This window comes from Vigna angularis, chromosome 1 (assembly GCF_016808095.1).
Source record: "Vigna angularis cultivar LongXiaoDou No.4 chromosome 1, ASM1680809v1, whole genome shotgun sequence".
Lineage (NCBI taxonomy): Eukaryota > Viridiplantae > Streptophyta > Magnoliopsida > Fabales > Fabaceae > Vigna > Vigna angularis.
This window is the reverse complement of record NC_068970.1, coordinates 21,656,707-21,718,780: the sequence shown is the minus strand read 5'-3', so window position 1 is coordinate 21,718,780 and position 62,074 is coordinate 21,656,707. Positions and strand designations below refer to the sequence as shown.

Genomic DNA, 62,074 nt, shown 5'->3' with positions numbered 1-62,074 from the left:
AAGTACCACCTGTACAGGATTTTTTTAGGTTTCTATAGTTCATGCATGAATTGGTTGATTCTAGGATTAGGTCATATCACATTTGCATTGGCTGTCTAGGATCTGAACTCTGAATCTAAAAAGGGTGCAGTAAAAAAATCTGTAAGCATATGTTAGTTCTTGCGTCTTATTTCATATTCTAATTGCATAATTAATTTTATTAGAATAAAGTAGTTTAGTTGCATGCATTAGCTCGTAAATCTTTTGGTGAACTTTCATATTCTGAAAATAGTCATTCCACATCATTCTAGAATTCTAGCAGTACCATCTTTCCTAGCATTCTGCATTTATCAGTGTATAGGTTCGTTTAGATAGTTTCAGTCATTCTATATATTTTTTCCCTTATTGCATTTTGTTTTTAGCAAGGTAAACCATACAATCTAAAGCTTAATAAGAACCATTTCCATGAATTCAATACCATGGTTTTCCTATACTACATTAGGGGGATTAGGTGGATTTTTTTGGTTTTTGTTGGCCTTATTGCGCCAAAAAGGCTTTTAACACTCTGAAACTCACAACAGTAAAACTAAAGCATACAAATTTTCTGGGTCTTACCCACATTATTCGGGCATTTATTGTGTAAAAGAGTGACTCATACCATACCTTTTAAATTGTTGGTGGTTGGATTAGTTAATCATATAGCTATATATGTTTTTAGTACTTAATTTTCTATTTTTTCTATTCTTTATTGTTAGCCTTACCTAATTTTCTTATTTATCAGGTACAAGAGACTCTAAAAAGCTATAATGCTTTTAAAAAAAGGATTCGTGAAAAGTTACTGAAGGAATCACCCAACTAGGTACAGTAATATAAGTCAAGTTGATAGTAGAAGCATTATAGACGTAGTTAGAATATGATTTACTACTTTAATATGCTCATCTTGTCTTGTTCTCGTGACTAAGTATATCTGTAATAAAGTTGAAGATAAAAGAGAGATAACTCGATCACAAGAGAACAGTAAATATAAATTATTAAAAAAAAATGTAGCATCAACTGTCATGATTTTTATGGGTGGTATAATATCATTTATACCAACCCTTTTTTTCTTTGATTTTGAAATTAGGGAAATAGTTATTGGTCTAATTACCACTTTGGCATTGTTACTATTTGGAAGCATAGAAACAAACCTTAGAAAATTGTCACGTATCAAGCATTTTTTTCATACTTCTTATGTAGTTGTGATGATTTCAATGACATTTAACTGGTTCTTAAGACCTTAGGCTTGAACTAATTATCCCTTATTAGATGTACATTCAAATGTAAGATGTTTATTATGTGATAGCTTGTAAGATCAATGAAATAAAATTGTTATATTTGGGGCATTGTTTGTTCTTCTCTACAGCTCAGCCTTTTGAAATTCTTTTTGTCATGTAGTAGTTTTTAGAGCAAAATAAAATCACTGCAAAGGAAGATATGGAAAATCAAGCTTTTATTTCATACTTTCTACAACTTTGCATCTATCCTTTTCCGTTGCATATTTACACAATTGAAATCGATTTATATATATATATCTAACAATGTAATTCACAGTTTACCTATTTGAATGTCCAATAGCCCAAAGCTTAATCTCAGAAGGAATGAATTTTATACAGTTTGCAAGTTTAAGATTATACTTGACCCTTTTAACTTACGGAAACCATGAACACATTCTGTGATAGTATCATTTAGCTAAACCAAAAAGTGTCAATTTTGAAGGGTAAAATATATTGTTGATACAACTTCTAAGATAAGGAAACACAGACATCAAAGCATCAAGCCTCTACTATTTCAGCTCCTCCAACAAATCTGACTAATATAACATTTAAGATTCATATTACAAACCAAATCTTATTGATGATGAGAAACCTCTTTGTCTCGAGCATTCTGCTCGAATAACCAGTAGGTAGAACGGTTCTTCAAACTTCATGATTCTTGAATTTAAACTAAAAAAAAAAACTCTCCCAATGAAAGTCATAGGTCAATCCCGTAATTTAGAATAAATTGTTTTTAATTTGAGACGTAAATCAACAAAGTTTGAAGCCATTAGATTGAAGTTTTCATGTAAATTTAGTTTGCACTTACTGAAACCTTATCTGTAGGTATGTTTATTGCAAGAACATCCCCTCTTCTACACGGATTTGGAAGTTGAGACATTAAAAGACTCGTAGAAACACCTTTAAACCAGATTTGAATCATATTAATCATGGAAACAGAAAAATGAGCACAAAGAAATTCCTTTGTTGTAAATGAATTGCGTTGAAGATAATGTTATCTGCATAGGGCATTCAGAAGGCATACTCTTGGGGATATGTATGCATTAAGTATTATTTGAAGTAAATCTGTACAGTAAATTTTTTGACTTCTTGTTAATAAGATGATTCTAGCCTTTGGAGAATAAATTCTATATTTCAAAAATATATTATTGTATCATTAAAAAAATTATGTTTTGAACTACTTGAAAAGTCACCACTACACAGTTTACTATTTTTAGTCACTTGTAAAAGATCTGTCTCGACTACTGATTTATCTCTTTGCTAGATATTACTGTAGATGTTTTACAGATTCAGATGCTGAAAGAACCCACTTGATTGAATACAAGGGATGGTTCTTCTGACATCTGAAAGCCAATTTGCTCTTGCTCACGGTGTTTATTAGTTGATACCTTTGGGATCAATTTCATTCTTCATAGAACATGTAGTACTAGATGAGAGGCCTGCCAATTTTCAGGCTTTGACCCTCTACCCACCGGAGCTTTACATGGTGGTTGCATGCTTGAAGTAAAATTAAGGCAAATTAAAATTGAACGGAAGCTTCTTCCTTCTGTATTCTGAACAAAATTTGCAGAGCATTATTATTCCTTGCATGTCTCCAGGATCCTTCATCAGGCAACATCCATATCATCAGATGTGGTATCATTGGGAAAACAAAAGAAGTTAACAGCATACAAAATCCCATTAGCAAGATTTCCCACGGAAATCACCACTCGCTGACGCTGCAAAGAATAAAGGAAAAAGGGAAAAGTAAAAAGAAGGATCTAAGAAAATACAGCAAATCAAGAGAACACCATAATTCAATTAACTTAGTATGTTTAAAAAAATTCGAGGCACCTGATACAGGAACTGGTGATTTTAAAGGTAATATAAACTACTACTGCTTTCAATTTCTTTAAATGTAATTGACATGCATGTAAGGTGGTGATGTGTAAAAAAAATACTGAGTAACATGGCACCAAAGGATTAGTAGCTCCACAAAGTATAACAAAAACTTTTGAAAGAATGCTTTAATAATATGTTGTCTTGTCACCATTATGCAAATCTTATCACTTCCAAGATTCAACTATAGCCAAGCATGAGAAACAAAAGAGAGTCTACATGACCAGATACACTTACATATAGAGGAAGGAGCAAGCATCTGAGACACCAATTTTTTAGATGTTTCTTCACCCTGCTGGCGCTTGGATCCATGGGACTTCTTCAGTAGTGTGGCTGGCAGAATTTGAGTTAGGGGCTGCTGAAGGTGAATAATCAGGGGAAATGGATAGTTTAGAATCAAGATTTTGTGAAGAGATGGGATGATGTACGGAGCCACTATATGGACAAGGATCAGGGGGTTGCTCAGGCACAATAGATGGTGCAGGTGAAGATACTTCACAGTCAAAACAGGGAGGTGGCTCAGCAGTTGCTGGTGATATTGGAGAGTATAGACTAGCAGGATGTGGTGAAGTTGATGGCTCAGAGTGATCACTTAAATGTGGGGATGGAGCTGGAGAAGGAGAAGGTGAGGAAGCATGAAGTTTTTTCTTCAAGAAAGTGGATAGGATGTGTTTTTAACTAAATCTGTGTTTAGGAATGAAGGTGGATAATGGCGAGTTGAAGCAACACACCCACACCACTTCTCAGATATTTATCAACAATGGAAAAATAAAGCCCCAAAAAAACAAGAGAAAAAAATTAACTTGAAAATCAAAGTACCATCCAAACAGAATTAGATTCAAGAAATAAGTAACAACACCTTAACAAATTATACAGTATACATTCAGTACACTGTATATTTTGTATACTCAGAATATACAGACGGACATTTCTTCCCAAAACAAGTCCAATATGCAAAGTTGTAACCATTCCACTATCATATAAGAGATACTGAGAGACTTGTCAAACAGCTACCAAGTGGGACGTGAATTTCACCAATCAGTGCTAAAGTGCAAACACAAACAGGTTGGCTACAAAATTATCAACAGTATACATCCACTTTCAAGAACATAGAATGTTTGATTGATCAATTTGAGAAGAATTTCATATAAATTGAAACATCTAATTCTTCATAACTAAAAGCCTCAATGCTCAAGATGGAAGACATATTCCGTCAATCGCTGCAATTTACTATGATCAAGTTTCTGCTCAGTCACAACAGGTTGCTTCTTTACAATAAGCATCTGAGAAGCAGGGTCGACAGTCCAGCCTTGCTGTAGTACATCTAAATTATACAACCAGACAATATTAATAAGAAAAGGAGAGAGCAGACAGTTCAAGTACAAAATATAAGCAATGTCCAATTTCATAAGCTTCTAGGATAGTGAAAATTACTTACAATTTGTAGCATCATCCTCATTCATTCCCAGAAATAAAGCAGTGTCTTTAATACTTATTGTTGAATAAGCAGAGAGAAGCAGCTGGAACATCTCCTTTGTGTAAAGTTCTGGAAAAGTTTATTGCTGTTAACATTTTATGGTACTAAACACCAAATATAGGTGCACAAAAATTTGTTGTGGACTCAAGCTATTTGTAAAGCAAATATAAAACTAAGAAGCATATTTAATCAAACAAAACATAAGTTACTGTGGAAGGAGCACAGCACATGACTACTTCACTACTTTTATGCATTATCCATAGATCATCTATCTTCAGTACATGTTAGCCCAAGAAATTACAACATTCATCTACATCTTTTCATGTTATATATGTAGGGGTAAGGAAAGTCCAACGGAAACATATTTCTAATTTTTTGAGGTTTAAAATATAATACATTTTGTTCTCGCCAAACTAATATTAAGGCACCATTGCTTTTATCCATTACGGCAATCGCAGCAAAAATAACACTGCATATTGTTACAGCAAAAACAAATTAATTGATCCACACATCGACGCTTCACCAATTTCCCGACCCAAAAAGTATAACACATAGTCCATGATTAACATTCAGCAAAAGTAACAACGGGTTATAATATAAGTGAGGAAAACATTTTTTATGAATTAGGATAACAGCTTTCGTCTCAGAAACACAACAGAATTAAGATATACGCATTTGGATTGTTTAGAAGACATTCGAAGTGACAAAGTGAATAGACTCATACAACAGGCTTTTAAAGTCTTGCCTGAAAATGCAGCAACTAGGCCTTGGACATCCTGACTCCAATCAAAGCCACGGATTGCCTCGTGCACTCCTCCATAGTCACGTAACCAAAGCTTCTGACAGATTTTCCAAACCGCGGTGACTTCAGGCTGGCTTTCTTTGATTGACGAAGGTATTGATTTCCAAAGAAAGCGTGCACTGTTGCTGCAAAACCATAACATTACTTCCAAATTGAGTTACACAAACAAACGTATTAAAAGAATCAATCAAGACAGGAATTATTTATTTCAGAAGCAACATCTGAGAAAGTAATAGTCATTTAATTGAGATATACGATAATGTAAAGCGCGAAAACAAGAAGAGAATTGAAAGATAGATACATGTCGTGAACATAAAAGTGCGCGAGGAGGTGAATGGCGTAGGGCCAATCGTCCTGGTAAGCAATGCCATCAGCTGCAACCTGAGTGAGGATTCGTGAATTTGAAATAAGCCACAAACCCTAATGAGAGGGAAAAAGGAACAAGAATCAAATAGACAGCTACCTGAAGCATTAGGTTATCGCATACATCCGCTACTTTGTCGTACGACTTCGAATCCAACGTAGCTCTCAACGAAGAGAAATCCATCACTCTCCTCTCCGACCAATTCCCTATAGCACCAAAACCCAAAAAGCTCAAACTAAACGCCAACATCGAAATTCGAATAAAATGGCCAGTTAATAATTCTCTTACGCTACCAAACACGGCATTAGCGGAGCCATACCTCAATTCGATGCGATGAGATGAAGTGAAGATTGAAAAGCTCAAACCAGCTTCTGTTCCTCCGGCAAAACCTATATATACTCTACGGTAACGACGTCGTTCTTACTCACATTTCTATCCGTGACAGCGCGAAAAAGTATTGGGTGCCTGTAATTGAGGCCCATAAAGCCCAATATTAAAAAATATTGGGTAACTGGGATTACGTTGTCTTTGCTGGTCTCGTAGTTGAAACATTACCGAATAATTGTAAGAAAAAGTATTAATTATCTATATAATTATTACTTTCGTTCTATATTCTTTTTATAATTATTTATGTTTCCAGTTATATTTTATTTAAAAATTATTTTATGAGTAATTTATTACAAGAAATGTGATATATAAAAACAAATATTTGACTTAAATTCAGTATGTTATATTTATTACATTATATAAAACATTAATAGGTATAGAAAAATGTAAGTATGAATGCAAGAAGTTTAATTTAGATTGCATGGATGAATTTATAGATAAGTAATTGGATTTACATATTAAGAATGTCGGACAAAATAATATTTTATCAATGATATAATCATTTTAATTTAATGATTTGATTATAAAAAATTTGAAGAGAATTATTTAGTGGTTATAGTGAATGTTTTTAAATCAATCGATGAAATAAGCTAACCAATCAATGAACTCGATTAACACATGAAATGTACAACATTAATTTTTCAGTAGTGGTGGAATATTCTAGATCGAAAGAGTAAGTAAAGTTAGCATTAATTTGTCAGTGATGCACACGCCTATTTATTTATATGAGTAATGTTATAATTACATTTATTCAAGTGGTAATCAAATTAGCGAAAATAGAAGCAGCTTTATCGAATGACTCATTCTTATAAATACCAAAAAATCCTTCAAAATTATTTTATTTCCTAAAAAATTAGAAGTGTAATTTAAGTTCATAACTTATAGATTGATACAGACTTTCACTAGAAATATGTTATATTGTTATATTTTTGGCTCATTTAATTGGGACCTTTTAAAGCCTTAGCACAAAAACACATGTTGTTAAATGCGTGACGATAATATATTTCAATTAAGAGAAAATTAATTAGTTTAAAATTATCTTTATTTTTTTTGAAATATTTGTTTTTAATGAATTTTTTAACTTTTTAAACAATTATAATATTATTAAGCAAAAACAATAAAAAAAAATTACACAAAAATTTATACTCGTTCAAGATTATAGAGATACAATATTGTACTTTAAATCTCTAACCACAACAAAAATTAATTAATAAGAGAAAGACTATACACACTTGTAATCTTTTCTACACTGCAAAAGTAATTAAAATTCACATAAATTATAGAAAAATAAAATCCGATATATCTCTAGGGATATATTACAAAGAATACATAATTCTGACTTCTCCTAGATCTTTTCCCTCATTCTTAAATACTTGCAACTTTGAATTTCTTCAATTGATGTCTTGAGTCTCCAAGAATGCTCGAAATCTTCACAAAAGATTCCCTTGTTTCAAAAATAAAAGTTTCTAAAATATTTTTCGTACCTGCAAAAGGAATTAACCATATATATATATATATATATATATATATATATATATATACCACACTATCAGTTTTAATTGATTAAGTTATTTTCTTAATCAATTAAAACAAATAACTAACATTTGTGGTTTGCATAAGACAATTTTAATCAATTAGATAAGTTTCTTAAGAGATAACAAACTTAATAATCAGATAATAATATCATACATTCAACACAAATTTGTTTTACTCATTTTAAGCATTATGATGGCTCCCGTGACAACAAACGTAAAGGAGGAAGGGGTAGAGCTAGCTCCCTAATATTAACCTACCTAAGTTTTTTTACTTTTTTTTTGACCTTTTAAGTAAAATACTAACTTAATTAACTAAAAATTAAATGTATATATATTAGAATAATAGGTAAAGTTTAATAACGATGGTTTAAGTTAACAGAAGAAAACACAAACATTAATATAAAGATTAACATTTTTTCCATTATGTTAGTTAATTTATCATTACATTATGTTATAACATATCAATATATAAATAAATAAATAAATATATTCTAATATACTTGTTTTAACTTATATTTTAAGTTACTATGTTTTAAATATATTATTACAAAATTTAAGGAAAAATTATATATTTAAAAACTCTTATTTGTGGTTATTACTACATATAAATCATAATTTAAACACAAATATTAATAAAATATCTAACATTAAAATTGCATCATTTATATACACATATAAAATTATATATTTTATTAGATAGTTTAATATGATGTAATTTTATTATATTTAAATCAATATTTTTATATAATGTATTATATTTTATTAAATAAAATATATAATATGTAGTTTAATTTATTTATTAAATTTATCAATTTTTTAAAGAAAAAAACTTATAGCATTGAATAAAGTAACACATAGTACATTATGGTAAATTCCTAACCGCATAAGCATGGAATCTAGCCATCTAATAATATTCAAACTCAATTTTTTTTATAACATATATATATATATATATATATATATATATATATATATATATATATATATATATATATATATATATATACTTGTATATATATATATATATACATATATATATATAATATAAAAAGAAATAAATAATTAGTAGAATTTAAGTATAAATTTAAGTCATATATTAAAAAAATTTTAAAAAATATATATAATAAAAGAAACCATAAATTTATTATTCATAAATTCATTATTTTAAACTTTCAAATTGAGATATTTTATTTAGTTTTGATTCAGATCTAGATGAATTTTTCGCACAAGATTAAATGACTATCTTAGATATAAGTTTAGTTAGTCGAGAAAAATCAAATATGTTTAGTCATTCAAGGATTTCAAGTCCTATGATTTTGCATAATTTTCCTATATAAGCAAGCAAACAAGTTTATCGAATCATCTTACAAAGTCTATGTTAGTCTGAGTAAAATATTTGTATATAGTTATTTGACAAATTAAAAACACTTAGATTTACGATATATTAAGAGTTAATTGGGTATTTTTCTTGTATTCAAAATAAATATTTTTTCCAAAAGGAAGGCTCATGGATTGTGCTTGGCTCACATGACTTTTGTGGATATTTTGGTCCCTTAGACTTTTTTAATATGGGCTTTTTAGCCTTGTAAATATATCAATATACATCTATATAAAAGTTAAATTTTGTTTTAATTTGGAGAGGAATGAAATGCTCCAATTTAAGACAACATTAGGACTAAAATGAGACAAAATATAAATAAAAAAATAAATTGATATTTTTCACATGACACGTGTCAGTATCATTGCCACGTCACATTGTCTCTACCACGTGATAGGATCCTTATTTGACACGTGGCAAATTTTTTAAAATAAATAAATTAATTAAAATAAATCAAAATAAAAGTATAAAAAATAAAAAAATCACAAACTGACACGTAACATTGAGTTAATGTCGTTAGTTTTGTATCAACGAAAAATAATCAAATTACATCACATTTTAAAAAATGATAGCCTAATTGAGACAATTTAAAATTTGATAACCGAATTTTATGTTCAAATATAAAGATCATTAGAGGGTTTTAACTAAAAAAATATTATATTTTAAACACAATTATTTCACTTTACTTAAATTTTTTTTTTCATTTAAAAAAAATATTGTTTTCCTCTTTATATTAATTTTTACCATTAAATATTATTAACAATTATAATTTTATATTACTTTTATTACTAAGGACATTTTGATAATCTTCAATTTACACGAATTGAATCAACTTTTTATCTGTTACATCAATCAAATTCTATGCTAATTTTTTATAAACTTTACTCTCATCACCCTTAAATCCCTTAAAAAAAACAATCAACTTAGTTTCAAATTCCTTCAAACTGATTGATTCCTAATATATTCTCAATAGCTTCTCATATTGCTACGGTGAATAATATCCTATCCATATTTCATCAAATAAAATGAAATGAAATTATAAAAAGAAACAAAAAATAATAAAATTTAAAAATACAAAAAATATAAAAATAATTTGTTTAAATATATTAGGCTAATAAATATGTAAACGAATAAAAATATTAAAAATTAATTAAAATACTTTTTATAATAAAAAGAAGTGAAATAAACTGAAAAAGAAAAAATAATAAAAATGGTTTTTATAAAATAAATTTGTATTTAATAATAATAAAAAATAATCATACCGTTAACCCACTGTGAAGGATAATTATTTGAACTGACGTTGAATTGATCAATTTGGCGGGTTGTGGGAAATTGAGAGATATTGATTGGTCTTACAAGGTCTCATAATGAAAAGATGTTGGTGCGACCTTAGTGCCTGCTGGTTTTTGTCTTGCGTAGGATGTTGGATAAGAGTAACATGGCTTCACATGTTTTTTCTTTTGATAGAAGCCCAAACCATCTACATAATGGCTATTGTTGCGTCTGCTTTTTACTATTGAGGATCAATCTTGCGTATATCGTTTTTGTTAGTGACAACTCCCCTCTATCTTCTTGCTGCATCTGTTTGCAAGCTCGCTTTTGCTTCTTGTTTGAACATAAAAAACGACATATAGTCGTTATTGTGGTTCCATTTGAAGAGACTCTGCCACCCAAAAGAGCACTGAAGTATGATCTTGCAGATATATTTGGTCGGTCGACTAAAAAGAATGTAAAACTTGAATTATATTGGTCGAGTTTTTATATTGTTTCTCCCCATGGAACTTTCTTTTTCTTTCTTTCATGCTTCCCCTTTCATTTTTCACTTCTGGTATACATAGCATATAGGAACAAAGACGTGCAATTCAGTAGCCATGCACGTAAGGATTTTACAAATTTCCATGCTTACCTTTTCATCTCAATTTCAATAATCCATCCATCCCGAACAACAATGCCAAAACAGAACATTTACAAAATAATTCCAGAAATCTGGAATGCATTATAAATAATTTTGAAATGAATTTAAGATGTTCGGGAAGACTCATTTTATAGTAATAAATCTCTGTTTTGAAAATGGTCTTTTATTAATTATCATTTAATTAATATATATAAATTGAAATAATTTTACACATTATATATTTATTATTTATATATTAAACAAGAAAACTGGAAAGCTGTCTTCTTTGGCCTCCACAACAAGCCTGGAGTCGGAAGCACTTTATTTAACAACAGAGCTAAATTCAACATCACCGTATCAGAAGAAATAAGCTTTAGCATCAAGACAAACAATAGCCTAAGCTTTATGTTAAAACATTAGAAGTATGAATATTAACAACAAACTAATACTTAGAGCTGTCAAAACGGGTCACCCGACTCGACCCGACCCTGTCCATCACGGGTTGGTCACTTAGTGAGTCAGCTCAACCCGGCTTATTTATTAGCGAGGCAGAAAAATTCAAACCCAATCCGACCCACCACGGGTTGGTGGATAAACGGGTTGGCTCATTGGCTCACTTAATTACATTTTTTTAAATTAAAAAAATTACAAACTTTCTATAATACAAATATAAACAAATTTCACCCTCAAGTTTCACTCTCAACATGCGTGTTTTGAAAATAAGAAACTTAAATAATTTTTTCAAGCAAAAACAAAATAATAAATACTTTTTTATAAAAAATTAAAATTAAATTTTAATAAAATAAAATTAGGTAGGTGGGTTGGTGGGCCTACCACCGGTTCAACCCCATGAATAGGGTTGAAATCTGACTTGCATAAAAAAAATACAATTTTTTCAAACCCAACCCGGCTCAAACCCGTGGTAGGCCGGGTTGCCCGCGAGTTGTGACTCATTTTAACAACTCTACTAATACTTAATCCTATCATCTTGTCCTGAGTTTCCATATCAATGAACTATGTTTTGATAGAGATTTATTAAAGAGATACAATAATAATGGGATTAGTTAAATTCACATAAAAGAATATATTTCTGATTCAAAACTTTAAATCAAACAATTTTATAAACTTTTTATATATTGTTTAATTTTTTCATTTGTATTCAATATCAAAACTAAACTCACACTTAAATTAAAAAAAAATAATAATAACTGTATGAGCAATTAGTGAGAGAATCACTCAACTATAATATCATCGAGAACACGACTAAAATCCTACCAACTCGTAACAAATTTGAATATTAGATAATAATGACATAAAGATGACTTATGGTGTGTTTGAATGAGGAAGTTTATAAGAGTAATTCATAGAGAATTTGAAATTGTTTCAAAGAAAATGACATGTTTAGATAAGAAAATTAAAACTAATTTTTTTAAAAGTAGTTAAAATAATTAAAATAATAGAATTTGAAATTTACTAAAAAAAAGAAAGAAAACGAAATTTCCCAATTGTGGAAATGCTCATTAGTTAAGATAAAAAAAGTTCATAATTCAAAAAGATCGAGTCAAGTTAGGTAGAAAGTCGATACGAGTCAGTTCAAATAGAAAAAAAAAAGAGTCGGTTCAAGTCCAAGGATGAGTTGAGCCAGTCCGGACCAAAGGTCGAGCCTAGTCTATTCAGGATGAAGGTCGAGCTAAGTTGGTTGGACCGAAGGTTGAGCTTAGTTGTCTCGGGATAAAGGTCGAGTCAATTTGGCCTAGACCAAAGGTCGAGCCAAGTCGGCCTAAACCCCTCTTCGAGCCGAGTCAATCATGATTGAAGGTCGAGCCGAGTTGGATAAGGGCAACGATTGAGTTGAGTCGGTACTAGCCAAAAACTGAGCTTAGTTGGCCCGTACAACAAGTTAAGTCGAGTTAGCCCAAACAACAGATCAAGTTGAGACAGTTTGGTTGAAGGTCGAGTCGAATCAATTTGTGCCAAAGGTCGAGACTAGTCGGCTCTGACCAAAGGTCGACCCAAGTCAGTTTTAGCCGAAGGTCAAGCTGATTCAGCCCGAACTGAAGGTCCAGCCTAGCAGGCCCAAGCCCCAGGTGGAGTCGAGTCAAGCTGGATCCCAGGTTGAGTCGAGTCGTCCTGAACCATAGGTTGACCGAGTCATCCCAGGCCAAAGATTGAGCTGAGTAGACCTAGGCCAAAGGATAGATGAGTCGACGCAAAGGGAAGGTCGAGCCAAGTTGATCATATTAAAGGTCAAGACGAGATGGCTTTGAACCAATTTGGTCTAGGCTGAAGATTGAGCCTAATTAGCTCATGTCGTAGGTCGAGCTGAGGGCCTTGGCCGTAGATCAAGTCGAATTGGCCTGGACCAAAGTTCAAGCTGAGTTGACTAGAGCCAAAGGTCTAGATGAGATGTTGCTACATGAAACGAACTTGGCTGGAGGTCAAGCCAAAGCGGCTCAGACTGAAGGGCGAGTTGAGTTAGCCTAGCCATATGGTTTAAACCAATCTACCTTAGTTGAAGGTTGAGTAGAGTCAATTTAGACTTAATCGGTCCAAATCGACTAAGGTCGAATCTATTCAAATTGTGTCAGATCGAATCGATTCAAATCGACTAAGGTCAAATCCATCATTCAACCACAATATTAGGTCACATTAACATACACTAGAGCAAAAAAAATTTATACCAACTATTTATACCGATTATAATCTATTAAGTATAAAAAGTGACAGAGCAACATAATTATAAATAAGATAACACTTTTATATCGGTTGTAGTTATAATAGGTATAGAAAATGGCATGAAGATATTTTTTTTAATAAAAATGAAAACTCTTTATTTCAATTCTAGTCATAACAAGTATAGAAAGTGGACATAATGACACTTTTGTAATAAATAAGAAAACTTTTTATACTAGTTCTAATTATAACTAGTATAGAAAGTGAACATGGTGACATATTTATAATAAATAAGATAAATTTCTATACCGTTTATAATTATAACCGGTATAGAAAGTGGATGCAGTGATATTTTTGTAATAAATAAGAAAACCCTTTACAAGATCATACCTTTGGGTCTCTCTAATAAGTATCTACTCTCTCAACCTCCCTCTTCCATTTCATTTTATATTCAACTCCTTCAATTTTCTCTTTTTTCTTTTTTAGAGTTGTCTTGATACTACTCGCCAGATAGAAGTCCTAAAACAACATTCCACAACCGCATGTCATCCTTTATTATTACCAGGGAGCCTTCAATGGGGCTTTCTCATTGTCGAAGCCACTAGAGTTTCCCACACCGCCCAAGGGTATTATTCTTATTCTCATTCTTTCTCATCTTCATCTTCATCTTCATACCCATTTGCACACCCACATCCCCTTTCCATTCCATAAGACATCTCATTCTTAAAGGTATTCTGACTCGCTTGGCATATAGACAAAGGAGAAAATGGAAGCATTAAAACCCAACATTAATGTTTTTCATGCCAAAGGCCCTATCTTCTTTTGTCAAATTTATCACATAGGAAAATTTTCAAATTCAGCTCTTTTTCCCATATTTAGATTTTTTTTATTAATTTGTTATCCTCTTCCCTCATCACACTTCATTTTATTCTATACATATAATATACTCGATTTAATTTTAATTTGAACTTCAAAACTTTTGGGTTGTTGGTTGATACTTGAGTGAGAACTCTACATTCTGATTTTTGTACAAATGAATGGAAATGAAAAATGAAGAAGGGTTGAACATTTCACTTTATATACTAGTTATATCTTTAATTAGTATAAAAAGTGATATTTTCTACGTCAATCTTGAAACTGGTATAAAATGTTAATATTTTCTACACTCTTACTTTTATACCAGTTTTAGAAATGATATAAAAAAGTTTTTTTAATCAATATAAAAAAAATTTGCATAACTTGTGAAAGTGATTTTTTGTAATTAAGTCAATATAAAAAAAACTTAATGAATCTTAGTGACACAGAAACATAATTGTGGAATCTATTTTAACTCTGGTTGATTCAAAGAATCCCCACACATCATGATCAACCAATGCCACCTTGATCAACTAAGCATACATGCATATTTAGTAATATTACATTTTATGCCAAAATACACACATTAAAATTGATATCTTATATTTGGCCACCATTATTTTTTTAAGAAATATGAAATAACAAAAATTATCACATATGACTAATTTGGTGTCAAAAAATATAATATAAGAGTGGTTAAACTCTTTATGCTTTCAATCTAATTTAGTAACATGATTGTTAATATTTTATTAGATTATAAGGACTAACTATGAAATTAAAATTATAAAAAAAAAGTAGCATTAAACAAATTTAACAAAGATATTTTTTTGTACGTTTTTGGTAATTAAAAATAAGATTTAGTATAGCAATCATTACTAAGTAAGTATCGAATGAAAAAAAAAACTTAAAAATACAGATTGAAATTTTAATCCATAAGATAAGTTAAAAATAATATTTAAAGTATACAATAATAATGAAAATTTATCATGTACTTATGCCATGTGATATTATTTTCATTGTAAATAACTGTTTTTTTCTGTAATTTACTTTGAAGTTACGCAAAAATATTCTGTCAAAAACAAATTCTAGAAATCAACTTTTAATTTGTTTGTAATGGACAGGAAGGACAAGAGTAGTATATAATATATAAGAACATAAAATTTTAAATTCTGTGTAGGAATGCCAAATACTTTTTGAATAAAAATGACATAGAACTAACATATATTGCGAAAGAAAATACGCAGAAGCTTTCATTAAGAATGTGTAAGATAAGAAAAAGTGCAGCCACTACATGAATGAACAATGTTCTTCTTTAATTTGGAGAGAGAGAGAGAGAGAGAGAGAGAGAGAGAGAAATAGGAGCCTGGCACAGGATGTGGTGTTGGGAAGGTGGATGAGTGTCAACTTCAATGATCCTTAGGAATATGTATTCTCATTGTCCTCATTGTCTCAACACAGTACTTACCAATGCAACAAAGGGACAATACAATTGAATCTTCCATTATTAGGTATAATGGTCATGTCTTATGTGCTGTAAAAGTTAGACAGTGTTATAATAAATTTCAACCCACATTTTTTATTTAATTCTTTAAGTATTTATTAACATTTCTAAAATAATATAAATTTTGTTCATATTTAATTAGTTTTGCTTTATAAAGTTAATTTAGTGATAAATTTTGAACAAAAGGTAAAAGAGGTTGTAAGTTTAATCTCCCACAAACACCTAGGAATTATAAGGTTGATTTAGTAGGTTTGGAAGGGAGGGTGAGAAAAGTATTGTTATACTCGTTATTGGATCACTATTGGATTATCCATTAATATCTATTTTCACACACAAAATGTGGTGTGAGAAGATATGTTAAAAAATAAGGTCAATTTAGAGTATATAAGTGGGTATAAACCTTTTTTTAAAAAATTAATTTTGTAAGATTAAATCAGACTTAAAGTTCACTTCTTAATATGATATTTGTTGAACATTTATGTTGAATATATACATCTTATCGATCAGTTTTATAATCTTATAATATAATATATAAACTTGATATTAGAAGATTTCGAAAGAAAATCATTCATATTCATCGTAACATAATTTTTCAGGTGTATTGTAAGGTTACCTGTCCAACGAATGGACCGGACGGGCAATCAGCTAATAACTTAGTAATCGCGATCGGTGGAGACAGCCATTGGAGTAGTTAAAGAATAATCAATAACAATAACCGTCATTGATGGACAGAGTTAATAAAAATAATAACAACTATTAACGAGTGCTTAATAGGTTCGATTTATAAATATAGGTATGCTATGAAGATAAAACATTTTTTCCATGATCTAGCTTTACTAAACTTTTTGATAAACATATCTGATTTGAAGGTAGGAATATTTTCTACAGGTCAACCTCAATAAGACCGATCAACTCTGGAACAATATTGGATGATCAAGATTTTGAACACCACATTAGAACAAGTGAGACTGATCCTCGACTCTCTAGACTGAAACACAAAAGACTACATTAAAAAGGAAAAAGGTTGAATTGGATTTAACTTATTTTGCGACATTATACCTTTTTTCGGGTTCCTTACCGAGAGCAAGATCCTTTTATTATAATTTTTATAAGTGATTGACGGAAAAACATCAGGCTTGCAAATACACAATATGAAAATTTGGTTGAAAATGTGATTTTGGATGAGTTTTGGAAAAAAAAGATTGTAATTTATGGACGAATCTCCTTTTTATTAAAGTGTTTTGAATGGTTGATTCACATGAGAAACTAGTCATGAGATTTCTCTCTGAGGCAGTGGACCAAGTTAAGGAAAAGATAAAAATGTATTAAGTGATGTCAAGAAAAGGTAATAGTGTTACCTAAACTATTTATGGTTTGCAATTTTTGTTGTCCTAATTTCAAAAGCAAACTCTTACTCAACTTATTTCCTTTTTTTAGTTATGTGTCCGTTTGAGATATGATTGACGAGAAATACCACAACCAATTTCATTGGCCACTTCATATCGTTGCTTATTATCTCAACCCTTAATTTCAATATAAACCAAATTTTAAAGCGAATATGAAACTTAGAACAGGATGGTGAATTTCGAGGACTAAAATCAAACAAAAATGTGGAAGCTAATTGTTTCGCATTGTCTTATATATAATAATATTTAAAATTATTCAACTAATTCTAAATAAAACAGTATTAAATATAATGCACTAAATTGTTTCGCATCACTAACGTTATTAGTAAAAGACAATAAGATGGAAAAAATTATAAACATCTTGAGTGATCAACAAAAGATAATAAGATGGAAGATAAGTTCTATATAAGTGTTCAGGTGTTCTGTTTTTTTATATGAGAATAGGTTAAGAAATATTTTACTTGTTTTTTCTCTGTCATAGTCTGTTGATTATGATATTTGTATGGAGCTTTAGTTGTTGACTTTCTTATGGTTGTGAATTTCTATTCATTTATGGTATCTGTATGTAGTTTTAGTTATTACTTTCTCGTAGTTAGGAATTTGAATATAAACGGAAGTTTAATTATGGTATTTGATTATGGATTAACTCTCAATTTTAGAGTTAATAATTTAGTGACTAAATTATAAAAAAAATCAGAGTTTGAATATCATTCGATAATTTGAATTAAAATCATCACTAATGTTTCGGGTGTAAAATTGAGGATCTTTACAAAACACACATTTACACTTTACTTCAAATTAGCTTAGATAAAAATACGTATGTTAGTCCCAAATTCTTCCTTGTTCATGTTCTAAACTGGGCTACCTGTTAAAGGCACTTCAATACTTAAGTCAGTAACTAGCACGATAGCAAAATCTTAAATTCACAATAAATGAACTCACCTACCATTTTACCTTTGACCTCTATTTATAGGTTTTGAGATGAGCCTGATATTATTGAAGTCTTAATCATGGCCCAAAATCTCTTATGCAATGTTTATAAGTAATCATGATTTAACAGAGTATTTAAGGATAATTGATATGTTAGGATACGTTCGCTCGGCTTCCTCTCCTTTTGGGTCGTTCGGTTGACGGGTCGTTTATTTGACTTGTGACTTGTGAGCTTTTTTGCTGGTCAAGTCCCTCAAATCATTTCATCCGATTGGTTATCATATTATTGTTTGATCATACAATATTACTAACAAATCAAATGGGATAATTTTTATATATTTAATGCATAAACTAATTTTGATATATGAAAAGGTACCTCTTTTGTTAGAATTAGAATTTAAGATTTAGTTGGTTTTAAAATAGAAAATGGAATGAAAGATATGTAAAAGGTGAAAGATATAAATAAAAATGTTTGGATCTATAGGCATGTGTAAGTGTGAAGGATAATATATAAGGCGCCTGTATCTATATTGTTCCCATTCTACGGTCTATGGCATAGGATTTATGGTGATTGCAATCTTTCACACTTGCCATTTGCACAAGTGGGATTTCATTGTACTTGATGCATCGGACATTTTGATTTTTCAATGGAAGATTTGCTTATTCTTGTCCCTGAAGTTGATGTGCTGAAACCCTTTCTCCATAGAATTTCCATGCCCACAAAACTACACTCTCACTCAGTTAATAATGTACTTTTGGGAGGGTTACACATATATATAGATCCAGCCCAGTTGGATTTTAATTGGGGTTTTCTCATCCTAAATTATTATTAAAAAAAATTAATTTTAAACTAAATTATAAATTATTTGGTTCTTACATTTTGTGAAAGTCTCGTGAAAGTCGTGTAAAATATTATCTTTAATAAACGACATTTGAAATGTTTTATATTATTTTTATGAAATACATAAATGAAATATTTTATAATTTAGTTTATGGATGAATCATAATCTTTTTAATAGTAATTTGAAAATGAAAAGTATATTTAATCTTAAATAAACATGTTTCTATTTATTATTAATCATCTATGTGATATGTATTTTACTATTCATCTAAACAGGTAACAGGAGTTTTGTTTTGTTTTGAAAGAAAAAGTTGTTTTCCTTTGGAAAAAACTACTATAAAGAAAAAAGATGCTAAGAAAATAAAGCAAGGTTGCATTTTTTTTAAACCTATTTAGTTTTTAAAATGCAACTAAAAACCTTGTTTAGATATAATGACGGTTAGAGAAGGTAGAGTGTGAAAATGGAAGAAGGGAGTTTAAGAGGATGATAGATGAAAAAACGTAACTATGTTTTTTAGTTTTTAAATACTTAAAATAGTTTTCGAAATTTGCCAGAGTTTGGATAAGAAATTGGTTGAAATAAAGTTGTTCAGGAAAACAAATTTTAGGACAAAAAAATTTAATCTAATTGATCAGTTTATCGATCGATTTATTGATCAATTCATATGGAATCGTCAACTAATTAACCGTTTGGTTCATACGTAACTAACAATTCTATTTTGATTTCTGGAATCGGAAGCAATCATATAAATTCATTTGTTTGTCATGCAATGAATATCTTGAAAGATAAAAGTAGTTTCTTAAAAAATGACAGAAGAAAATGAGAGTTTAGAATATTTGAGAAAGTTAAGAAGCAGAATGAAGATTGGGTGAAAGCAGAGAGTAAAGTGAATATATTTTGAAAAGAGATTCATTGAAAAATGAGATAATATTTGGAGATGAGATTTGGCACAGACATGAATCTGAAAAGAGTCTAAGAAGGAAAGTGTCCCACCTTCCTTTTCAGGGAAGTAACAACCTAAGACCTCAACCATACAACTTGGATTTTAATTTCCTCTTATATCTCAATTCTTTCATAACACAACTTCGCCGGTGCATTAAATATGCCTCATTATTATTTTTTATTCCATGGAATATATTTCATCTCCTAACTATTTCAAAATTTTATTTTTCATTTGCAATGTTTTTGGTGTTTGGATTGCAGGATGAGGACTTTTATTAACACTAATGTGATTTATCTATTATGGGATATCTAATTGAGTTGAGAATTAGATAATTTGGTATGACTTTGAGCTTAATCACTATTTGGGAATCCTTAGAGAAGCATAATGTGATGGGACAGAGTGAAGTGAGTTGTATAAAGCAGGTTTGTGTTATCCATCACAACAATACCTAAGTTTCATTCTATCCTTTTTCTTGTCCTCATTACATCCAAAATCATTTATTAACTCTTTTCAATAATTAAATCTTTCAATTTCCACCATTTTAAATCTCCACCACTAATAAATCTCCAACTTTTCAACCTGCTTTCGATACTTTTTCTTTTTAAAAGTTAAGATTGATCTTAAATATTTTATTATTATCCTAATCTTAAACTTTGGTATAATATTAGATTTTTTATTTTAAATTTTAATACATTTTACTTTCTAAATTTTAAAAAAATATATATAAATTGTTCAACTAATTACATTATTTCTTTTTATGTATTAAGTCCTTATTAAATAATATAAACAACTTAATCATTACCATAAAATACCATGTAATTAGATTTGAAAAAGTATATCTATTTATTTGTTTAAGTGTGATGATCATCTTGTATTAAATTTAAAATAAAGAAATTTAAATTTTGTATTCAAATTTAAAGATTAAAAATATATTTAATTTTATTATTAATTATTCTCAAATTTTAAAGATGTGAAATATTTGAAAAATGTCTTATATTTTTCAACTTATGTATATTTCAATAAGAGACAAATATGTTGAATCCAAAATTGAATGGTTGGATATTTTTGTTTATGAAAATAATGGTTATCCAAATACTGAATTAGATTAATTTAAAGTGAAACTTGGAAATAGAAAAAAATAATAATTAAAGGCATGAATTTGTTGCATTGTACATTTGTATGACTAATACAGGTATAATTTTTGTAAAGAAAAATCTGAATCTTTTCCTTTGATGCTTGCAATTGTGAGAGACATGTACGAGCATTTTGGACGTGGTCTGCTACATGTCCCCACATCCACGTGACCCTGTTTCTCTTCCTCATTTTCTCTTCTCCACATTCACCAACGATAAATGCGTCTCATTTCCACACTCTCACGAATCAAACAAACACTTAAGATATCCTTCTCCCCTGTTTTTGAGAAAAAGTTTCAGAGCAAGTAACAGAAGAACAGAGCATAATGGCCATAAGAAAATCCACTAAGCTACCGCAAGCAGAAGTGATAAAGCAAATAGTGAGAAGGTGTTCGAGTTTTGGAAAGAAACAGGGATACGATGAAGAGGGTCTTCCAGAAGATGTGCCAAAAGGGCACTTTGCAGTGTATGTTGGTGAAAACAGGACAAGATATATTGTCCCAATTTCATGGTTGGCTCATCCACAGTTTCAAACTCTTCTCCAAAGAGCTGAAGAGGAGTTTGGCTTCAATCATGATATGGGCCTTACCATCCCATGTGATGAAGTTGTTTTTGAGTTTCTTACCTCAATGATTAGATCATAATTTACCCTTCTCTCAAGTACCATTTTCTAAGCACCAAATAACATTTTTACTTTTGCTTTTCTAATTGTATATAACTTCCTGCATCTCATTTCATTTCTTAATTAGATTGCCACTTCTAAAAACTCAGTTCTACGTTTATTTAATCTTATTTTTAGCTTCAAAAACTCAATCCCCTCTTTATTTTCACTCTGGTTGAAGTCATTGGCTTCGTAAATGAAAATTGAAAGATGTGTGATTAGTTTTCTCCCAAGAAGAGCTTATTTCAGACATTCAAATGTGTGGTGCGTGAAAGAATTATTGGTTCTTTCTCATTCTTTTCAAAGTTGCATGGCTGAGTTTCGATGCCACGATCGATGTTACTAATGCCGATGTGACAACAACACCTGTAAAGTCAAATACAGTTTTCTAATATAATGTTGTATTTTATAAGCATTTTATTTATCCACACCTGCTTTCCCGTAATATCCCACCCTCGAAACTCATACATATGAAATGAAGCAATAATTTTATTATTTTTGTTAAAAGAAAAATTATCCATGAATTTAAAATGGTGATTTACATCTCATTTACACACTTAGATAATATATAAAATATTAATTTATGAGTGGACTTCACTCTTTCTCCCTTATTTTCTTTTTCATTTTTATTTCTCTTAATTGTTTTCATTAGTGTTTTTTAAGAAATTTAAATCAATTTTACAAATCTATTTGTAAAATGAAGTTTATACTCATTTTTATATTATAAATTTATTTTATTTTAATTGATGTAGAATTCTTAACATATTTTTGCATGTTAAGGCATATGAATATTCAGTATGAGATAAACATTAATGGATAATCCGATAACATCTCAATAGCGGATGATATGATATATCTAACAAAAATAAATCTCTCAATAGCAAATGACATTATATCCAACAAATAACAAATCTCGTTAAGATAAAATTTAAATGACTTTAATATTATGTTAAGAAACAAACTTTAAACTTAACCCTACAAAATCAACTCATCATGTGAAGTTTGTTCTCTCTTATGGGAGAAATCTTCCTTTGTAGGTTAGAGTCAATGATAGAAAAAACTTGAAATTACCTTCAACATAATGTTTTACAAGATAATATTACTATAAAAAATTACATATTACTGGCGAGCATAATCTATCTTGTGTTTATTGACGAATTATTGTTCGGTAGAAATTCGTTTGTAAAGTGGTTATCGATAAATTTTATCGATGGATAATAAATTTGTCAATAAATACCAATTACAACAAATTCATCGCTAAATAGTCATTGATAAATGTTCGCTAGTAACATCCATTGTTAAAATGTGAGATTTGTCTCATTCTTCTTCTTCCTTGTTTTTAATTTTTTCATCTTTTTCCTCCTCGCCATCATTGTGTTGTCACGCCATTACCGTCCCTTCTAAGTCATTGTCATCTTAAGGTATCTTATTCTCCTTCGATTTGTCTTCCTCTTCCTCCACTTCATTATCCCCCTCCTCCATCTCTTTCTCTAACTCCGGCCATCGTTACTATCACCAACGTCTTAACACCTACACTTCACTAGCAAGCCTCTACATCACCACCAAGCCACCACCATCTCCTCCTCCTCTTTTCTTCTTCTTCACGCTCATCTCCCTTTAATATAATTTACCGATGGACAATTCTAACGACTTCTGTTGTCGGTAATTATAATTATAAGTTATTAACAAAATATCCATCAATAATAACAATTGTAATTTATTGAATCTTTCTCACAAATTTTACAAACGAATTTCATACCAATGACAGTATTCGTCAAAAAATTAAAATGTGAAATTCATCAATAAACTTAAATTATTGGCATATTTGTTTTCGTCGGAAATATTTAGTTGATAATTAATGAAATTCTCATAGTATATATTTGTTGGCTTTATCCATTATATTTTGTTCAATTTGTCATTTGTATGTAGGGGTGACAATGGGAGTTGGTCCAACTTGTTTAAGCCAGCCTTGCACTTGACTCTCAAAATGCAGGTTAGCCTGAACCTCCCCACAAACAGCCTAGCCTGTGAGCCAACTCACTTTGTCCTTCAAGAGTTTAAAGTTTTGAATATTCTCTTCGATGTTATGAAATTACTTTTGAAATTTCTCAAATATATTAAATTGGAAAAATACCTGTTATTTCCCACACAAAAGTAAAAGACAGATTATAAACTAAATCAAATTGCATAAAAGTGAAAGGCAAATAATACATATATAACAAGCAAAGGGAATTGATGTGGTTCGTCATTGGTATGGGAAATAAAAGACGTTGGTCGTCATTGCTAGCTAGGAAGGGACGCACTTCGTTGTCGATGAAGAGAAACATAGGACATTGACAACTCCGTCACCAATGAAGAGTAGGAGAAGACGTGCACCGTTGCTTGCTAGTGAGAAGACCACTTCATCGTCGGTGAAGAAAAGGAGAACACATGCATTGGCGTCGCTGGTTGCGACGAGAAACATATTGTGATTGACTTGAGTCCGTTGTTACATTTTGGGGATAACCTTTGTGTAGGAAAAATTCAAAATGGGTACACATGTTGCCTTTGGTTATAGACCAGCAGACTGCAAGTTATATGTGATAGACTTAAGCGGATCAACACATTCAAAATCTGAATTTGTCCCACACTTTTTCTTGTAGCCCTACGAGCTCGCATGACCCATTCCACATTACCACCCTTATTTTTATGTAATAGACATTTCAACTCATACTTCAACTTCAACAATTCTCCCATAAATGAGACTTTTCCTGTACTTTAAACCTAATTTTTTCATTAAGTACAATTTATCACTCATTAATGTAGAAGCATACATGAATTTAAGCTTATAAGGTTTTTAAATGTACTTTTACCAACAATAAAATTGTTTATATTTTCATCCTATCTAAAATATAAGTTTTATGAACTAAAGACACAAAGAAATATATTCTTTAAAGATAATAAATTCTTTATTTTTTTCTTTCACAAATAATTGTTTACTTCATTTTAAGAAATTTTTTTATACGTGAGACTCCACCATTTAGTAAGAAAAAAAAATTCTTTAACTAAGAGTTATGGTATATCAATTTGATGAGAAAATATGTCAAAATAACCATTTAACATTTTACTTCTTTTTTATGATAATCATTTCAAAAATCATATGTAAATATTTTAAATTAACTAATTAGCAATTTATAGAAAGAAAATGATAGATGAGTCAAATGTTAATAGCATACGATATAAGAAAAAAAATGATTTGTTAACAATTATTATGTGATTTAAATGTTTTGTTTTTAATTTTACGGAGTTTTTAAATTTTGTTTTCGTCTCAAATTATTTTTTTTATTTAATATATTTTATTTATCTAAATCACTTTATTTCGTGATTAAAAAATACTATCTAAAAAATTTAGACAAAAAAGCAAAATAAAATTATTAGATACATATGTTAAAATTTTAAAAAAAAAAGTTTGAAATAAAATCATATTTTAAGCCTACTTAATTTTATCCATTATATATTTAGAAACCTCTTTATTATTTTTGTTATTTTTTTTATTATAATTATTTATTATTTAATAATACAGTATAATGATTTTATTTTTTAAATATTAGAATGTTTTTTCAATATTGTGTGAATAAATATATGCATAATTTACTTTTTTGTATAAATTTAGATTTTTGATTTCCAATTATTATCTTTATAACTTTTTATGAGAAATTTTGTATGCAAAGATAAATGAATTTTAATGATGTTATTATATAAAACCAAGTTAAATTAATCCACTACAATAAATATATAAAATAAATTAAAAATTAAAACAATAAATCCATTAATCTATAATAAATTTAGTGGAATATAATTTTTTTTACCCATTATCAAATTAAACAAATTCACTTTTAATTTAATATTAGTCAACTCATATAAATTAGGTTGACTTTGATAGTTCCATTAGTATTGTTTAAGAAATCTAAATCAATTTTACAAATAGAGTTGGAAAACGAAGTTTGCCCCCTCATTTTAATATTACAAACTTGTTTTATCTTTAATTGACGTAGGATTGTCAAGACACCTTCTCATGTCAAAACATATGTATATTAAGTATGAGATTTAACATTAATAGATAGTTTGATAACATCTCGATAACGGGGTGACATGATAAACCTAACAAACAATAAATCTCCTAATAGCAGGTGACACAATAGATCCAACAGAGAACAATTCTCGTCAAGATAGACTTTAAATGACTTGATATTGTCTTAAGAAATAAAATTTAAACTTAACTTAATTTTACAAAATCAACTAATCAGGTGAAGTTTGTGCACCTTTATTAGAGAAATCTTCCTTTATAGGTTAGAGCCAATGGTAAGACCAAGTAAAATTGAAATTACCTTCAACATAAAATTTTACATGGTAATATTATTATAAAAAATTGCATATTACTGACAAACATAATTTATCTTATGTTTACTGACAGAATATCATCGAGTAGAAATTCGTTGGTAAAGTGGTTGTCGATAAACTTTATCAATGGGTAAAAATATTTGTTGATAAATACTAACGATCATAAATTCATCGCTAAATGGTCGTTAATAAATGTTCTCTAGTAACATGAGTCTTAAAATGTGTGACTGGTTTCATTCTTCTTCTTCCTTTTCCCTTATTTCTTCATCTTTTTTCTCCTCGTCATCATTACATTGTCACGCTACCGCCTCTTCTAAGTTATTTTCTTATTTTAATATCTTATTCTCCTCCTATTTTTCTTCTTCTTCCTGCACCTCATCCTCCTTCTCACCTCCTTTTCTAACTCTGGTAACCATCGTTATTGTCACCAACTTTCTCCACCTATACATCACCAACAAGCCTCTATGTTACCACTAAGTCACCTCCTCCTCCTCCACCATCATTATCTCTTCCTCCTCTTTCTCCTCTTTTTTTTTCTTTTTTACACTCATCTCCCCTTAATATAATTTATCGATTGACAATTTTGACGACTTTAGTTGTTAGTAATTGTGATGATAAGTTACAGACAAAAATATCCATCAATAATAATAATTGTAATTTATCGATGAATTTTTCTTACAGATTTTACAAACGAATTTTGTACTGACATAAGTATCCGTTAGAAAATAAAAATGTGAAATCCATCGATAAAAAAAAATTTATTAGCATATTTGTTTTCGTTGATAGTATTATTTCATTGATAATTAATGAAATTCTTGTAGTATATATTTGTTGGCTTTCCCAATTATATTTTCTTAATTTTTTATTTGTATGTAGGGGTGACAATGCGAGTCAACCCAACCCGTTTAGGTTAGCCTTACACTTGACCCTTAAAATGTGGGTTAGGTTGGTCCGCCTCACATACTTCCTAGCTTGTGAGTTGACTAGCTTTGGCCTGCATGAGTTTAAAGTTTTGAATGTTCTATTCGATGTTATGAAATTTTCTTTGAAATTGTATAAATACAAATTAAATCAAACTTGAAAGATACATGTTATTTCCTACATAAAAGTAGAAGACAAATTATAAACTAAATCAAATTGCATAAAAGTGAAAGGGAAAAAACACATATATAACAAGCAAAGGGTATTGTAATTGTTTGTCATTAGTAAGTGGAACAAAGGACGCTCACTGTCATTGCTGGCTAGGAAGCAATGCACTTCATGGTCCATGAAGAGAAACATAGGATGTTGGCCACTTCATCACTAGTTAAGAGAAAGAGAAGGCACACATTGTTGCTGGTTAAGGAGGAGATTGTTTTGCTGCCAGTGAAGAAAAGGAGAACATGTGCACTAGCACCGTATATAAATAGACTTAAGCGGGTCAACATGTACAAAATTTCAATTTATCCTACTTTTCTTGTATAGCTATCCCACATTACCACCCTTATTTTTATGTAATGACATTTCAACTCATTTTTCAACTTCAACCATTCTCCCATAAAGTGTGAGACTTTTTTTACTTCAAACCTAATTTTTTTTCATTAAGTTCAATTTATCACTCCTTAATTTAGAAGCATCCATGAATTTAAGCTTATAAGGTTTTTAAATATGTCTTTACCAACAATAAAATTGTTTATATTCTCATCATATCTAAAATATAAGTTTTATGAATTGAGGACACGAACAAGTATATTCCTAAAATATAATACATTATTTTTGTTTCCTTATACAAATAATTGTTTACTTCATTTTAAGAATTTGTTTTTATACGTGACTCCATCATTTAGTAAGGAAAAAATTCTTTAACTAAGAGTTATGTATGAATTTGATGAGAAAATATGTCAAAATAAGCATTTAACATTTTTTTTTTATTTTTATGATAATTATTTCAAAAATCATATGTAAATATTTTAAATTAACTAGTTAGCAATTTATAGAAAGGAGATGATAGGTGAGTCCAATTTTATAGCATACAATATAAGAAAAAAATGATTTGTTAACCATTATTATGTGATTTAAATGTTTTTTTGTTTAATTTTAAAGAGTTTTTTTAAAAAAAATTCGTCTCAAATTATTTTTTTGTCTTTAATAATATATTTTATACTTGTCTAAATCACTTTATTTCGTGGTTAAAAAATAATATCTAAAAAGATTTAGACAAAAAAAAGGGCAAAATAAAATTATTATATAAAAATGTTTAAATTAAAAAAAGTTAAAAATAAAATCATATTTTAAGCCTACTTATATTTATCCATTTTATATTTAGACAACTCTCATTATTTTTGTTATAATTAATAATACAGGTTAATGATTTTATTTTTTAAATATTAAAGTGTTTATGTTTAGTAATATCTGAATAATTAGATGTTTAATTTATTTATTTATATAGGTTTATATTTTTAATTTTTAACTATTATTTTTATATTTTTTTACGAAAAAGTTTATCTAAAAGGATAACTAAACTTTGATGATGTTATAAAAAAATAAGTTAAATTAATTTATACAATAAATATATAAAATAAATTAAAAGAATAAAACATTAAATTGATTAATATGTAGTAAATTGAGTTAAATTATAAAAAATTTTACTCATTGATCAAATTCAACTAACTCATTTTTAATTTATTATACAGTTAGTCAACACATATAAATTAAGTTGACTTTGACAGTTCTCCATAAAGAAACGTGAGGATAAATTATTGTGATTTACAAATCGATTTCTGGTAGGCGCTTGTATTTTTTAATCAAAATTTCAACCATATCACTTTTGTGAATTAAATAAATCCTATTGAGAAAGAAATATCCTATTTATGTGCACCAGAAACAGATTCAGAATGTAAAGACTGACCAACCAGAATTCAATATGAATATATAAGTATCAAAATTTATATAAAATATTTTTTTTTTCTTTCAAATGATAAAATATAAAAGAAAATATTTACATATAAGATATTAATTATTTTTAAAGAAAATAATTAACAATATCATATATAACTGAATTTATAAAAAAAAATTGGTACATTTGTTTTCTAAAAATTATTAGTAACTATTCTAGAAATAGATTAAATTTGACTAAATTATATTAGTTTCTAAATTATATCTGAGGACAATAACTATCAACAATTGAATAATTTTTTGACAGTTGGAACATTAAAAACATGTTAAAATCATAGAACTCATGTTCGTGTGCCTGAGTATGAAAACATATTAAAATCTCCTAACAAGTAAAATGAAGGCGATATATAAGAAAAAGATATTATAAAAAAGCGTGCAGAAAGATAACATATTTATTAATATATTTGAAATTTTAATATATTTAATAATATTTTTCTTTTGTCACGTGTCGATTTGGTATATAATGTTTGTAAGTTTCATCAATTAATAAATATCCATAAATAATATTTAATTCTTCCATCAAAACAAAACAAATATTTAATGAAACCATTTTATTACAAATTATAATTATTAATAATTTAAAAATAAGAAGAAGATTGATTACTTCTCAGGTTCTTATTGTTTACTAAATTTTATTTTTTTATTTTTATACTTAAAATTGATCCATCTTAATACTTGTATATATATTTGTTTGCTGTATTTGTTTTAGTCGGTAAGATTAAAAGATATAGAGTTTGAAATGAATTAAGCAATTAATAACTTCCTAGGGTCTAATCTCACTTAAAAATGATTTTAATGAATAATTATATATATATATATATATATATATATATATATATATATATATATATATATATATATATTAAGAGACATATAAATAAGGTTTTGAGATTCTTTATCTAAAATTTTAAAATAAGATATTTATAAATTTTTTTAACAAAGTGTTTAATTTTCTTGATATTATCTAATGTAAAATATAGAATTCTCAGACTAAGTTGTATTAAAATTGAAAAAAAAAATTTGGTTTCTAATTTTGTAATATCGATGCTTTCAGTTGTTTGTTTTGTATCACTTCTATTTTTTTTCGTTCGATTTTAAAAGTTTCGTTTGTAATTTCAAAATTCTTCGGATAGTATATGGAGAAAGTACTTCAATATTAAATATTATAGTAAGTACATTACTAATCAGAAAGGTATTATAATGTATATATATATATATATATATATATATGATCAATTATATTTTAAACTTTTATTTATAATAATTGTTATAGATTAATAACATTAATTTGTTGATTTTTGATTATTATTGACTAGTGACTAATCTGATCCTTATTTTACAATCAGTCGACAATCACTTGGTCAAGTGATCATTAAGGTAATCAATTAGTATGATTAAACAATGTAATCGACTAGAAAAATCGATAAAAATGAACCATTCAAGAGTAATCAACTCAAGAATGATATGCCCAAAAAGTGTACTGATCGATCTGAATAATTGATATACCATACAATTTCAATAGATGTCATTATTGATGGTTTGATCGAAAAGTATATCCGTCTTTCAAGTCATCGTTCGAGAGGAACCTTAGATTCATCCTTTGGGAAAAACATACCTTTCAGGCTTAATGTTCCAGAGATTACGAATTTATCTGATTATTTATGGGTGAGCCTTTGATCCATGCAATATAGTGGTTCCTTGAAACCACGACACAGTAATAAATGGGGAGAGTTTTCTGCTTGGTGAATATGTTCTCTGTCGTCAACACCTTCATTTTCTTCATCAATATAAATGTTCTTTGTAAGGAAAGGAACCACTGGATCCTAACATAACTGATATGCTTTTTTTTTTTGTATTGAACAGTATGGTATACCATGAAATTGAAAACAACTTTCTAAGGACTTAGTTCATGGTCACCACTGTGTTCGTCGTGATTAATCATATAATAATTGATACATAATTGACCATAATGTCACATTCTCTTTTCTCATTGAAAGAAAGTTTTATTCACCAATGGAATATATATAATAACACAAAGTAGGAGAAGTATCCTACCATTGGAAAAGATGGCTCCTAGTCACGACATCAAACATTAATTTCTTTCTTATCTTGCCGTTAGTAGCTTCTATCTCATGGGATTCAAACTTTCTTATCACTTTCTTTTTCTATCCACAAATACTTATATGTATTTCAACTTTTTAATATACAAGTTATATATATAAATCACATATTCTTTATTACATTATATTATCCATATCTCTTAAAAAAAATTCACTATCTAATCTCATAATTACTTATTCAACTTTAGAATAAGTTCAACAGTATTGGTGTGAGATTGACCTGTATATTGTTGGAATATCAGAATAAAGATAAGATTAAATTATAGTATATAAGTGAGTGTAAACCTCACCTAAGCCCATTTTGTAGAGTTGAGTTAGCTTAAAGTCTACTTCTTAATTTGGTATCAGAGTTATGTTAGAGCTTATCCTAACAATATTGTGTGCAAACCTTACTTTATAAACTAATTTTATGGGATTAAGTTAGACTTCAAATTCACTTCTTAGCATTTATTATTAGTTTTCCTTTACACTTCTCTTACCATAAAATTTGTTCATATATTTGCATTTTCTATTGATTTATTTTTTACTATCCTATATGACATATCTTCACCTTTATCTTAGAATAATATTCATTCCAACCGATTAAAGACCTTAACATGTAGTCTGTCATTATCATTTCTTCAGCATGTCCTTCCTGCAAACCTGCACATAATTAACAGAGACAAAATGCAACATGGCATAGCAGATCTCTCCCTCACATATTAGTAAATATGCATTGATAAGTGCTTTTTTAGTTTGAAATATTTAAATCTGAGAAAACTTCTGAAACCTAAACTTATCAGAAAAAAAATTGTATATATAAATTTTACATGTCCTTTATTATATATATATATAAGCTAACAAGTATATGAACTAACTAAATTCGTATGAACTGAAATAGTAGGAGTTTGGAATTTCATCCGAAGCATGATTAAGGAAGTTAGAGGGTCTAAATCCAAACATAACATTCTTGATAATAATGTTTCATTTATGCTTCCAGCTGAGCCCACATATAAGGACAAAGGTGTCGAAACCATTAGTGGTGACATCATTTTCTTTTTCACCACATTAGAATTATGGTGCACATATGACATTGGATCTATATCAGTGGCACCTCAAAAGAGTCCTTACAAACTCCATAATTGATGATATCACAGTTAAATTATAGAGCTGTGATATGATGAGAAACAAACACATATACTTAATTTGATGTAAATGCAAATGGGACCTCCTTGTCTATGGAATGAATCGTCTGGGGTCCAAAAAATCAAACCCTCAATTCTTTTTTGTCCTCTGCTTAACAAATAATAACAGATGTGAAACCAAACATAGCCTCATAAATATACAGAACAACTTTTTTTTCTGAATTTTAATTTGGATAGTTTAAGATTACATATGATCGTGGGGGTTTTGTGGCAGGGAGTCCCAAAGATGCTATTCAGAATTGGCTTGTGTGGTCCTATGTATAAATGTATCCCATAACTTTGCTCACTAAGTTTAGGTTAAAATTTTAAAAATAGTTATGTGGTAGTTCAAACGTGAAAAACTGTTGTACTAATTTATTTAACTATAAGAGTGTTAAGTATAAATATTTATTTAATAATAGGTAAATAGATACAAATGATGACAGAAATAAAAGTATTTTTGTATAATTAGTTTTGATCTCTTTTATAAATAAGCATATATTTTTGGTAGCTATTGTAGTTTTTAATTTTTAAAATCTCGTATTTTTTATTTAAATGCAAATGGTATATTTCTAGTTTCAATTATTATTTTTTATATTGTAGATTTCAATATTATTGATCTTATATTATATCTTATAAAATTCTAACTAAACCTTCAAAAGGCATACACTTAAATAGACTTAAAGGTAGAACTAGAGATAAAAATAATAATAAACACTACAACAACAAAAATTTATATAGAAACCAATTTTAAAAATAAAAAATAATTAGTTATTATAATGAATAATTTAGATCCTAATTCTAATTTCAAATACTACGATGATTTATCTTCAATGAATCATTAACATCATCTCCACCGAATCAGAATTTTCATATTATACCAAATTTGTTTAATTTTTCAATTTATTCTTTACTCTTTTTCCATCCCAACAATCTCGACAAAAAGTGACCAAATTTTTGACAATTATAACATGTTAATTTCTTTTATCAAATTTCCTCTTCTTACTTCCATAGGAAGAAACATTCACCTTTTGATCTTTAGTCTTTGTACAATCATTAAAATCATTAGACTTATTATTAGACTTTTGTTTGTGCCCTTTCTTTCCTTCTTTACTTTTTTTACTTTTCCTTTTATATTTAGACCTTATTTGGATAGCTTGTTCTTGAAAGCGTCTTCTTTCATTTATCTTGTATTCATGTGTTTCAAACAAATGTTGCAATTCTTTTCCTCACTAGTGACCTTCTACCTTAGTTTTGGTAGCCCATCTTGGAAACCACATCTTGAAAACCAAAGATGGCTACCATCTTAATCCTCCAATCATCAAACATCTTGTTGTAAAAGATGGGCAATGCTCCTTATATCATTTCATCCATTGCAACCATTTCTTATCGATCAAACTTTAGAGGTTCTTCTATCTTCTTGTTTCACTTCAAGAAATTGTACCATAATATAAAGAATCGTTCTTGGTTGACTTACTCAATGTGAGATCAAAAGGACTAAAATATGTCCACAATTTTCAGAATCGTGGTGGATCATTTGTAGCTCTTGATACCATATAGAAACATAACACCAAGGAAAGATGAATAAAGAAATGATACTTCTAATATAACTATTATACTTGACATATATATATATATATATATATATATATATATATATATATATATATATATATATATATATATATATAATGAATGTAATAGTAAATAAACAAAAACAACGGTAAAATTAATATTAATGTTGGATTTAATTCCTAACATATTTTGATTTTCAATAAACTAAATATATATATAGATTGATCATTGTATGTTGTTCTAGTTTTAATGTGATTACCCTCCAATCTTATTTTTTTCTTTTCACTTATTGTCTTATTTATTCTCCTTTTTCTCCATATTTATATCTCATACCCTTTATCATATATTGATCTAACTTTCATCATGTGGTCATCCTTCAGTAAAAGAAACTAACTTCACTCCACATGTTCTATCCATTCTCATCATGCATTTGGTCTTTAAAGAGAAGAAAAATCCAATAAGTTTTCCCTGCCAATATTTGTTCCAACATCTTTAAAGTTAAAGAATTCGTGATAAGTTTTTTCGAGTGGAGATACTTCAGAAAATATATCACCAATAAAACACAAACTCAACTCAAATCATATATTAACATCACTTCAATAAAATCTTAAGGTAATAGATACTTATTTTTTTCACATTTATTCAATAAAAAATTTAAACTTATATGTAGATTTTCAACAATTTCCATCTTAAAAAAAATATCTTTCACATTGTGATAGTGAAAAAAGAGTCCTTAGTTCAAACTCATCTGCACTTTATTATTAATTTTTTGTTTGAAGTTGTTGTTTAAAGACTAATGTCTATCGTTTCTGCCTATTCAATCCAAAAAAAATTGTCAAAGTTGTTACTTTCTCTTGCTTTCAAGTAGAATTAGTCTGTTTTAAGATATACTCATGTTTCTTTTGGGAAAGATAAGTTTGATAATATAACATATTTGCGTACATTATGAATTGTTCATGTTCGAAAAATAATAGCTGTAATAATTTGCTTTATGTATTCTATTACGAGCCGAATCATAATTTGTATTTCTTATATTCCTAATTTTATTCCAATCAACTAGAATTTGAAAAGTATATGTATTGCCTAGAATACCTTTAGCAAAAAGGATTGCATTTTCTTTGGGTGAATCAAAATAGATAATAACCTACTGTTAGGTAATGTTCTTTTCTCACAAAAAAAATCATCATGAAAGAGACCCTATACCAAACACAAAAACTAAACCATTTCTAAGTATTTATAAATTGAAAATGCCAAGTGTGTCTCCCAAAATTCAAACAAATTGTTCAGCTTTGATTTCTACTTGCATTAATTCGTCGAGACAAGAAATAAATCACTGTCTTTTGTCTTCCTTTAGTTGCTTTTGTTCCCATCCAAACACGGAATTTAGGTACACACATTTTGAAAGATGGTCTTTGATATATAGTCAATAGTTTTCATGTGATGTGTTTTTCAATTTGCATTTCTGATAGACCACTTGAACCAACGAGCATAAGTCTATGTTCCCTTGATCTTTTCATTATTATTTTTTTAGTGAATGATCTTTTTCATTATTATAATTAATATTATTATTTTTAGTTTCATACCGATATGCCTCTTTTGGGGATTAATATTATTGTTATTTTCATACTATAGTTCACATTTCCTCTTATAATTCATATTTTCATTCAAGAGTCCTAATCAATTTGATTTTGATATGTTGTGGACTTTAGATAAGTCACTAAACTAATAATTAGGACACTGGTTCAAAAGTTCATTGATTGAAAAATGATTGAGTTGGTATCAATAAAATAGTATAAATAATTAGATAATATAAATATAAACATAAAAGAATATATAGTATTATAACTTAGTAAAATTAAAGATTAAAAATAATATATTTTTATAAGCTTTTAACCTTTAAAATAATAAAGTATATACTATTTAGATTTAAGTTTCCACCATACATGGTAATATTATTTAAAATAACAAATGCTTTATACTATTTTATTTAGCCTACTTTCATCTTTTACCATTTTTTATTTGATTTCTTTAACGGTTCACAAATTTTTAGATTAGTTGAATTAACTGTTAGTTTTTGTCTTTTTTGTGAAAGCATGTACTAAATCTCGTTAGATCAGAATTATGTATAGTGAGGATTTTTGTTACATATATTTTTTAAATTAAAATAATTATGCTTTTACTGTTACCTTAAATTTAGTTATTTTTTAAATAAAAAATAATTATTTTGTTATTTTAATTATTTAAATAGTTTTTTTTTAAATTTAATCGTTTTTTAAATTAAAGTAATTATCTATAATAGAAAAAAAGGCACACATACACATGCTAAGGTCCCGAAATTTTACATGGTCCAATTTTTTTAATAATTTTATATATGATTTATTAGGAAAAATATTCCCTTCTAATATTCACTTCTCTTAGAAGGGTCTAATTTTTTTTTTAAGTTTCCTATTTTACATATTTTATATCTCTTTTTTCTTATCCTTTCCGTTACTTACTTTTAGAAAAAAAAACAATGAATTGCGTCAAACATTTTTTCTCATTTAATTATTTTTAACTTAAAAAGTCAATTAAGTCCAAATTGCCGAAATTGTTTAATTCTAATGAAATTTTAATAAATAATTATGCAACTCAAAATATTAAAAAATAAAATAAAGTTGTCAATCATATTAACATAATTTGGATCTTAATATATACCTTTATGTTTTATAATTGTTTTTCTTTTAATTTTTTTAAATTTAAATAACTATTCACAATAAAATTATAAAAAACAATAAAAACTAATCTCTTATAATTATTTTTATGATTACTTTTTTTATAATTTTAATAATATTTTTTGTTTTAATAAATATTATATTTTTTTTAAATTTTTATTATTTAGAAAATGGGCCCGTGACTTCTCGGTAATATCTACAAAAGGCTATCAAGTACTTCAGATATTCCACGTGTGTCTTCTTTAAGAACTATATTTTGCCTTTTTATTTTGAATTTGTTGATTTAAATACTAGAAATTTAAATAGTTAAAGTAGAAGTATTTCAAAAAACAACCTCCATTTTTAAAAAATTAATTTGAATTTGATCAGGCTTAATAATAAAAATAAGAAAAAAAGTATAAGTTTTTTTACTATAAAAAACGGAATTATAATGTCATTCCCGATAACAAACCATACCATAACCTTACACAATCCAAATCTTATGGGGTTTGGGCCGGCCCATGTTGACCTAAGTCCAAGAAAAGGAAACGCATCACTGAAACACTGAAAGTACTAGTCCTATGTAAGTCTCCATTAACCTAGAATTCTCATTCCATTTCAGCGGTAGGTTATCGAACATTGCAGAACTGCAATGGGACGTGTGATTCGTGCACAGCGTAAGGGTGCGGGTTCAGTCTTCAAGTCCCACACCCACCACCGCAAGGGACCGGCTCGCTTCCGGAGCCTGGACTTCGGGGAGCGGAATGGCTACCTCAAGGGTGTCGTTACCGACGTCATTCACGACCCTGGCCGCGGTGCCCCACTTGCCAAGGTGACTTTCCGCCACCCATTCAGATACAAGAAGCAAAACGAGCTCTTCGTTGCTGCCGAAGGCCTTTATACCGGTCAGTTCATATACTGTGGCAAGAAAGCCACTCTCGTAGTTGGAAATGTTTTGCCCCTTCGCTCTATCCCTGAAGGAGCTGTTATTTGCAACGTTGAGCATCATGTCGGTGATCGTGGTGTCTTTGCTAGGGCTTCCGGTGACTATGCCATCGTTATCAGTCACAACCCTGATAATGACACCTCTAGGTTCGTATCTGCGTTTTTTTTTTTGGTTAAGATAAATTTTTCAGTTTTGAATTGCTCATTATAATTTACAATTTACTGGTTTAGGATTTCGTAGGATTGTTTAGGATTTGGTGGTGGGTTGATTGTACTTTGCTGGATTAATATTTGATTTAAGTGTTTAGCATAAATGTTAATTCATGGACGTGGAAGGTTGGGAATTTGGGTGAATTGGTTTAAGAGTTTTAATTCGATTGTTGTTTTTGGAGAGCACTTCTCATAAAAGTGCACAGAATAATATATAATTTAGTGATAAGAATGGTTTAGGATTTTGGTGAATTGATTTAATGGTTCGTGCAATGTTGTTGTAATAGGGGTGCATTTGAGTGTGCTTTAACTGTGGTTTCTGCTTTGGTACAGGATTAAGCTCCCATCTGGTGCGAAGAAGATTGTACCGAGTGACTGCAGGGCCATGATTGGGCAAGTTGCAGGTGGTGGAAGGACTGAGAAGCCTCTTCTTAAGGCTGGAAATGCTTACCACAAGTTTAGGGTGAAGAGGAATTGTTGGCCCAAGGTGCGTGGTGTTGCTATGAATCCTGTTGAGCATCCCCACGGAGGAGGTAACCACCAGCACATTGGTCATGCCAGTACTGTCAGGCGTGATGCTCCTCCTGGTCAAAAGGTTGGTCTCATTGCGGCTAGGAGGACTGGTCGTCTTAGAGGACAAGCTGCTGCAACTGCTGCCAAGGCTGATAAGGCTTAAGGAGAGTGTTGTTAGGATTGGTATATTTGATTGCTCGTTTTTCAGTTTTGTTTTTCTTTCTCTGATAGATTGTTATTTTAATCTGATTGGCTTCTCTTTTGAAAACCATTTTCTGCCCAAAACATGGAGTTTTTAATAGACGGCCATTTATATTTGTTTGAGTTACATGTCTTATAGCTGCATGATGGCACTGTTATTGTTTATGTTGACACTCGGGGTTTTGTTTTTTCGATTCGTTCTAGCTTTTTGCATTTGCAATGGTTAAATTCGATAAAAGCAAAATGATTTTATCAGATGCATTGATGTGACAATTCTATGTAAGTTTAGATTTTAAGTGGAATGGGGTGTAGGTTTTTGAACTAATTTAAATATTACCATTTTGGTGACAAGTAGCGTCTTTTGGAGGGGTTGTGTGAATTGAGAGATGACTAATGAAATTTTCTTACCACCATGTGGCTTTAGCGCGGTAGATGATTTATGATGAGTCTATGTTGGAATGTCTAAAGATTTTATTATACCCATGTTATGTTATTCGAGAGAGAAATATATAGTATATTCAATGATACATGTATGTATGTATTCCTCTTCATGTAAAAAAGTCCGTATATTTATTTCTGTAATAGTTAATTTAAATAACATACTCTCTAGATTTAGTAATTTGTAACATGTGATCACTACTATTACCATATAAGAAATACTTATTGTTACTGTATGAGTAGTTTAAGGACATATAAATAATTATAATATGCACCACACTTCAAAAAGCTAAGTGCAAGTAATTTTGTGAACAACAAAAGAGCGATGTCATATGAATAGAACACATAAGTCCTAGGAGTTGAACACCAAAATTTGCATGAATTCATTGAGACAAAAAATAACTCACTGTCTTTGTCTTGCTTCAGTTGTATTTGTTCCCATCCATACACAGATTTCAGGTATACACATTTAGAAAGATGGTCTTTGATATATAGTCAATACCATATCAACAGTTTAAGTAAATCTAGGCATGTGATATGTTCTTCAATTTTTCATTTGAGATTGAGCACTTTAACGAACCAGTGTAACTGTACGTTCTCTTCACCTTTTTGTTATTATTTTTTAGTAAATGATTTTTTCTTTATATATCCAAGGCATTTGTGGGCTAGTTATGAAGTTGTCAGAGTAATTGGTTGTAGACATCTATATTAGAATGTGTAAATCAAAGAAAAAAAATAAGAATACAAGAGTTTTTAAATATGGATAGGAGGTCTAAAATTGATAATTTAGGATTTTATACCACTTTTTGTGAAGTAAACCAAGTTTGTGAAATATGTTGAATTTATTTATTTTATTTTTTATATTTGTTGCTTAAGTTAAAAGTTTTAATTCAAGCGACAAACTATATGAAGACAATTCTTTTCCTTTTAACCAGTTTTTTAATCTCGACCTAATAACTTTCACAAGAATTTGTCATTATTCCAAAATTTAAAATATTTTGGTCTTAAAAATTTAAAAATAAATGAATATATAAATATAGTTTTTTTAATTCAATAATATTTATTTTCTTAGACTTATTAAAAGATGTTCTAGACTCGCATTTGAATTGGAATATCAACCTAATACATGTTTTACATATAAAAGAAAATCAAAAGTAATTTGGTTAGGAAGATTATATGTATTCATTTTTATAAAGTTTAAGAATTAAATTGGAACAGTGTTTTTTCAAATAGTTAATATGACCTTTCAAATTCTTTCACAAGTAAGGCATTTACTTTCCATTTTGAAATTTTGTTATAGAATAATCAAATAAATAACATGTTCATTTTGCTCTACTGTTTGATATTCTCTTTCACAACATTTTTTATTTTGTGTGAATAGGTATGTCTCTCTTTTTTTTCTATCAATATTATTCTTAAACTTGTTTGGTGTATGGTTGATTATTTGCTTTTTATAGTCTAAAATTTTAAACTAGTTGTTATGTCAACTTGAGTATAGTGTCGAATTTAAAAATAGTTGTTAGGTCATCCTAGCTGAGCTAAAGTATTAATTTAGTTTAAACCAATTGGTGCAAGTCAACCTCTTGTTGAGTTGGAGTGTTGATTTAGTTTAAACTAGATATTTGGTCAACTTTTAGCTGAATTGGAGTGTCAATGTAGATGCTAAGATTTAGCTAAACTAAAGTGTTTATTTAGTTAAAATTGACTAATAGGACAACTTGCAACCCAAATTGGAGTGTTGATTTAATTTAAACGGGTTGTTAAACCAATATGAGCTGAGTTGAAGTGACGATTTAGTTTAAACAGGTTATCAAACCAATCGTCAACCCGAGTTCAATATAAATTTGATGTTAAGCTAGCTCGCAACTGAGCTGAAAGTGTCAGTTTAATTTAAACTAGTTCTCAACTTAATCCTCCGTTGAGTTGGAGTGTCGATCACTTGAATGAATGAATTTGGGGGAGAGTGATTGAGTGAATTTGAGAGGATTTGAAGATAATTTTTGTTGTTATTTATTTGATTGAATTTGGAGGTAGGTGAGAGTGGATTTGGAAATAAATTTTTTTAATCTGTCACATCGATCAAATCCTACACTAATTCTCACAAACGTTGCTTCCAAATTTACTGTCACTTACCTCCATATTCACTCAAATAAATAACAAAAAAAATTATCTTCAAATCTACTCAATCATTCTTCCCTAAATCCATTTAAATGAACAACCTCCATATTCACTCAAATAAATAACAAAAAAATTTATCTTCAAATCTACTCAATCATTCTTCCCTAAATCCATTTAAATGAACAAAGGGACAGTGTTAATTTAGCTTAAATTAACTACTAGATCAATCTATAACTGACCTAAAGTGTTGATTTAATTTAAATTGGTTGTTAAGCCAATCTTAGTTAAATTGAAGTGTAGATTTAAATAAAGTTAACTGTTAGGCCAACCCTAGTCAAGCTAAAGTGTCAATTTAATTTAAACTAATTGTTACTCCATGTTAAAGTTGAAGTAACAATTTAATTTAAACTAGCTGCTAACGTAACTTTTATCCTAAATCAGATCTTAAATTAAATTGATGGTCAAATCAATCTAATCTTATAAAACTAATTTAAACTTGCTGGATGAACTTTGAATGTAACTACAAAATTAAAATTATTGATATATAACTATAAAAAATATATATTAAATAATTAAATAATTTAGTTAACACACATAAAATATTTAGAAAAATATGTTTTAAAAATAAATATTTTTTAAAATAAATATTTTTTTCAAGCTATAAGTAATATATTATTGTTATTCGATAATTTAAAATTATACATTCTTCAATAAACTTATATTTTGGTTTGAACAAAATTTATATGTAAAAATTAATTAAAAAGTTGATCATGAATATTTAAAAGGATTATATTTCAATTTTATATTTGGAAATAAAAAAGTAGTTTTTAGTTACCCATAATTAATTGTATTATTTATTTTTTCAGACAACTGATGATATGATTTTTAAAACAAACAATTTAAAACAAATTACTTTTAAACTCATATTTTGGTTTTATCATATTTTAGTAGAAAAAGTTAACTAAAATTTAATCATGAATATTTAAAATATTATATGTTTAAAGATTTTTTTAATTACACATAATTAATGATATTATATATATTTTTCATATAATGATGACAAACAATTTAAAAAATAATAACTAAAAAGTGTTTATCCCTAATAAGATTGTATATATACTTTAGATAACATTATCTTTTAGTATAATACTGAAAGCATATTTAAATATAAATAATAGAGTATATATTTTATAAACTACTTATTATTTCTTTTTATGTAATTAATCATTCAATTGTTATTTTTTTAAATAATATTTTTTAATGATTGATGACTGAGTTGTAAGTGTAAATCAAAGAGAAATTTATCATCATCATCATCTCATGACTTGTGTGTATCGAAAGTTTCTTATGATTATTGTGGAAGTAGAATATCAATAATTTCTGAGTATAAATACTTCACTTGAATATTTTGGTATAAAAGTAAAATAATATATTTGGGTAACAAAGTGAAATTCCGTATGTATAAAAATATAAGCAATTTTTTTTATAAATTGTTTTATTTTAAACTCAAAATTTAGATTAGATTTTGATTGAGAGTTTAAATATATAATTTAAAGCAAACCACATCTTGAAATTTTAGTTTAAGTAATTTACTTGTACGCTGTAATACCGAATGAAATTAATAAAACATTGAAAGTGTAATTATAGTAAAATGTTTATTTATGAACTAATTTAAATTGGGCCGGCCCAGACATAAACCCAGAAAGAGGAAACCTAGCACTGGTAATAGCCTCATCTAAGCCTCCTTTAACCTAGAATTCTCTTCCCATCTCAAAGGTAGGTTTATCGAACACTGCAGAGCTGCAATGGGACGTGTGATCCGTGCGCAGCGTAAGGGTGCGGGCTCAGTCTTCAAGTCCCACACTCACCACCGCAAGGGACCGGCTCGCTTCCGGAGCCTGGACTTCGGGGAGCGGAATGGCTACCTCAAGGGTGTCGTTACCGACGTCATCCACGACCCTGGCCGCGGTGCCCCACTTGCCAAGGTGACTTTCCGCCACCCATTCAGATACAAGAAGCAAAACGAGCTCTTCGTTGCCGCCGAAGGCCTTTATACGGGTCAGTTCATATATTGTGGCAAGAAGGCCACTCTCGTAGTTGGTAATGTTTTGCCCCTTCGCTCTATCCCTGAAGGAGCTGTTATATGCAACGTTGAGCACCATGTCGGTGACCGCGGTGTCTTTGCTAGGGCTTCCGGCGATTATGCCATCGTTATCAGTCACAACCCTGATAATGACACCTCTAGGTTCGTATCCGCGTTTTTTTTTGTTATGTTAGAATTTTCAATTTTGAATTGCTCATTATAATTTACAATTTACTGGTTTAGGATTTGGGTAGAATTGTTTAGGATTTTGCAAGTTTTCGGAACATTATAATTCCGTCTTTCGCAATTCGATTTTTGTTGTAATTGTAATTATGGGGCATTTGGTCGCTGGTTGATTGTACCTTGCTGGATTAATGTTTTATTGAAGTGCTTAGCCCCTGAGCTTTAATTCATGGACGAGGAAGGTTGGGAATTTGGGTGAATTGGTTTATGGATTTTAATTAATGTTTGGCGTATTTCGATTATTGTGGTAGAGCACTTCTTATTAAAGTGCATTGAATAATATATAATTTAGTGATGGGAATGTTTGATGATTTTTATGATTTGATATAATGGTTCTTGGATTGTCATTGAAATTTGGGGGGGGGGGGATTTGAGTTTGGTTTAATTGTGGTTCCGGCTTTGATATAGGATTAAGCTTCCATCTGGGGCGAAGAAGATTGTCCCAAGTGACTGCAGAGCCATGATTGGGCAAGTTGCAGGTGGTGGAAGGACTGAGAAGCCTCTTCTTAAGGCTGGAAATGCTTACCACAAGTTTAGGGTGAAGAGGAATTGTTGGCCCAAGGTGCGTGGTGTTGCTATGAATCCTGTTGAGCATCCTCACGGAGGAGGTAACCACCAGCACATCGGTCATGCCAGTACTGTCAGGCGTGATGCTCCTCCTGGTCAAAAGGTTGGTCTGATTGCCGCTAGGAGGACTGGTCGTCTTAGAGGACAAGCTGCTGCAACTGCTTCCAAGGCTGATAAGGCTTAAGGAGAGTGTTGTTAGGATTGGTATATTTGATTGCTCGTTTTTCAGTTTTGTTTTTCTTTCTCTCATAGATTGTTATGTTAATCTCTCTTTTGAGAACCATTTTCTGCCCAAAACTGGAGTTTTTAATAGACGGTCATTTATATTTGTTTGAATTACATGTCCTATAGCTGCATGATGGCACTGTTATTGTTCTGGTGGCACTAGGGGTTTGTTTCGGGATTCCTTCTAGCTTTTCGGAGTTGCCGTGCTTAACAACTAATATTTCAAGTACCTCCTTATTCTCTTTTATTGAGCTTTTCTAAATAACCTCATATGTTAGGCATCACTGGTTTCTAGAACTTAACGACGATATTCAATTTACTTTATTTTTAATAGAATCCCATATATAATCATAATATGTTGAACACGACGTGGAAGCTCTAGCAGTTCTGTCTAAGTTTATATTTTGAGCGGAAAGTATATTACCAAACCCAGAATAATTTACTGTATACTTAGGCGGTATTGATGATTATTGAATACCTTAAATCTGGCTTCTTTTTGATCCAACAATTAAGCTTTTCATGATGTGGCTTCTTTTGGATCCAACTATTAAGCATTTCATGATGTGGGTTGTCTATAGATTGAGAGGTGATTGATTATAAAATATTACCACCGATGCTTTGTTGTGTACGTTTTGCTTTAAATGTAAACGGGATCGGGCTACGTAAAAACGTCTAAAGGTTTTATGATGAGCATGCTATGTGTGTGTACATATCTAATCAACACAATTGCAATTTTCTTTGATGATACAAGTAACCCTCTTAAAGAAGATAAAATCTGTATTTATAGTAATTAATTTCGATGGCATCCTCTTGTTCTACCTTTGTTGGTAAGGAAGGAAATGAAAGAAAGTGCGGGTAGAAAATGTTGGACAGAGAGATGAATAAAGTGAAAAAAAAATACAAAGAGAAAGTAACGTAAAGAAGGAAAACTTGCCATTTAAAACAATTATAAATAAATAAATTAGAATCAGATAGTTATATAATTATAAAGTTACTGATACATTTGTTGTGGAAAAAGACTAATCACTTTCTTCAGTATTTTGTATTTTTATATTTAAGGGAAAAATAAAATATGCGAAATAGTAAAAAGTGTGATATTTTTTACTACTTTCTATTTGTATATTTCATACCAAAAGAAATTTTTTCCTTAAAAAAAAAAAAAGACTCTTACGAGAGTTTTAGGTGCTAGATTTGATCAGTTTCAAAGTTACTTCAAACTAGTACATGTGATCACCACTATTTCTATACCAGAAGGGGATCTCTTTTTTTTTTCTCATTTAAACTATCTCATTATTGTATGAAAAGTTTAAGGAAATACAAATGGGGTTTTAGAATTAAAATACGTAGCACAGAGTTGCTGTTAAAAACATAGTAGAGTGATGCCATATAAAATAAAACCCGTATTTTTAGTCTTAGGAGATGCACAACAACATTTGAAAAACCTCATTTTTGTGTTGAATTGTAAATATGGCCAGCTAAACAAAATGCTTGTATGATTTTATATAATTTATTTTGTTGATTATTGTTCTAATCACCATTTTTGGAGAGCCTGACAACAACATTTAGAATAGTCTGTTTCCTGATATTATCATCTATGATACGATAGAGAGAAATCAGAAGTGCGTAATCAAAACGACATATAGGTGGAGGGTGGGAGGCGCGTTGGGACATTTTGTCACGTTCACCTCCTAAAACGACAACGAAAACTCGTTCCCAGTGCGCTTGGTAGTATTTTAGCAGAGACAAAACGCAACGCCTGGGCGAGTGGCCAAAATGGCAGTTCCAGAGAGGAATCATAACCGTTCGTATCATCATCATAAAGTCTTCTCAGTGTTAATTGTCCTTTTCCTCCTCCTCGTCGACAATGCTCTCTGCATCAGGTTTCCCGATCGAGTCTCCCCATCCGCCCTCGACCAATCCGACCAACAGCGCTTGCAGGTGGCCGTCTTCGCCCTCGGAAGCTTCTGGAGATCCGAAGCCGTCTTCGGCTGCTTGCCCGGCGTTGTACGTACAACCGTCGGCTACGCCGGCGGATCCAAGTGCAACCCTGAATACCGAAGCTTGGGTGACCATGCCGAATCCGTCAAGGTTCCCAATTTCTCTAATTTCTCACTCAATTGCCTCTTATTCTTACTATATGATAAAATGGACTTACCATCACTAATTGGTTGAAATTGTGACGTCCGTATGCGTGCCAAACTGTGAAGTTGTTCACATTTTATAGGTTGATCTTTTAATCAATTGCTAACACTGATACATCCCATTTTAATTCCTAGAGCTTGGAATTGGATGACTAACTGTGATGTGGGTTTGAAATGACTATGTTAATCGTTCTTGTTGAAACTACTCTGATGATACTAGAGTTCAGTTCATTTTACCGGGTAAAGTTTCTATACATTTATATTTTGGATTGAGATTATTACGTTTCATCAAATAATTGGTGAGTGAGATTTGCTACCCTAGCAATTAGAGTGGTGTTTGCTGATTGTTAAACCTTACCCACATTTTCTATGTATTTCCTAGTAGCAGTTCATGGAATAAGTTTTCTGGCTATCCACGTCTTTTCTTCTTTTCATTAAATGAGTTATCAGCGGAAACAAGAACATTCTATTCGTCTAGATATTGTTTTGTCGTTACCCACCTTGCTGAGTTTGATGTCCTTTGACATAGTGCAGAGTGCTTTAGACTCAAGAAAGTAAAATCTTAAAACAATCGAATCATGTGGATATTTTGGTGTACTTTTGATTTTGGCGATGGTTGACTTATTCCCAACACTCAACCATCTCATAATTATGTCTGGTTTTTAGGATTATTAAGTAGTTGTTCTGTGTTTTTTATTTTGACCCTTATGTATTGTATGTTTCTTGTTCCTAGATTGTGATCGTATCCAAGTTAGTTAGCTAGAGTTGAAATCATGAAACATCTATAGAATCCAACCAAATTCAATAACAGCTCAAGGTCTTCTATTTCCAAAGAAATGCTAAGTCCTCACATGTGGCAAAGGTCGCATAAAGAGTTCTAGAGGTTAGTCTGTGTCAAACCACCAAGGACTGAGTGAAATTTTGTGTTCTTTTATGTCTGTAAGCCCCAAAAGCCATGGGCGGACTAATGTCTTCCATAATTTTGTTTGATTTGTATATAGATCCTTTTTTATTTTATAAAACATGAAACTGTCAAGTTTTGGAGGAACTCGTGATCATTTGACTTGAAGTTGTGGATGGCAGGGACTGTGATATTTATTGAATAATTTGGAATCATATGTTCATTCATTGTTCATGAAAGAAAAGTTTTTATCTATAGATCTGGTAAAGATAGTACTATTGCATGCTTTATCATGTCATGGTTGTCTTGATTCTTGAATTCGTGTAGACTACTATATATTGATAATATTTTGCAATATTGAACAAATGGAGAAATTTTCTTATATTTTCTTAGTATCAGATATAACTGCATGAATTTATTATTATGATGAGTTGATGTTGGACGATCGTAATTAAATTAGCGATTATGAGGTGCTATTGCAATGCAGGTTGAGTATGATCCACAGCAGATTACTTTTAGGGAACTACTGGATATCTTTTGGTCAAGCCATGATCCTAGGCAAGTGTATGGCCAAGGTCCTGATGTGGGTAAACAATACAGGTAGGAGAAGTCCTGATCTCAACTACCATTTCTGTGATCCTCCCCATATTCAACGTCGTGCTGAGTGTTATGTACTTAACAATGTCTGTATCCTTGCAGATCTATTATTTTTGTCAATGGAACTGAAGAAGCAAGAATGGCTGCTGTCAGCAAAGAACAGGAGCAAACCAGGTCAAGAAGCAGCATTGTGACTACTCAAATTCTACAACTTGGAACATTTTACCCTGCAGAGTCAGAGCACCAGGTTTCGTTTCCAAATTTTTTTATTTACAATTTATGTTCGACAACACTAATTTGAGTGAATGGTAGTAAAAATCAAATGTCGTCTTTTTTAAGTTTGTTTGGGAAATAAGACCTAACATGTTTGTCTGACTCATGATTCACGGTCTAACACTTTTAATTTTTTAAGACTTGGAACCAAAAAGTTTTAATTTTGACAAACTTGGATGACTAAACCGATCATGTACAATCGTAGGGGACAAAACGACAGTGCAAAATACAAATGACTGTTTCACAATAATAGAGGCTCGGAGGCTCATATATTCTTCCAATCATCTTAGCCATAACTTTTTTCCTGAATGACAGAAGAATCAACATTAAATGATATTCAGCAATTTAAGGACTGTCAAATTTTACTCAAAGTGATTAGGTTGAATGGACAGTTAAGGATATAAATAAAACGAAATTAGATTCTGAGGTGGTAAAGAGAACCTTAACCAAATCTTTTGGAAGCAATTCTATACATTTATCTGCCAAGGTAAAGATGAGGAAATTTAAGGGGTGGATGACATGGAAGAAAGTAAAGAAGCATTACCAACTATGAGATCAGAAGCGCCTCAAGATCATGGTAACCTTCACCTAAGAACCAAAGTTCCACAAAGGAAGCCCATGATAGATAATTTTTAGTTTCTTTGTTGTAATGGTGGGAGTTTGAGAGATAAGGAAGCCGTTTTGTGAAAAAGGAAGAAAGCACATTTTTTTCAGAGGAGGGCTACATTTACTCCTTTTTAGTAGAGGAAAATGGAGGTGAGAACAGATAAGGAACTAGGCTACGCCAACAAACATTTCTGGGCAGATGCACTGGTGTTCCAACAACGGGATGGTAGTGTGTGGCTTCACACATCAAACAGGGCACCTGAAGAAGGTGGCGCATGAGGAAGTATGGTTGTGATTCTGGCCACACGACTAATTGGGTTGTGTCGTGCTCATTGAAGCACACAAAACCCTAATCTCATTGGTGATATCCTGATAGCAGACGGAGCACAGATGGTGAACGGAAGAGACAGCAGGATGGTACCTGTGAGTCTCTTGCTATTTGTTGGTCTTATATTATGTTTGTACAAAAAAAAAAAAAGGTAGTGTGCAAGAGAAAGAAGAAGAGGGAATAGGGGACAACCACCCTTCTAGATAACTAAAAAACCAGCTTTATAAAAGGCTTAGCAACAAATAAAAGGATTATTTTATCGTTTGTACATTGCAATAGTTATTTATTTGGTAGAGTTGTTATTTTGGAAAAAAATACTGCTGGAAATTGCCAGGATACCTGTTGTATGGGCATTGAATGGAAGTTGTTCGCATTTCAATGGTCATACATGCATAGTCTTGGATTGATGTTACATTGGATGAAACAATATACAATTTTACTTAAAACAAATTTCTGTAACAGGTGAAAACTATAGTATTGCCTTTCAAAGATATGTCCCACTAGATCAAATCAAATAACTGATATTGCTTGTTTTGTTCTTAATATGCAGAAATTTGAACTCAAGCAAAATACCATTCTTCTTCAGTTAATTGGCAACCTTCCTGCCGAGGAGCTTGAGAGGTCTAGCCTTGCAACGAAATTGAATGGATATGTAGCAGAGCTTTGCCCTCCAGATATCCAAAAGCGTATTGATGCCAAGATCAATGATATTATTAAAAGGGGTTGGCCAATTTTGAGAGATTTGTAGTTGGCCTCGTGGGAAGTTGCTCAGATTGTCGACATTCCGTTATCCAACTAACTCGCTTCGCTTCAGTATTACCTATAGGTTTGTTGAATATCTTGTATCAGTTACAGGGCTAGAAGTAAAAAAGAGGGTGCTTGCTGATTAAACCATTGTGTTGTGATTATTGTACTTGTAAAATCTTTTCACTCCTCCATCTTCAAAAGAAACTTTGTATTTTTCTTTTCTCTTTTATTATGAGGACAAGAGAGAAACTAGTCATTTTCAGCTTGGTATTAGTCAAGGGGAAGTGTAGCCGATTACGTTCGTGCCTGCTTTAGAATCTTATAATTTTTTTTATAAGCTCTAGATTATTTCATGCGCTTCTCAGTGAGAATCATAATATTCTCAAAGAATATTTTTATGAATTATTCACTATATTTGTAAGCAAGTAATTAGGGAACATACTCTATTATGCACTGATAAATCTGTACACACGTTTGGATGGTTGCTTTGCCACCACCGTTTGTTCTTCTCGCTTGTAGTGCACAGGAGGGGGTGGGGCATTTTTAGGACTTCCAGTGAAGTTTCTAGTTAAATTATTTTATTCTATTCTAAACAATGTGGTTGATGGAAGGAAATTTCTCCATATGAATTAGCTAATCAATCTGTTCTCTTCTGTAAATGATTATTGAGAAATTTCCTCAATCATATCTTTTAATATTTACATTTTTGTATTTTTATTTTCATAGCCAACCCAAAATTTTCTACGTATTAATATAATGCAATTTCATAAGAATACCTTAAACTTTGTTAATGATTAAATTAATTACTCATATATTTAGTCTTTAATGACTGTTATGTATGTTTATTATCAGAAAGGAAAAATTAAGAGTAGTATGTAATTAATCTTACAATTATTTTTATTTTACTCACACGTATTCTAAATTTAGATTTTTGACTGCCTATTAACAGTAAATTGATCAAATGTAAATATTATTTTTTTTTCTCTTTAATAAATATACTGACAATTATAAAAAAATTAAATACGTACTCAATTATTTTAATCATTAATAAAAAATTTAACCAGAACATAGAAAAAGACAAATCTTCCTATTAGAATGAGAGAAACAGTTTTCCAACCTCTTACAACATGAATCGACCATTTAGCCAACAAGTGCAACTCTCGACAAAGAAAATGGTTGAAGTTTCCAAACATTTTTAGTAATTAGCACTAATTGACAAAAGATGAAACTAAATAAAACTGTATATATTTTATTGGTCGAGAAAAGTTCTAAGTCTTTGCATTTACGCATGTTTTTATAAAAGTTAGTTCTTCCCACCTAACTTAGTAAATGTCTAACAAAACAACAAATAGAATTTTAATAATTACAATACTCCATCTTACTTCAAATTCTCAAAATAAACCACTTTTAACTTGTTTTTTACTTCATTGAATTTAATACTCTTTATGTCCGCTTGTTGTTCCTCATACTTAAGTTTAAACTTTTATTTGCTTACTTGATCTTTAAAGAAATGAAACTTTGATTTTATATATGTATTTTTCCCACGTGCGAATGCATGTTCCTTCATCACAGCATCAAGCCAACTTGACTCACATGATATTGGTCTAGAGATGCATTAAGCCTTATGTTGACAAAAAAACAAAATTTAGCTTCATGAGCTCCGAAAAGTTGTTGCTAACTTAAATTTGAAATCATAATTTCATATGTTTCTTCTATTTCCTTTGTCTCCATGCCAATTTGAGTTAATATAACTATGAATTCCACACAATTAACTTTTTTATAGGACTTTTTTGTTTAGAGTGTGCGTAACAGTAGGTATTACTACTCCTTATAAATAATTTGACATATTTTCCATTATTTATGCTTCTAGCCAACACCATTCTGTTATGGTGTGAGAGGAGTGCAATAACTTCATATAAATAACTCTCTTTCCATCACAATTTTTTTCTTAAACTCATTGGTATTATGTTTTCCACCTCCAACGATTAAAATCTTCATATTTTACTCGTATGTTTTTCAATCAACAACTTAAACTTTATAATATTGTGAAACACTTTTATTTTTCTTATGGGTAGATCAAGAGGAGTAAATTCATCAAAAAAAGAGTAAGATATATATTACTTCCTAAAGATTATATCCACATATATCATAATAAACCACTTGTAATTTTTCATTTGATATGTTAGGGATTAATTATATTTTTATTTCTAAACTATAACACAATTTTAATTTGTCTCTGTCTCAAACTTTGATCTTAGTAAATTTCCATACTTAAGAAATGCATGGATGCAATTCTTCTCACCCAACAATGTTAACTATTTTTTGACATGATAAATGAAGAATCATGTTAACCTTGTAAAACATTAACAAAAAGAAAATTTGTGAATTGCATCTAACGTGATTTTTCGTTTGTCACGTCAAAAAATAGTTAATATCGTTGAATGAAAAGAACTAAATGCATGCATGTCTTATGTATATGAATCTAATATGATCAAAATTTGATATAAGGACAAAAACATAGTTAACCTATATGTTAAACATCTCAAATTTAAATAAGTTTCTAGGTTATTGCTTTAGAATATCAATATTAGACAAACCATTTATCATTTTTCTGGTTTTCACATAACTTCAACTATGAAATTCAAAATTACTATATTTTTGATGTCATGTCAACTCTTATCACTAATTATAATTTTTAAACATTTTATTTTTACCAATGTGAAGTTCAATATTAAAATTCATATTTATAAATGAACAGAATTCATACAATTATCCTTCATGGACATAAACCCCGTTTCAAGTAATTGTCTTATGTTGAGTCAATTATTTTTCATGTTGAAATATGAAAAGAAAAAAAAACAATTGTTGGTTATCCTTTCTTTGAAACTCCACTTTGTTTTTGCCTTCAACATTCATGGATCATATATCTACGAATTGATTCCACTTTTCACCTTATCATCCATAATAACAAACATTCTTTGTGACTCATCATATATATAATTCTAGCATCCTATGTCTAGATACCACAAATTTACTATGTCATCAAAAATAACGATTGGCATGAATAACATAGTTTCAACATTATAATTCAACATGTGTAAATTGAGTCTCATCATAAAACACTCTCTTTCCTTTACCTTCTTTAACAAAATGACCAAAATTTTGTCAATTATAACATTGTAGTGTCTTTCTATCAAATTTCTTCCTTCCTTCATTGTTGGGTGCAACATTCCTGTTTGAATCTACATAATTCTATCACAATTTATCGTGCTACAAGGTTTGATTCAAAACTTATAATATATTTGGAGTTTGGTTTCTTGTGTTTTAAGAATTCTTTACAATTTGTCAATTTTATATTACCAATACTTACTATTTGTTCAATTGCAAAAACTATTTGATATAATTTTGAAGGTAATGTCTTTAAGTTTATTTATTTGGGAATGTTAGAATTTGAATAAAATGCTTACTTATATTTTTTTTATCATTCATATTTAACAACTTATATCAGGTGTACAAGTTCACATTCTTTAATTTATCAACAAATTCATAAGAATATAACATATTTTATTCGTTATATTTGTCCGTAATTTAATTTTTAAGGCATATTCATTTATGCTATGATGATTGATAATCAAAGCCTTCCAATCTTTTTCATTGACTTTTTGAAAAACCAACTTTTTGTATATTTGTTACATCACCACTATAATATAAGTCACGTTTTAAAAATAAGAACATAAAATAGACTACATCATTGATCCTAGTTTTTTTGACAAAAAATAAAAAGAAAAATTAGTAAATTTTCTATTATACCATTTTCAAATCCTTCAAAACCAGCCACACTCTTTCCAAAACAAAAAACAAAATCGCGATAATAATTATTGATATTTACCAATAATTGATAAGAACAAAATTGAATAAAACTAAATATAATTATATATGTATCGTATCTAGTGGAGAACAACGGTTAACATTCAGCACCGTTCGGTCCATCCACTCAGGACCGTTTAGTTCATCCGCTACAGTCAACCAGGTCAAAGATTGGGCCGCAATTGGGCCAACGTTTAAGTTATTGGGTCAATAGTCCAGCAGATGATAAAATAATCAAAGATATCTGATTAAAGATATCGATAAGTTGTTTATAGGAAACTGACCAAATCTAAAGGTAAGTCTGTTTTTAGAGAGTTCCTCCCTCCACCACCCCAAATGCTCCCTACACCTCTCCATTATTTATTTTATTCCAAAAATACCTTACGTCAATTTAATTTTATTCACTTTTCTAAAACCCTAAATATCTCTACACCCCTACCCTACACCTCCACGTTCCTACATTTGCACATATTGCAGAGGGGAGTTCCGCTCCGCCCAAGCTCTCGGTGGCCACATGAACGTTCATCGCCGCGACCAGACGCTGCATAGCCATGCTCCTCTGCTGGCATGACCACGCTATCTCCGATTAGATGCTTCACTTTAAGTTATGCATGTTTCAAAATTTTGAATTTTTCCTTGTGGGCACCTCAACATCACGTTATTGCTTTTACCACACTCGAGCTCAAGAGGAATCATAAGAAGGGGTGTGGTAAAGTGGAGGGTCTGGTTCAAGAATGAAACGGGTTCTGTCGTGCGTGATTAAGGTTGGGTTGAAGAATTTTCTGAGTACATGATGGAAAAATTGAGTCTTTGAAATGGGTTTCTTACGGTGTCAGTTGATGATGGGAAAAGAACTTGAAATTTGACCCGTTTTAGTTGAATGCCAGAGTTAGGTACTTGATTCGCTTCTCTGCTTTGCAACCATCGTTGTAATTATCTGACCTTGTTTTGGACAACAATTTTATTGGCACCGAAAGTTTGGATCATGTACACAACTATGAGTGTAATGAAAGATTGATGTTCTTCTTTGTTGACAAATAGCTTGTGATATTGTTAACTGGAATTTTTCACCATTCCCTTAGTATATCTGTTATCAACTGGTAAACTTTTGAAATCTTCTTGTGTACAAATTAGAGAGAGAGCTTTTTGTTCCCTGTTCCTCTGTTGCGATAATATATCGTGGGAGATTTACGTTCACGTTGAAGATTTTTCAACACCATCAACGGCTCCATCTTTCACCACTGTTAAACTTTTCTCTTCTTTTGCTATGGCAGAAATTTCAAACTGCTTCACCATCAGACATGCTTATGTTGTTGTATCAAAAGTTGCAGATTCCATGAGTAACAGCAAAATGCGACCAAAGTCAGAGGAAGAAGAGAAAGTGTCGAATGAGAACAATTGGTGGATTCCAGATCCTCTAATTGGCTTCTACAAACCCCTTAACATCAATGACATTGACGCTGCTGAATTACGTGCTAAGTTTTTGCCAAAAAAGTCCAACAAACCATCTTCGTAATCTCAAAAATTTTTATGTTTTTATTTCTTCTACGTAGATTTTCAGTTCGATCAAGTGTTTTTGTTAGTTTTAGTTTTAGAAATCCTCATAATCACCAATAACAAGAGTTTATTAGAATTGAACTATTTTGTAATCTTATCTCATTTTATATTTTTCAGACTGCTTTTTGTTTCAAGCGGCATATGTCAACATTCATGGGTTGGGGCACGTATGGGCTGCAACACTACATGTGGTTGGACGGATGTCAATACAACGGATGTCAACATTCGTAGAAGGACAAACGAACGTCGATATACGTTAACGGATGTTGACATCTGTTTATTAAAGGGCAAAATAGGAATAGAGAGGTGTAGGGAGTAGTGTGTGGTGGTGGAGGGAGTAACTTCCCTATTTTTATTTTATTGGATTCGTGCTAGATTAGGTCCGTGAGACAACTTATAAATATAAGGTCGAGGACAAAAGCCAAGTACGTTCAACTCACACTTCATAACACTCAAACATTCAATAGTGATAATTCTTCACTAAATACTCAACTAAGAACCAAGGTTCTTCAAATTCACGCCTAATTATCTTTTGCAGGTACCTCTTCCTGAAGTAAGAAGCCAACCGAGTTGTCTAGACTAAAGTCAACCGAACGACTCAGACAAAAGAAAAGGAAGCAGCTCAGGCGATCCCAGCTTTCAAAGGGAAAGAAAACGTGTCGGAACATGTTAGTCTCTCGTTCCTACAAAATATCTACCGAAACAATATCTAATTCATATATTAGGAAATTATAAATCTTCATATTTGCATAAATTTTTAATAATAAACTTTTTTAAATCAATTACCACAAACATAATCAATAATAAACTTTTTTAAATCAATTACCACAAGCATAATCAATAATAAACTTTTTTAAATCAATTAGCACAAGCATAATCAATGATCTATAAGTAAAATTATTTAGAATCATTAATGTTATGCTTGGACTGAGGGATGAATTTGAAAGAGTGAAAAAGAATAGAATGAGAGTAAAATGTGAAGTTGTTTGAATTAAGAAAAATAAATGGATTTGAATAAAAATTTTATAGTGAATCTGATTGAAAAGGATATTTTTTTAATTTTTAATTTTATTTTAACTATATAATATTAATTATTTATAATAAAAAATTTATTACTAAAAGTTATATTTAAAATATATATTAAGATAAATTATCCAACAAAATATTAAAATTTTAATTATTTTATTTATTATATTAAATTCTGTTAATTTAATTACTTTATTATGATGAAATTATAAATATTTTTATAAAAAATTGCATTAACAGTCGATTAAAAAAGAGAGTAATCAATTATATCTTTGTTTCTTCGCTAATTCGTTAGTAGTATTATACAATGACTGGGCCAAACTTGCTTCACTGCTTGCTTCGCTAATTCGTTATCTTTGTCAGTGCAATACGTGGAATAGTTCTAAATGACGTTGGAATTCCGTTGTGCATTTATATGTATTTATGAGAAAAACAGCATAATCATCATTAAGCAGTAGAAAAGGCCACTTAGATGGAGACACGCGGCACAAACAGTGTTAGGGCATTCAGTTATTCGAACAACAAAATAGCGACAATGAATCTGACCCGTACGATGAATCTCAAACGGACGACTAAGATGTCCACAACAACTGAGTGACCCTTGTTTTAGGACCACTCTATAAATACCGGAGCCCGAGGCTTTCACCGCGCATAGTTGCGTTCTCTCTCTGGAGCTAGGGTGACCGGAGCGGCGAAGATTGAGTCGGATCGGAAGAGAAAGAAGGCGTCCACCGCAGCGGCGGATCGGTCGGAGAAGGAAAACAGGAAGAAGAAGGTGAAGATGTCGTCGTCAAAAGTTGGCGGTGAGATTAGGGCTTCGCACATACTAATAAAGCACGAAGGTTCTAGAAGGAAGGCGTCGTGGAAGGATCCAGAAGGACGCATAATCAAGAACACCACAAGAGAAGCTGCGGTTTCTCAGCTCAAGGCCCTTCGCGATGACATCGTCTCGGGCAAGGCAACCTTCGAGGACGTCGCGTCTCGATTCTCCGATTGCGGCTCCGCCAAGCGCGGCGGCGATCTTGGTCAGTTCTGAACAAACTATCTCCATATTAATGATAATATTTTTTACATAAAAGTAAAAATATTAAAGTGCATTTGGATTTATTGTGTACGGATTTGAGCGTTCGGTATTCTGAGGACAAATTTTGGTAATTCAAAATTGTGTCAGTCTATAAATTGTATGTATCTGAGGTGTCGGTGGTGGTGATCCAAATTTTGGGTCAATTGTGCATTGAGTTAAATATTTTTCGTTATCAGAAAGTTTTGGTCAAGTGAGATCGGTTACTATTAAATCTCAGTGCAGGATCGAAGTCAACTTGTCTTTAAGTGACTTCTTGATTTCTTTTCTTAGTCCTGTTGTTTATTCCCAAACTGTGAGGCCCAGTTAAAAAATGGGGAAGTATGTCTCTCCAGTACTCAATCATATGTATCGGAAAAAGTATAATATCCTCTTTGATCTTTTTTTTCCTTGGTTTTGGCTTTAATTCGTCGGAATATTATCGGAAATACTAGCTTTAAAGCATCTTGAGCATTTATATTCTCTTCCATTATTTTGAAGAGGTTCAAAATTGATTTGAAAAAGGTTGGATATTTAGTTTATGTGCGGTGCCTTTGACTTTAGTCTTGAAAAAGTGAAAGATATATATTGAGGCAAGGTTTGTGGGACAATAGTGGAGATATGTTCATGTGATAATGGTGCTGAGCAAAAAGAATTGGCAGAATTTTTTCTTGATTGATTCCTCATTTTTTAACTGGGCCTCACAGTTTGGGAATAAACAACAGGACTAAGAAAAGAAATCAAGTTTGATTAATCATATGTATCGGAAAAACTATAATATCCTCTTTGATCTTTCTTTTCCTTGGTTTTGGCTTTAATTCGTCGGAATATTATCGGAAATACTAGCCTTAAAGCATCTTGAGCATTTATATTCTCTTCCATTGTTTTGAAGAGGTTCAAAATTGATTTGAAAAAGGTTGGATATTTAGTTTATGTGCGGTGCCTTTGACTTTAGTCTTGAAAAAGTGAAAGATATATATTGAGGCAAGGTTTGTGGGACAATAGTGGAGATAAGTTCATGTGATAATGGTGCTGAGCGAAATGAATTGGCAGAATTATTTCTTGATTAATCAAACTTAGAAGCTGTCCGTTTCCGGGGTGATGGTAATGGAGGCTAGGATAATGATATTATTAGCATTAAATAGTAATTTAGCAACAATACTTGTACATTGTAGGCTATTTTGAGGTCTACAAATAATGTTTTTATTACCCATGACTTATCATGTTTTTTGTTTTGATCACAAATATCCTTTTTGTAAACTGTGATCATTATAGTTATTAATTAATGAGAGAATAATTGTCAATTTCTTTGCCGATATTCAGAATCTATATAAAATATTTTGTACATTTTTATTAACGTATCCATAACGTTTCATATCTTAAATTTCAAAATTTTGTCTTGTTCTCATATTCTTGTCGTGTTGTATTGTATCCCATGCCATAGGCATTATCCAGGCTTCATAGTTCCCAAGTATTGCGCAGGTAGCCTGACTTGTGGAGCTGCATTTAGTTATCTGAGGAGTTCTTGTTAGTGTACTGTGATGTAACGCAACAGAACAAGATTTACGGGCTTAATTGGATGAACAAAACTTAGATGTAGTTCTGTAGGTGCTTTTGGTCATGTTTCTGAATCAGAATTTGAGTTTTAGTCTCTGATAATCCGTACGATAAAAGTTTTCATTAAGTGCCATTGTGGATTAATGTAATGATACTCTGTTTCTGATTAGAGAATTGCACCAGAAGAACTTATGGAGTTGCATCTAACTTTTGTCCTTTGATGGATTGAGTTGCCAGTTCGTCTTCTAATTATATTATTTATTAAATCAGCAGTTAGTTTGAATAAGTGCCACTAAATGACCCGGGCATGTAAAGTGAGATAGTAAAAGAGCATACACAGTTAGTTTGAATAATACGTAATACATGTAAACCTACCCAACTTCAACCTAGCAACAAGTACATCCTTGTACTCTTTCACTTTAAGCACATTTGGGGCGGTTGATGCTGGATCTAATATCTCTAAGGTGAAATAGTGCTCAAAGTGAAAAAGTTCAAGGATGTAATAGTTGCTAAGTTGAATTTGGGTAGGTTTACATGCATTATGTATTTTATTCAAATTGTCTCACTTTACATGCCTGCCTCATTTAGTGGCACCGAAACTGCCGATGACACTTGTTTCTTTGTGTTTCGAATTAACAGAACATAAATCCGAACTTTCAATGACATTTCTTGTTGTGTTTCATAAGAATTCACATATCTCACCAATGCTCACCTGTTGTGTCATCTTACACCCTTTCGTGAGCTTTAACATAAACATCACGTTTGTGTTTTCTTTCATCTTTTATATGGAATTTTCTCCATATCACTTTAATGTACCAGATTCTTATCACCTGTATTAGATTATATGTGTTGCCGTGAAGGGTTGGGTATAGTGAAGGGAGTTAGTTTCCTACAATGTAGCAAACCAAGTTTTGATATCCATTTTTAGTGTTCGATTGTATCTTGAACAAGATTGTAGCCAAGGAAGCATACGAGAAACTGAAAAGAAAGAAATACCTGGACTTGAATCAAGTATGAAGTTGATGTGACTTCTTCCACGTAATTTGGTTTCATCTTCTGGTGTGAATTAATCCCAGATGTTTCCAAAGTATCCCTTGAGTATTTGTTACCATTTTACCAAAAAGAAAATGTAAGAAGTCAATTGTTTTATATAAAAAATCATATATATTAGTTCTTCACTACCACAAACAGTATATGAAATAGTTCTCAGTTCATGTCGTTGTGCTTGATATAAATTGGAATACCAGAAAAAGGCTGTTGTTCGAGAATTAAGAAGCATTTTATAAGTTCCAAGATGTTATCGTGAAAAATTACTTTTGATTTGATGTTGTGATGGTATATATTTGTTGGCCCTCTTGATGTTTCTACGGCAATCGACATCTGCCAGCGTAGCTGTAAGCGGATCAAATATTTGCTTAAATGTGATTTATAGGTCTACTGTACTCAATCTCTTAAAACAACGAATCTCTCAATCTTTGTAACTGTCAAGTTATTGTCTGGCTGTGAAGTTAAACCGTGTCTCCATGAATGCAGTTCCTTGAAACAACAATCTTGTAAGTTACTTGTTGGGTGTTTGGGCAGTGAATTTTGTTGTTAATCTTTCAAAAACGTAACGTAGACCTTTAGATGCACGACCAAACTCACCCTCGTCATAATGTATTGGGGATCTACATTCAGTCATGATATTCATATCTGAAGTGAAATAACTTTCGTGGGTGCAGGTCCTTTCGGTCGTGGTCAGATGCAGAAGCCTTTTGAAGAGGCAACCCTTGCTCTTAAAGTTGGTGAACTTAGTGACATTGTGGATACCGACAGTGGAGTCCACATTATTAAGAGGACGAAATGATTACACGGAGTTATCTCCTATTAACATCTGTAGAAGATATCCAGGATTCTTGTTGAGGTCAAGATCTGCTGATATAAGTATATCAGGTTTCAGACATGGTCGCCCCATGTATTTGGACGATATATTGCTTTCATGACAATTAAAATCGTGTGGTATGCTTGTAATTTTGAATAACATTTATACGTTTTGGATTCTGTTGCCATCCGAATGTCCTTATATTAAAGGAGAAACATGTGATCCTTCACTAAAGCATCCCATTTAACTCCATAAGTCATCCAATACCTTCCCCACCTTTGGGCAAAATTCTTATATCTCACAACTCTACGTTATTATGAAATAATGTGTCGGGCACCCAATTAGCAATGTGCTTATTACTGGAAAATACTTTTACTTGAAAAGAAGTAAATGTTTAAACTATCACTTCTTTTTGTATTTTCTTTTTGTTGACTGCCACGCTGAGTTTTAGCTTGTATCAACCCATTTCATTTCCTCCCTTAGGAGTGAGTGAGAGTTTGGGATTCATAGTTCCTTTCCACGCAAAAAGTTTGAAAGAGTTCCTTTCCACGCAAATAAGTTTGAAAGAGTGGAAGCAATCAAAATGTTACCTTCAAATTCATCATTTTCCTTCTCTCTGTATTGAAGTAAATATACTATAACTCTGAAACTCGTTTTTTCATCTTTTCACTAGAAAATATTGTTAAATAATTATTTGGATTATTTTTCAGTACTTTGGATGGATAATAAATAATTTTTTTATTTATTATATTTTTGCTGTGACTATGTAACTTGTTCTTATAAATGTTGCCTGAGGGAATGGAAAGTGTATGAGAGGAGAAAGAAAAAGGTTAATAGCCTAACTGTTGTAGTAGTTAGGAAGGGTGCAAATTAAAATGGTTATGTGGAGGGGGATTATGCTCCGAGGTACTGATTGTACACTACATTTGTCGATGTGAATACAAATATTCATTCTTTCTCAATTGTTTTCTTGCTGTGAGGGTGTGAGTGAGTTGTCTTAGTTAGGTTTCAAACCCAGAAACCTAACAAATTGGTTCGACCTGTTGGATTCAATCTAAGGGAGAAAGACAAGATGGAAGGAAGATTTGATGGAAGATTAAATGTGATAGAGGGGCAATTGGAAGCAATGGAAATTGCAGTAGATGGGATGAAGACAAAGACAATGGCGTTGTGACAAGACTTTGCATCAATACACTA

General features: G+C 30.5%; 6 protein-coding genes across 6 annotated transcripts; 5 read left to right on the top strand and 1 right to left on the bottom strand.

Annotated features, from left to right (window-relative positions):
- Positions 1-4,122: 4,122 nt before the first annotated feature.
- LOC108332143 (COP9 signalosome complex subunit 8) lies at positions 4,123-6,267 on the bottom strand. The gene is made up of 6 exons (XM_017567305.2): positions 6,133-6,267; positions 5,913-6,019; positions 5,751-5,830; positions 5,393-5,574; positions 4,609-4,716; positions 4,123-4,494 (listed from the first exon to the last, which is right to left on the bottom strand). The coding sequence occupies exons 2-6, from the start codon at positions 5,994-5,996 to the stop codon at positions 4,355-4,357; spliced, it is 594 nt and encodes a 197-aa protein (XP_017422794.1). The 5' UTR covers positions 5,997-6,019; positions 6,133-6,267; the 3' UTR covers positions 4,123-4,354.
- A 15,254-nt stretch (positions 6,268-21,521) lies between these two features.
- LOC108340792 (protein SMALL AUXIN UP-REGULATED RNA 12) lies at positions 21,522-22,498 on the top strand. The gene has a single exon (XM_017578376.2). The coding sequence runs from the start codon at positions 21,617-21,619 to the stop codon at positions 21,932-21,934; it is 318 nt and encodes a 105-aa protein (XP_017433865.1). The 5' UTR covers positions 21,522-21,616; the 3' UTR covers positions 21,935-22,498.
- A 14,888-nt stretch (positions 22,499-37,386) lies between these two features.
- LOC108331195 (60S ribosomal protein L8-3) lies at positions 37,387-38,805 on the top strand. The gene is made up of 2 exons (XM_017565845.2): positions 37,387-37,905; positions 38,302-38,805. The coding sequence occupies exons 1-2, from the start codon at positions 37,466-37,468 to the stop codon at positions 38,642-38,644; spliced, it is 783 nt and encodes a 260-aa protein (XP_017421334.1). The 5' UTR covers positions 37,387-37,465; the 3' UTR covers positions 38,645-38,805.
- A 4,064-nt stretch (positions 38,806-42,869) lies between these two features.
- LOC108342101 (60S ribosomal protein L8-3) lies at positions 42,870-44,467 on the top strand. Its single transcript, XM_017579844.2, has 2 exons — positions 42,870-43,483; positions 43,973-44,467. Exons 1-2 carry the CDS (start codon positions 43,044-43,046, stop codon positions 44,313-44,315), a joined length of 783 nt encoding a protein of 260 aa, XP_017435333.1. The 5' UTR covers positions 42,870-43,043; the 3' UTR covers positions 44,316-44,467.
- A 1,437-nt stretch (positions 44,468-45,904) lies between these two features.
- LOC108323089 (peptide methionine sulfoxide reductase A5) lies at positions 45,905-50,403 on the top strand. Its single transcript, XM_017555437.2, has 4 exons — positions 45,905-46,444; positions 47,886-47,998; positions 48,098-48,242; positions 49,753-50,403. Exons 1-4 carry the CDS (start codon positions 46,130-46,132, stop codon positions 49,948-49,950), a joined length of 771 nt encoding a protein of 256 aa, XP_017410926.1. The 5' UTR covers positions 45,905-46,129; the 3' UTR covers positions 49,951-50,403.
- A 6,639-nt stretch (positions 50,404-57,042) lies between these two features.
- Positions 57,043-61,106, top strand: LOC108321104 (peptidyl-prolyl cis-trans isomerase Pin1). The gene is made up of 2 exons (XM_017552755.2): positions 57,043-57,424; positions 60,738-61,106. Exons 1-2 carry the CDS (start codon positions 57,181-57,183, stop codon positions 60,860-60,862), a joined length of 369 nt encoding a protein of 122 aa, XP_017408244.1. The 5' UTR covers positions 57,043-57,180; the 3' UTR covers positions 60,863-61,106.
- The last annotated feature ends 968 nt before the right edge of the window (positions 61,107-62,074 follow it).

Coding starts and splice junctions, on each gene's coding strand:
- LOC108332143 (XM_017567305.2), bottom strand. CDS start 5,996: ATGGATTTCTCTTCGTTGAGAGCTACGTTGGATTCGAAGTCGTACGAC. Junction 5,575..5,750: donor CACTTTTATGTTCACGACAT/GTATCTATCTTT, acceptor ATGGTTTTGCAG/CAACAGTGCACGCTTTCTTT. Junction 4,495..4,608: donor TGAGGATGATGCTACAAATT/GTAAGTAATTTT, acceptor TGTATAATTTAG/ATGTACTACAGCAAGGCTGG.
- LOC108340792 (XM_017578376.2), top strand. CDS start 21,617: ATGGCCATAAGAAAATCCACTAAGCTACCGCAAGCAGAAGTGATAAAG.
- LOC108331195 (XM_017565845.2), top strand. CDS start 37,466: ATGGGACGTGTGATTCGTGCACAGCGTAAGGGTGCGGGTTCAGTCTTC. Junction 37,906..38,301: donor CCTGATAATGACACCTCTAG/GTTCGTATCTGC, acceptor GCTTTGGTACAG/GATTAAGCTCCCATCTGGTG.
- LOC108342101 (XM_017579844.2), top strand. CDS start 43,044: ATGGGACGTGTGATCCGTGCGCAGCGTAAGGGTGCGGGCTCAGTCTTC. Junction 43,484..43,972: donor CCTGATAATGACACCTCTAG/GTTCGTATCCGC, acceptor GCTTTGATATAG/GATTAAGCTTCCATCTGGGG.
- LOC108323089 (XM_017555437.2), top strand. CDS start 46,130: ATGGCAGTTCCAGAGAGGAATCATAACCGTTCGTATCATCATCATAAA. Junction 46,445..47,885: donor ACCATGCCGAATCCGTCAAG/GTTCCCAATTTC, acceptor ATTGCAATGCAG/GTTGAGTATGATCCACAGCA. Junction 47,999..48,097: donor GATGTGGGTAAACAATACAG/GTAGGAGAAGTC, acceptor GTATCCTTGCAG/ATCTATTATTTTTGTCAATG.
- LOC108321104 (XM_017552755.2), top strand. CDS start 57,181: ATGTCGTCGTCAAAAGTTGGCGGTGAGATTAGGGCTTCGCACATACTA. Junction 57,425..60,737: donor CAAGCGCGGCGGCGATCTTG/GTCAGTTCTGAA, acceptor TCGTGGGTGCAG/GTCCTTTCGGTCGTGGTCAG.